General features: G+C 58.2%; 2 protein-coding genes across 3 annotated transcripts; both read left to right on the top strand.

The window, feature by feature from the left end:
• The first annotated feature begins 6,865 nt into the window (after positions 1-6,865).
• On the top strand, positions 6,866-8,915 carry LOC147598868 (noggin-2-like). The gene has a single exon (XM_086759767.1). It carries the CDS (start codon positions 7,241-7,243, stop codon positions 7,886-7,888), a length of 648 nt encoding a protein of 215 aa, XP_086615893.1. The 5' UTR covers positions 6,866-7,240; the 3' UTR covers positions 7,889-8,915.
• Positions 8,916-28,134: 19,219 nt separating this feature from the next.
• NTN3 (netrin 3) lies at positions 28,135-58,133 on the top strand. Of its 2 annotated transcripts, none has more exons than XM_086759748.1 (7): positions 28,135-28,219; positions 35,298-36,293; positions 42,429-42,617; positions 49,114-49,263; positions 50,019-50,072; positions 56,213-56,287; positions 56,549-58,133. In XM_086759748.1, the coding sequence occupies exons 2-7, from the start codon at positions 35,327-35,329 to the stop codon at positions 56,875-56,877; spliced, it is 1,764 nt and encodes a 587-aa protein (XP_086615874.1). In that variant the 5' UTR covers positions 28,135-28,219; positions 35,298-35,326; the 3' UTR covers positions 56,878-58,133. The 2 variants fall into 2 exon arrangements, with proteins under 2 accessions (XP_086615874.1, XP_086615873.1); XM_086759747.1 differs by lacking the exon at positions 28,135-28,219 and adding an exon at positions 33,850-33,972.
• Positions 58,134-68,898: the final 10,765 nt, after the last annotated feature.

Below are 68,898 nucleotides of genomic sequence, written 5' to 3'. Positions count from 1 at the left end.
GGAAAAAATTTTTTACGATGCGAGTTATAGAACACTGGAACAGGTTGCCCAGAAAGGTGGTGGATGCCCCATCCCTGGAAATGTTCAAGACCAGGCCTGATGAGGCTCTGAGCAACCTGATCTGGTTGGAGATGTCCCTGCTCCTTGCAGGGGGGTTGGACTAGATGACCTTTAAAGGTCCCTTCCAATCCTAACCATTCTATGATTCTATGGTTCTATGTGTCCCAGGGTGGCAGCACATCAGCTGGCGCAGCAGCAATTCAGCCCCTCTGGAGCTGAGTGTGGGCGACCAAACTGCCCACGTGCACCCTGGGGGTGTTGGCAGCCAGCATTGAGCCCCGTCCCAGCTGCCAGCTGAGCGGGAGCTCCCTCGGGTAGTTCTCCATCACACAGCAGTCACAGCCACAACTTGGGGTCCCCAGGGAATGTCACTGCTGAAGTGCTCCCTTTGGCCTCCAGCTCACCGTGGTGGGACAGGGGCTTGCGCCGAGGCTACAGCCTGGAGCATGTTGGCTTGGGGAGGGGGCCTCACTGGGACCCAACCTGACATATGGTGGAGAGTGCTTGGGGCAGGCTAGAAAAGGCAGCAAAATGAAAGAACCGTGTCCTCCAGCAGTGTTTGCTGGAGAATGGATGTTTGCACTTTTAACGGTGGATCGTGTCCGTGAGGCATGCTCTAGCCCTTTTATTGAGGACATTTTTTTGCATCCAGCTCTGGAGCCTCCAACATCAGAAGGACGGGGAGCTGTTGGAGAGGGTCCAGAGGAGGCCACGCAGATGATGGGAGGGCTGGAGCAGCTCTGCTGTGAGGCCAGGCTGAGAGAGCTGGGGCTGTTCAGCCTGGAGAAGAGGAGGCTCCGGGGAGACCTGAGAGCGGCTCCCAGTGCCCAAAGTGGGCTCGTGGGAAAGGTGGGGAGAGACTCTTCAGCAGGGCCTGCTGTGACAGGACGAGGGGTCATGGTTTTAAAACAGAGGGAGGCAGATTCAGACTGGACATAAGGAAGAAATTTCTTACACTGAGGGTGGTGGAGCACTGTCCCAGGTTGCCCAGAGAGGTGGTGGATGCCCCATCCCTGGAAACATTCCAGGCCAGGTTGGTCGGGGCTGTGAGCAACCTGATCTGGTTGGAGATGTCCCTGCTCCTTGCAGGGGGGTTGGACTGGGTGGGCTTTAATGCTCCTTTCCCACCCAAACCCTTCTGTGATTCTATGATTTTCAAAAAATAGCTGCCCTGAGCAGTTCGCTCTGCCTTGGACTGGTGTTGACAGCGACTGCCACGTACAACATGACGTGGCAGCATTGCTCTGTGTCAACACATGTGGTGACAGATCTATGCCAAGCGGGTAGAAATCTCAGAGCTCCATGTTGTTGTTTTTTAACATTGGCGGCTCTCCAGGGATCATTCCTGGTCTCTCTGCTGAAGAGTGTTCCTACGGGTCCCCTGGGAGAGGGTTGCTTACCCCGGCGAGTTTTCGAGGACTCTGTCCTGACATCCCGGCTTCTGCCAAGCCCCCGGGCTGTGGAGTGGTTGCTTTGGGCTGGATGGGGGTCAGGAAGATCAAGTTGCTCCCCTGGGGACTTTTCTTCCACAAATTCCCTCACTGGAGGGTGAGACCCCCCCTGCCCACGAGTGCTGGGCCATGACAAAGGATGCATGCGAATACTGACAGGGCAAATGCCAACAAAACTGATGATGGCTGCAGTGAAACAAGCCTCCTCCTTCCTTCCTGCGATGCCAACATCAGCCCAGAAGCCGCTGCGTAGAGGATGTCAGCCTAGCCAATACGGTCAGTCAGGTGGCAAGTGCTATGGTCACTAGGAACGGACGGAGACCAACCCAACCCTTTGCTCAACGCAGCCTCTTCCACCACCCTGGGCATCACTCGTCCCAGTTGTCCGGCCACAGCAAATTGTACGTAATCAATCCCAGGCTGTAAGGGACTGGGGAAGAAAACACCCCCCCTTGGACCTCTTCACATGTGATGGCGAGAGGGTAGGTTTTTCTGAAGCATTTAGAAAATTACTGGAAATGTGCCCAGCCTTGGGCAGACCGTTTATGGGAACCAGTAGAGCAATTGCTGGACTCTCAGGGACAGCAGGGACACAGGGGGCTGCAGTGAGTGGGATCAGGTACGGAGACCAAGGTGCTGCAGTCAGCGCACAGCACTGGCATCCACAGTGCAAACAGTGATGGGCAAACCCCAACTGATGGGATAAGGTACAGCTGCAAGAAAACAGGGAGACACAAGGCCAGGCACACGGCAGGAAATCAGGTTGGATCATAAATGGGTGAGGCAGTAAGGGACAGGGCACAACACCATGGTGCCAAGAGGACGAAAGTCACAAGGAGCTTGAAAAGCAGAAAAATACCTCATGCTAAGGATGGAAAAGGATGCCAGGAAGCTCAGAATAGCAAAATCACCCTACTTGGTATAGCGAAAATGTATTTCTGAGGCACTCATAATCCCCTCCCTGGAGCTTCATGGGTGTTTTTTCTTTCCCATCAGCTCTTCGGCACATCTGGACTCAGTGCGGGGTAAGTGTCAGGGCGGTGCTGAGCTCCCAGGAGCACGGCCACGAGGTCTCGATGGGGCACAGTCAGCTCAGCTGCTCAGAGGAGACCTTTGCCGGATGCTGCTCCATGGCCTCGCTGGGGAAGGGCAGCACTGGGCAGCCGAGGGGGTTTGGGAGCGGGGGGTGAACAGGACAGGTACCTGACTGGTACAAAGCAGAACGTGGCTGGGACCACCTTTCTCACCATCCTGTTTCTCCCAGAGGAGAAACCTGTGAGCTGGTGAGTAATTTCACTGATATTGGGACTGCTGAACTGCTTACGGAAACAGAACTGTGGTAGACCTGGGATGAAAATGAGAAACACTCTGTGTGTTTGTGTGTCCCCGTGTCCCGTCCAGTTGACCCTTACAGTGACATTTTTGCCCCAGGGTAACCTGGCCAACCAGAGACACCTGAGTCCTGTCCCTCAGCTGCGCTACGCAGAGGTGCCAGCTGAGTGCCGGCCGGCCCCGGGGCGGCTGTGCAGGCTTCACTCTCTCCCTTGCCTTCAGCAGGCTTTGGGGCCGGCCAGCCGCTCTCAGTCTCTGAATTCCCCCTGCTTGCAGCAGACCGCAGGGAACCAGCGAGCCCGAGAGCTGCTGCGGGAGGCTGCTCCACGGACCCCTGCCAACCACTTGCCATGGCATACTTTGGGAACCACTCCTTTAGACACACTGACGAGAGCAGGGTAATGTATTTCTACTGGAAAATAAACATATCTCTAATGAAAACCTGGTGCACTGCTCTTTAGTCTTTTTTTTTTTTTTTTTTTTTTTTTTTTTGGTTCCCTACGTGAAAATTAGGGCTTTTGTCTTGTCAGACCCAAGGCTTTGCCCATACTTGCCATGCCAGCCCATCAGCGTTATTTCTCAACCACAAAGAGAGCCTGGAAAACTTAAACAAGTAAATAAAAAGCCACAGAAAAACCCCAAAGAGACAAAGGATGTTTAGCTGGGAGTTGGGTTTTCTCTTTTCTCTTCTCTTCTCTTCTCTTCTCTTCTCTTCTCTTCTCTTCTCTTCTCTTCTCTTCTCTTCTCTTCTCTTCTCTCTTCTCTTCTTCTCCTCTCCTCTCCTCTCCTCTCCTCTCCTCTCCTCTCCTCTCCTCTCCTCTCCTCTCCTCTCCTCTCCTCTCACACCTTCCTGCACCTTCCCTTCCTGCACCTTCCCGCATCTTCCCTTCCCATCTCTTTTCTCTTTTCTCTCTTCTCTTTTCCCTTTTCTCCTTCTCCTCCCCTGTCCTCCACTTTTGAGGATTCCAGGTGTGCCCTTCCTGCTCTCCTGGATGGGGCAGGGCGCTTTTCCATGGTCTCAGGTGTGGATTTGAAGCCTTTGTGCGTGCAGCTGGAGGAACAGGGATCACTTTGTAACACAGATTATTTTCTTCTGTATCTTTGCCCCTGACTTTGAGTTACATCAGTGCTGCCCGAAACAAGTTAAAGGAGAAAAAACTCAAACCTCTCCAGCTGAGTAACGGTGTTGCTGGGCTGTCACTGATGTTTGCTGCTACTGGGAATTCGCTGGCTTGTGGAGCCTTCCTGGGAGAACAGGGTGGGCACCACCTCAGCGTCAAACGTGAAACAGAACTGCCCTTTTTCTTTTGCCTCTGGTTGTTTCAGGTTGTCTTTAGCTGGCGAAACGACTCCGGACAAGGGAAAGAAGCAAAAATAAGCAGTTTGCAGCCGATTTAGCTTTCAGAAGCTGCCTCTAACATCACGTCTTTCTTCTTACACGGAATTATTTTGATAAGACTTTTCTGTATGCGATATGCACCCTTTCCAACTCTAAATCCTTTAATTAGGGGCTAGGTTGTGAGCTGGGCTGCGTGCCCGCGGAGCGCAGCAAGAGGGAAGGTGTGCGAGTGCATGGCGCGGCTCAGCCTCTCGGTCTGCGCGCGCAGCCGTAGACAGGACTGTGCCCCCGCGCCTCGGGTCCCGAAGAGAAGAGAAGGGGATGTTTATAGAGTCCAGGAGACAGCTGAAGGAATTAAGTTACTTAAGTGTTTCGGGATCCTTCAGGATGAAAAATGCCGTATACACATCGGATTTTATTATCACAATCACAGTCGGATGTTAATCCCCTCACAGGGATTTACTGAGGTAGCAGCATCAGCAGCAGAACCTCTCGCTGAGCACTTGCCCCATTCCCCGCTCTCGGGTGTCTCTGCCCTGAGCCGCTCCTCCTTACTGTGTTTGCTGTAATCCCGACGTCACTGAGACCCACGTTTCCCACCCAGCAGCGAGCGGAGGCAGAGCGCGCATCCACCCGCGCGTCGGGGCGGACTTGGGTCGGTGCGTGTATTGGAGTCAGGAAACCGGTAATGGGAAAGTTTTACTGATAATGCTCCGTATCGAGGAATAACGATGCTGATGTCTTTTGCAAATTGTTTTGAGCGACAAAGATAAAAGTGCTGGGGACCAGTACAGTTTTGTGACTAACTGCAGAGAGCGTGAGGGCCAAAGGAGCGAAGAAAGGCTCAGAGCCCAGCAAACCGAGCTGGGACTGAGCCGGCGCATGGTGGCTTTGTCTCGCTGAAGTCTGGGGGATGCTCTGACTTCATGCAGACATGGGGCCGGATCGCCAACCTCTCCATTTTTGAGGGTTTCGTTTCCCTGTCTGAAGCCAACATCTGGCATTTCTGGGCCGATGCGGAGACAGAGACCTGGGGGAAATGCTCCGCTCGCTCGTGCACTGAGCCAAGGCCGCTCCGCGTGCACCAGCGGGGCTGTTGCAGCCCTTCACTCTGCTTGGCGGGTCGTGAGGATGCAGCAGCGAGCAGTCGGCGCCACGATCGGCCTCGTCCCCTCTGCGCCCTGCCTTGGCCCCAGTGGGCAGCTGGTTATCTCATGGCTTTGGGAGGGAGTGACTGGCATGGGCAGGAATGTTCTTACACACTGTCAGCCTGGAGGAACCAGCTGTGTGTCCAATTCCTGGACGCGGTTCAAGCGTGAGCTCAGCGCCGAGCGATGCGGAGGTAAAGGAGGTAAGCAGGATCCACGTTTTGGCCGTGTGGACACGCACCAGGCTCCCACCCTCTGTGCCCCACAGGTTGTGGGTCTAGCCCTCTGCCAAGAGATTGAGCCCCACACGAAGGGGGTGAAGAAACAGCCGCCGATTTAACCCGGCTTGCTTTCACACCGTGTGGTGCTCAGGGATGCAGGGATGCTTTCTCTGGAGCGAGAGTGATGCTCCTGGAAGGCTGCGGCCTCCCTTGCAGAGGGTGCCGAGGGGCTGATGCTGGGACGGTCGCGCTGCCTCAGGGGTCGGGAGGGGCCGGTGGGAAACGGCACCCTGCGCATCCTTTAGCTCCGTGTGAAGCTGGAGGAGGGCTTGGGGAGCCTGGCGGAGAGGCAGACGCGAAAGCAGAGGCAGAGCGAGGGCCCGGCTGCCCCGGAGGATGGCGAGGGCAGGCGAGGGCTCTCTCTGGCTCGGGGGCCCCGCAGCCCCCGCGCCCCGCTGGCCCCGCGGCCGGCAGGTGGGACGCGCTGGCGGGGCGCGGGTGGCTCCGGGAGGCGGCGGTAGGACCCGGCGGCGGCGGCGGCGGCGGTGGCGCGCGGGGGCGGCTGTCACTCAGCGCGCGGCGAAAGTGACAGCGGGGGGGGGGGGGGGCGCGGGGGGGGGGCGGGGCGGCCGCGCGCCGGGCGCGTATTTAACTTGGGCGGCGGGCGGGCGGCGCGGCAGAGCGCGGCGGGCGGGCGGCGGGAAGAGAGCGGGGGACTGCGCGTCGCCGAGGCGGATCTGCGCCGGGACGAGCCGAGCCGAGCCGAGCCGAGGCGGAGGGCGCGGAGCCGCCGCTGGATGCGCTGAGCGCGGCGGGGCCGAGCGGAGCCCCCGGAGCAGCGGCACCATGGGTCGCCGGGGCTGCTGAGCCCGTTCCCCCACCCCGAGGAGCCGCGCACGGACCGAGCCGGGGACACCACCACCACCACCCCCCTCCGCCCCCAGCCACTTGCCGAGGATGTCCCGGGGGGCCGCGGGCCGCCCCAGCCGCTCGCCATGAGGAGGAACCCGGCCCGGCCGCGGGCGCTGCCGCCGCCACCGCCGCCCGCCGCCGCCTGAGCCCCGCGCCCCGGCGGTGCCCGCACAGGAGCGGGGCCGCGGCGCCGTGACCCTGCTCCCCCCCACGGCCCGCCCGGCTATAAAGGAGGGTTTTATTCTCGGGCTCCGGTCTCACGCCAAACCCTGTCACACCGTCTAGACGAGCTGTCGTGGGGGCTCGGCCCAGCTGTCACCATGGCGATGGAGACGAGTCCGCTGTGAATTTTGGGGGGGCGGGGGGGCGGGGGGGGAAGCGAGCAAGAGCGGAGGAGGAGGAGGAGGAGGAGGAAGGCTCGGCCGCCGCCGTGCCCTGCCCTGCCCCGCCGCCGCCCGCGGGGGAGGCACGGACCCCCCGGCGCTCTCGGCCGCGGCTGGAGCCGGCCCGGCGGGGAGCCCCGGGGAGCCAGCGGCCGCGGAGCGAGCTTCAGATGCGTCTGTCACACAAGCCCGGCCGAGCTATTTAAAGTAACGGAGGGCCCACGCCGGACTTTTTGTCTCTGCCTATTTATGAGTCCCCGGGAGCTGGCAGGCGCCGGCGGGCAGCGCTAGGAGCCGAGCCCGCAGCCCCCAGAGCCCCCGCGGGGAAGCCAGCGCCCAGCGCGGAGCCCGGAGCCCGGGGCCCGGGGAGGGGGGCGGCCCGCCCGCCCGGAGCATGACGGCGATCCGGGCGCTGCTGCTCTGCTCCTGCCTGGGGCTGCTGCGACCGGGGAGCGGGCAGCCCTTCCTGCGGCTGCGACCCTCGCCCAGCGACAACCTGCCCGTCAAAGACATCGTGGAGCACCCGGATCCCGAGTACGACCCCAAGGAGCAGGACCTGGACGAGAGGACGCTGAGGAAGAAGCTGGGCAGCCATTTCGACCCGGCTTTCATGGCCGTGGCCGTGCCGGGGCCGGCCAACGCCTCGGGCGCCGAGGCGGCGGCGGCGGCGGCGGGGCGGGGGCGGGCGGCGCTGCCCGCCGAGCTGCGGCGGCTGGAGCTGGGCCCGCCCCAGGGCCCCCGCCTGCGGCTGGGCAAGAAGGCGCGGCGGAAGGTGCTGCAGTGGCTGTGGGCCTACACCTACTGCCCCGTCCTCTACACCTGGAAGGACCTGGGCGTCCGCTTCTGGCCGCGCTACATCAAGGAGGGGAACTGCCTGGCCGAGAAGTCCTGCTCGCTGCCCGAGGGCATGTTCTGCAAGCCGGTGAAGTCGGTCAGCAAGACCTTCCTGCGCTGGCACTGCCAGGGCTGGTCCAGCCAGAAGTACTGCACCTGGATCCCGGTGCAGTACCCGCTCATCTCCGAGTGCAAGTGCTCCTGCTAGCCTCCGCGGCCGCTTGCACGCCGCCAGCTCGCTTCCACGGTCTTTGGGGGGTTTCGATTCGACTTGGGGTTTTTCTTTTTGTTTTTCTTTCCCCCCACCATCTCCCCAGCGCGGGACTGGGGGAAGGAACCGGGTTTTTTCGGTTTTTGCTTTTCGGTTTGTTTTTTTTTCTTTTTTTTTTTCTTTTTTCCCTTTGGACTTACTTTAACGTTATTTTAATTGAAAAGGGGAAAGCGAACCCAGGAACTGCAGGGCAGGCCAAAGGCACAGTAAAGCACTACAATCAGATGTCTATTTTTATACGTATATAGCCTTCTAACAAAAGGAAAACAAAAAAAAAACCTAAAAAAAAAGGAAAAAAAAGAAAAAATACCAGCCGTGTAAATAGAGAGATTTTAAAGGAAAGGGGGGAAATTGCAGCTGTTTTTTATTATTATAATTATTATTGTTATTATTATTATTTTAAAGACATAGGACCACATTTTAAAACTGTCCCCACAGAACCTGAGTGCTTCCCTGCTGAAGGGGAAGGCAGAAATTTCCTGTAAAGATGATTTTATCAAAAGGAAAATGGGAGGGGGGGGGCATAAAAAAGAAAAGAAAAGAAAGAACAGCAGCGTCCCCGAAGATGGTTGTTTCTCTGTGCTGTATTTTTTTTGTCTTCTTCAGACCTTGTCACTGATGTTTGAACTAATTTGCCAAGCTCTCTAGGGTTGTTTTTTTTTTTTTTTTAAAGTGTATAACGATTAATTAAGGAGGAAATTTTAAAGAAAAGTACAAATCTATGGAAGAGTGGAATCGTTTTGTTGTGTGGGAATACATATAGTCGTGTAGAGATGTTAAAGGAAATTTTCTGTGTACAGTTTATTTATTTTTAACGTTGTGTATAGGAAAAAAAAAGGCTAGAGATTATGCCAGAAACTATTGGAAATGTTTACTTGAATATTCCTTTAAAAACATATCAATGTAAATATGAGCTATCACTGATGAAAACATTTTTAGCAATAAACTCTGTCTTTGAAGAAAATCCCCATGCTGCACCCCCAGCTCCCTGGGAGACCAGTGGAGACTCGAATTCTTGCTTGGAGCAGGTGATGAGTAAAGGGCTCTGGCTGGGCCATGCTGGTGTAAATCGTGAGACGCCCCGAAGGCTGGGAGAGCTCCACTGCTTTACGTCTCTCCAGGATCCTGCTCGGGGTTTTCTTTGCGTATATAACCTGCTGGGAACAGAGAGAAAAAAAAGACAGGAGAGAAGTGGCTCCTAACATGAAAGAGCTGTGCTGTCCCAGACAGGAGGTGTCACCTGAAGTCCTTGGGAGATTCTTGCTTCTTGTCACCCGTCCCGGGCTCCCACGTGCTCTGCAGCTCTTGGATTCGGCTCTCGCGCTGGCAGAGGAAGCCAGTCAGGGTTACCACCCCGGCCATCAAAGCGCCTGACACAGCTCGGCAGCCCCGTGTGTGTCAGAACAAATGTTTTTTTTCCCCGGCTGCCGCCACTAGCTCAGGAGGGAAGGATGGAAACGAGCCCTGCGCCCAGCCCTGCTGCCACAACGGAGGCCGGGGCTGGCATCTCTCCCCTGCGGCGTGGCCAACTGCATGCCAGGTCAGGAGGAAGCGCTGACCCCGCAATGGTGCTGCATGCCCTCAGCTCGCCGTCCTCATCTGCCCGGGCCAGTGGGACCCCCCGCTCTCCCGCTGGAGCTCATGGAGCCAGGGTGAAGGGAGAGACTGGCTGGGTCCATGTGTGATGGTGCCAGTGAGCGGGGGCATTTGACAGGGATCGGTCTGTCTGTCACAGGGCTTGGAGCGGGGCCCTGACGGGCTGCCAGGCCATCCCCCTTCGTGCTCCGTGTGGGCTGCCGGTGCTGGAGGGGAAGGTCTGGCTGTTCCCTCCAGTGTTTGAAGCGCGCCCGGCATCCCCAAGGAACAAACTGCTGCCGAAGGCCCTTGCCAGCGAGGAGCCGTGCTCCGCCAAGCCGTCTGCAGAGCGGCGGGGAGACCCCGTCCCGCTCCAGCTTGGCACGCAGTGGAGGAGAGCGGCATGACGCCGAGCCCATGGGAAGGCGCCGGGACCCTCTGAGGGGTCTGGCTTGCATCCCTCCGGCTTCTTCCAAGGGGACCGCAGGTCTGGCGAGCCCCCCCTGGAGCAGGCCTGCAAAGCCCGGAGGTCACACAGGGAGCGAGGCTGGAACAGGGAGAGGGCTTTTTAACGGGCATGGTGGGGATGAGGCGAGAGGGACAGTGACATCCAGCAGCTGACGTCCCCACAGAGCCCTGCGGCCGTCCACTCGGCCCTGCACGAGGAGGCAGGTTGGCCTTTCCACGCGTTCCTCAGCGAGGGACCGGGGAAGGGGGGGACACGGAGGGCAGGGTGGAAAAGAGACCTCGGCAAAGGCAATGTGCAAGACATCAGGGGCATTTGGGAGAGGAAGGGGAAAGCTCGTTTTGCAAGAGGAACATCATCTGTGGTGTGGGGGCCGAACATCTGTAGGAGGGAGCATGGGGGGAGGGCATTCTGGGAAAATATTTCTGACATAATCCCAACAGTATCTGGTGTGTTGGGATTTGGTTACAAATGGCCCTCTAACGTCTTTGTGCGTTTTGTTCTGCTGGTTCCAGGGGCACACAGAGACCCCTGCTTTGTGCTAACCTGGGAAATAAACCATTCGCTGGGCTCAATGGCTGAGTTCAGTTGCGCGGGGAAGGGGGGGTGGGAATGGGGAAGGCGAGATTTGTGTGAACTCCAGCGAAAACCAGCCGAAAAGCCTCCGTGCCATGTGCTGGAGGGAGGAGGGGGGCCACCTCCGTCTCTGGGGACAACTCAGTGGTCCCGCTCGAGACGACGGCTTGTCTGGAAGCGAAAGCGAGAGAGCCGAGCACCGAGGTGCTTGGCGCTGGCAGGGGCCAAGGAGCAGAGGGCGGCCCCATGGGGTGTGTGCTGGCTTGCCGGGCCCTGCCTCACCAAGCCGCCGTGGCACTGGCATGCGGTCACCTCATGTCGATGTGTGGTCACCTCGTACCAAGGAGCCTCCCGCTCGGCCGCCCCAGGAGGCGATGAGTCGGACGCGTGACGGCCGGGCCGTGGGCGTGATGGGTTGCCTCATCGGCTGAGCCTCAAAGGAGCGAAAGACAAAGGGGAACAAGCCTGGTTCTTTGGTGCGGTTATTTCATTGTCTCCCCAAGCTGCTTGTGATTAAGGGACAAGCCAGTGGGGGGAAAAGGGGGCAGAACCAGCAGAGCCCCAAGGTGTGGTGGGTGCTAACTTCTGAAGACATGGGTCTTTCCTTCCACGCTCTGGGGTGGTGGCCCAGGAGATGGGCCTGGAGCGCTGAGGGTGGGTGGCATCCTCTAGCTTGGGTCAGGCTTGACATCCACGTTGGCCAAAGATGTGCAGGGCTGAGGCCACACACTGACAGGCATGTGCTCGCCCGCTCCCAGGCACACAACCGGTCCCTACGTTCACCCAGCATTTGCAGGGGGACCATGCTCATACCCTGCGAAGCCAAAGTGAGCCACACACTTCGCAGTTTCCCTTCTCTGCGCTGAGTCTTGGGGCTCAAGCAGAAGGTGGTAGGCAGGAGGATCAGTGGTTTAACCCCTTCTTCCTTCAGGCAGGGCAGGGAGGACTTGATGGAGAAGGCTCCATGGGACCCGACAGCTGCCCTGTGCACTGCAGGCACATGTCCACCAGCGCGATGGGGAAGTGAACGTGGCTTTCCTCTCCACAGCCAGCGCTGGCCAGAGCTCGCCTGCTCCAACCTCATGAGCTGTGCTGGGGCAGTTCCCTTGGCTGGATCACATCCGGATCTCTTCCTCGTAGCCCCTGTAAAGCCCGGATTGGAGCAGAGCGCCCCTCTCTCGGGTCCACAGAGGTCTCCATCTCTTCCTTCTGCGTGCCAAGGCCCTTCTGTCACCTGGTGCATTGGTCTACCATGCGCAAACCCCAGGTTTAGATGATCTTGTTTGTCTTTGAGCTCAGGATGGCTTCTGACATTTGACTCGGTGGTACAGAGGCACTTTTCCATGTGCCTTTCACATCCCAGTTTGACTTTGACACCAGCAGCAGGTTAACTCTTTTGTCTCCATTGCCAAAGGGTATTTCATCCCCATTCTCCCGTGCTGCCTCGCCCCGCTGAGCTCAGGTCCCTTCAGCTAAGGCCGATCTCCAGGAATGCAGTTTCTGTTGGCGTGCCGGCTCTGCCAGGGTGACCCAGATTCACAGGGCCAGAGCTCGCAGATGTCTGATGCCAGCTCTCGAGATATCTGACTCAGGCCCGGGTGATGATCTAAGTCCGGGTGATGATCTAGGAATTCGTCGTTCCTAGAAGGGCAGACGAATGGTCTGGAGGCAGTAATTGGCCTCCTCAAACTTTCAAGCTCAGGCTAAGCTTGGACTTTTCTCAACGTGTAGAATTGCGTTCGTCTTCTCCCCCAGCACGAGCATTTGCTGTCACTTGCCTTCGCAGCCCCACTGGGAGCTGCCAGGGAAAGCCAGTCTCCCGGCACACCCTGCTTGGTCCACTGGTGAGCCTGTCCTGCTGACCGCTGCTGGCCAACAGCTCCAAGTGAGCTGGACCTGCTTCCTCCAGGCACCTCCAGCTCCTCATTCATCAGCACAGTGAAAACTGTGAGAGCACGCGAGGAGTATCTGGGGCTTTACTCGCCATCACTCCGAAGGCGTCAGACAAACTGCTGGTTCATCTGCAAAAAATGTGCATGAGCATCCCTTTCCCTTGGCGATTAAAAACAAGCATTAACAGCAGCACTGTCCAGAGACATGGTTGCTCTTCAGTGTTAGCTGTTTGGTATTCTGCTTGAAAATGTCAGACACCCTGTCAAGGAGAAGGGACCACATCCCAGGGCGCCTGGGAGCCTAATCAGAGAGGCAGAGCCACAAGAGCAAATCACAAGTAGCTGGGAGGCAGTGCTCACGAAGCTCACGACCATTGGCTAAAATGGCTCTTTCAGGCCGGTGAATGAATCCATTCACAAAAAAAAAAAAAGCAGGGCTAGTTTGCAAACGGCAAAACAGTCTACATTTTTTTTTATTTTGCACTGGATGAGTCTGCCAGGGAGACACTCAAGCCCTGGAGCAGATGTGTGGGACGTGGCCGGTGCAGCCATGCCCAAGCCCAACATAGGTGCAGTGAATTTGGGAGGACTGATTCCACCTCTCTTGGTTTGCTGGCCCAGCTGTTCCTGTTGGGAAGGTTCAGTGCCCTGCCCAGAGAACCTCTGCTCTCCAGCATCATACGGATGTCCTGAAAAGGGAGAGGAGCCCTCGCAGAAGCCCACGCTCCCAGAGAGCCAACAGAGCGTATGATGGGAAAGGCTCCTTCTCGGAGCTGGAAGCTGGGGATGAAGGGTATTCCTTTGGCGAACTGGCAGATCTGGGGCCTGGCTGCACACAGAGGGCTTGGCTAAGTCAGCCATGTCATGTGCCTTGACACCCACAAACACGGTCCTTGGAAATCAGTTATCTCCCCATGCTAGAGAGCAGAGAGCAAGGTGAGTAGCCAAGCTCACTGGCTGTCCTCATTAGTCAGGATCTGAATCTTTCTCTCCAGGGAAGTCTTACAAGCCAGTTCAAAAAGTCCGGTCTTTGGAGCCAGTGCTGCTAGGGTCCACAGTGAGGACCCCGGAACTCCCAGGACAGCTGTTCCACCCACCGAGCAGCGGCGTGTCCAGCGTGCACCATATTTCAGCTTTGGCTGCTTTGGAGGCAGCCTTTGGGGAGGTACCATGAGGCAGAGCTGAGTAGCAGGAATGCGGAGAAGAGAAGTAGAGGCTGCATCTCCCAATGGCCGGGCCGGACAGCCTTTGGGGAGCAGACTCTGGGTCTGGAGTGGGGAAAGAGAACAACGGTGCTGGAGAAACAGAGCTCCTCGTCATGGATGCTGGCTTACTCTGGGGAGTCGCGTGCAGGTGTTCAGGTCTATAGGCTTCTTGGGGGGTTGGGCAAGGGCCATCAGATCCCCTCTGAGGCTGGCTGTGCCTTCAAGTGTTGTCTGGTCTGCTTCCATCCCATTTACAGCCAAAAGACACTTTCTCTCCAGGAAATGGTACAAACAAAGGACTGGGCCTCTAGCCTTGGCTCAGTTTATCTACTTCATTGGGACAGGGACCATATTTCATCCTGGAGCTGAGATTAAGCACCAAGCTGGACTTGGTGTTCTGCTCTTTGACCGTATTTTAGGAAAGAGCCTACTTGTGCCTCCTCCCTTCCCACCAGGAACCGCAGCCAACGATCAGTCCCCTGGGCCACTTCTTTGAGCCAGAGCAAGTCAGCGTGCAGGCCAATGCGTAGCCATGAAGCTGGATGAATAACGAAGGACGCTGGCAAAGGTGTTGGTAGTGTTGTGGTACCCAACGGCTGGGACGTTTGTGGCGCTGGGGAGCGGCTCTGCCCGGGCTCCAGAGAGGCCGGGTCCATCCGGGAGGGTTCGGGCCTGGGCCTCCCTCTGCCCCGGGGCTCTCAGGGGAGCAGCCCGGGCGTGCAGGCCGGCAGCGCCCGGGGAGAAAGACCCTGCCCCGGCTCCAGGGCCTGCTCCGGCCCCGCGGATCTCCCGTCTCCCCGGCGCCGGGGCCGGGCCGGGCCGGGGGCCGCCGCCTGACGCCGCCGCCGCGGGCGCCGGTCACCCGGGAGGAGGGCGCCACCTGGCGGCCGCGCGGGGCCAGGCGGGCTCCTGCCGCTTCCCCCCCGCCCGCCGCACCGGACACCGGACCCCCGCCGGCGCCCGCAGCCTGGTCCGGGCGGCCACGGTGCCTCCGAGCCCACCGCGGGTCCCCCAGGCCCATGGCTGTGCCCGGTCCCGCGCAGCCCCCTCCCGCCGTGGCCAGGAACGCGGGTGAGGACCCGCGGGCCGCCCCCGGGGGGTGAGGGCCCTTCCTGCTTCTGCGGGACACGGGGGTGACCGGCAGACCCCCAGCACCTGCCACAGGGCTCACGGCCTGGCGGAGCTGGGAGCAGCCGGCCGTGGGCCCCGCTCGTGGCAAGGACAGGCCAAAGCCTTCGCCAAGGGGTCGGGGAGAGGAGCTTGTCCTGCCGAGGGTGCAGCCGAGGGCCCCCGGGGCCGAAGCTTTGAGCGCAGGCTGGACGATGTGTGTTGGACACTCAGCAGCTCTCCGGGAAGCCCAGCATCTCACCGGCCATCACCAACCCTCGAGGCGCCATCAGGCCACCCCAGCCTTGCAGGAGCTGCCTTGTCCTCTGGCCGCTGCAGCAGCAGTGGCGGCCACTGGCCAGCCAACAACCCAAGAAGTCAAAAGCCCTCCATGACTTTCCTCTGGGCTGAAGTGAATTTGTTCTTCCTGAGGGTAACTTTAGCATGCCTTGAATAGAAAGGCTTCCCCAGGGTACTGACTAAGCAGCCCTCCATCCTCCCAAAGGGAGTGGTGGAAGAAGCTCAACCAGAGATGTCCTGCGTAGAAGAAAGGAGATATCCTCTGTGAATGCTCTGAGTGAAGTGGGATTCATCTAGGCCCCTCCGTCTCTTGTTGCCAATGCGCCGAGTGTCTGTACACAGTTGTTGTCCTGGTCCAGGTCCAGCCCCGTTGTCCAGCTCAGTTACTTCAATAAGCCTTCAAATTGCTTAACAAATACCACACAAATGTTTCAACTCTGAGAATTTGTACCCTGGGCTCAAAATGTGATTTATCTTCATCTATGCCTGCAAGATTTATCAGCCCCAATTAAGGGAATGGCTGCGCTCTTGAAAGTGTGGTTCTAGTCAGAAAAACCAACTGGAGTCTCCTCTCAGTGAGTAGGACACATGGCCAAACCAGAAGGGAAAAACTGAGAAATGGTTTTCTAAAAAAAAATCCTCATGTTTTTCGGTCAAAAATTTTGAAGCATGGCTGAATTTAGAAACATTTGACCAACTCTGTAGTGAGCCAGAAGTCAGAAAGGAATCATGAAAATTCAGTCAGGTTTTTTCCTCTGTTCTTCATAAAAATTTTGCATTTTGATGCCATTTTTCGTCAAAAAGTGCTGGCAAGCGCTATGCGGCACATCTGCCTAAGAAAGGCCATCTGCAAACCTCCACTCCGCGGTAATGCGGTTGGGACATGTCTCTGTGGATGCGCACACGCAAGAGAATAAGAGCACTTGTTCATGTGCTCTGGGCATGGGATGTGAGGACTTAATCCTGGGCGTAGAGGAGTGCACTGGTAGACACGGCAGTGATTTCTACTAACGGACCCTGCAGACTTGCAGTTCCGGTCATCACTACCGTGCTTCTTCCTTTCTTCTTGCCATGGCGCTGAGCTCCCAAGGGGGCATGCTGGCTCTGCTGTGCCCTCAGAGCGGCTGGAGAAGGCCAGAAAATCCCTGTGCCATGGACATGGAGTCCATTCTCCTCCCTTAAAAACTCTTCAGTCTCCAAGGTGCACGTTATGCTCAGAAGGACAAGTCCAAAAAAACACCCAACCTCCAACAGGGTAAAACCTCAAACCAGGCAGAGCAGATAAAGAAATACACAATGGGCCATTGAATAGTTGTCACCAGGATCTAGCGAGACGAGCTTTGGAGCCAGAGGGCATTAAGCCAGAGTCATACTGTTAAATGCACCTTGTCTGGAGGTGAGAAGGCACGGAAGACGGGTGAGAAGAACAACGCTGGAAAGGAACAGCCCCAGGAACTGGGTTTGCTATAGGCAGGAAACTTTTTCAGACCAAACTTACCTTAAAGCCGTATTGTTTGTCTGTCTGTGCGATTTCCCACCAAATCAAATTGTCGTAAAAAAAGTCATGGTGGGGCATTCCAGAGGTTTTCCTCAGACAGCATCAGAGCCTTTGGATCCAATTTGGACCCCCAGACTCCATACATTCAGATTATGGCGTTGATGTGGTCGCAGCGACACAAAATAAAAAAAGACCGAAAAGGTCCTCTCAGGCTGGATGGTGGATGTGATCCTTTGCCAGCAGAGTGTGAGGAGAACGTTTTATTCCTTATCGGCTTGCCTGGGTCAGTATGTTTTTCTTTCCCAAATAAAATCCTTTGTAATTAAGCCTTTTCTGTGCAGTATTGCAGGGCACATGACAAAAAGGATTTTCCTGCCTGCGAGTAGCGTACTGTTAGATGTCTCTAGCTATAGCTTTCAGGCTGGAGGTATGGAACAAAAAGCTGACCTTTTATGCCTACCATCTTTGAAGCTGGGAGGGTCTTGATTTCAACCTCAGAAACAAAGGGCACATGCAAGTCTTGATTTAAAAGGTCCGAAATTACTCTCATCATCTCCTCTGGCTGCTTGTCTCATCCAGCCAGTCTCACCTCATCCTGCCTCACCTGGAGTCAGGCACAGGCAGCTGGATCCCATCCACGCTGCTGTCCTGGGAAGCAGATGTCTCGAGGTGGGGGCTCGAGGGGCACTATCCCCCTGTTAGTACCCATGTCACCTAGCACGACCGTGCAGCTGTGCCATCCCCCCGGGCCTGACCAAGCCTGGTTGTTGTCCATCCCAGCTGTGCAAGAAGCCATACAGGGGTGGGAAGAAGCTGCAGGGCTCACTCTTTCCCAAGGCTGAGCAAGACCCATGACAAGAGAGGAGTCCCAGGAGACCCCCTTGTGTCCCCTGCTGCTGTCAGCAATGCATTCTGCAGCTAAAGACCCTAGAGCAACCCCAGCCCACTCTCTGTGGTCCCTGTGTGTCACCAGTGATGATGCCTGGTACCAGCCCTTCCTGCACTCATCCCCTTGGCTGCATCGCAGAGGATGCCAAGCAGCTGGCATCCTGCTGTGTCTGTCTCACACACCGTTTGGCCCTCAGACAGCAGAGAGCTGCGAAGATGTACAATGACTAGTCTGCCTTTGCTTTTCCAAACACTTCTAAGAGGAGATGATAAACCGCTGACTGGCAGGTAGCTGCCAGTGAGCAGAGTCCCCACGCAGTGCTTCTGGCACCTGGAGTGCAGCAGGCAATATGCTCTCCACCAAAGAACATTAGCTGGTGGTGCATGTGGTTTTTCCCCAGATGGGGTGGTGGATCACAAGTGCAAAAAGTGCTCCTGATGCTGCCAGTGCCTCTGGGACACCAGGTGAAATGGTGTCATGGTATCTGTTACCTCCAGATCTCTCCTGTGCAGGCGGGCATGTCTGGGCATATGTAAATTATTTAAATCACACCAACAGACAAGATTTCCTCCTTACAGGATGCATCAGCTTGGCTACTGCTCAATGCGCTCTGGGAATCGCCCTTCAGCATCATAGCCCTCATAGCCTTCAGCATCATAGCCTTCAGTCAGCGATCCAAGAACTGCAGCCAAGACTGCACAGGCACCTCCCTAGGACTCCCTGGGCTTGTCATAGCGCTGTCCCTAGGGTAGCTCTTTGCCCTTGGCTTTGTTTGTCATCCCCAGGCCTTTCCTATAAAAGGAACTGCTGGAAGCGTGAATTTCCATGCCTTAGGACTGCTCTCTGGAGCACGTGCACTCCAAGAACCAGTGGAGAAAAGCACAAGATCCCATCCCTTGCTGTGGCTGCAAAACCTGCCTCCTCCTCATTGCAGAGTGCCCTACTGTGGAAATCTGATGCCATCCCATGCCTCCTGGTTAGGAGTAGAGCTGTGGGGCCGTGACGACCCCTTCGCTTTCACCTGCACGCACGTGGACAGGTTTCGCTCCTATCTGGTGCTAGCTCTGCTTTTGGACAAGCCAGGGGACTGTCTGATGAGCTGTTTGGGTGTTTGAGTCCAAAGCCTGGTGCCAGGCTACAACTCTCCCAGGTCTGAGCTGCTTTGGAGACATCTGCCGCCCAGGGCTGAGAAGAGGTTCCCAGGACTGCTCAGAAGAAAACTGTCGCTGCCTGCTTGGCACCGGAGCTTGGACGGGAATTCTCTTGTTTTTCATGAGCAGGCTGAGCGGTCAGCACATACCACGAGCAACAGTCAGAGGAGCAATAAATAGCCTACCCAGACCAGAAGGAGACAACCTGTTCAGTCTGGACCGCTCATCCCCTGCGCCGGGCAGAATGACTATTGCTCTGCGTCAGGGTCTCGTGCGTGCTGGGGAAAGAAAGCCTCCAGCCTGGCCCAGACTGCACTGAGTGGGTCCTCCAAGAGGAGCCATGGTTACTGCTTCGATCGGCACGTCCCAAGGACGTGGTAGGCAGCCATCAGGGTTGTCTTTGTTCCAGTGGGACGTTCCACTCCTGCTCCCGAGGCTGTGCCAAGAGGCAGATGCCATCACCGCAGACTGGCTGTGGACTGCTGCTCCAGGGCTGATTCCCATTTGGGATCACACTCAACCGTACTCCTGCATCCTAGAGAAAGTCCCAGCTTTGCTTGTTCTCCAGGAAAAGGAGCACTTTGAAAATGTTGTGGTTCTGTAACTCATCCCAGGAAACCCCCATTTTCCCAGATGATGTTTCTTTGTGATCTTACTCCACCCGTAAGACTGGGGAGAACAGGAGAGGTTCCAAAGAGCCAGTGCAAGCCCATCACTTAGCGTTTCCCCTTCTCCCCTTTAAGGTCTACAACAGAAGCAGGCGTGAAGGGTGTTCCTCCTGCTACAGGCCAACATTTCCTCCTAGTCACCTCATGCCGAGCATCAAATATGGAATAGCCAGGGGTTGTAAAGTGCTCTGAACCTGAAAAGTGCTAACTAAGAAAATAAAGCACAACACGAGTGTTATTAATAAATGCCAGCCGCTGTTATATAACCCCTAATCATGAGCCGTGTCTTTCGGCCCTCATTGTTCCATTGTCAGGCCCCATTATCTGGGAACTCTTACCCACCGACCACAAGAAATAGCCTCGGCTCTGCGGGTTTGCAAACTTTGTTGTTGGAAAGCTTTTCATGCAATTGTTTTTGCTTTGCGCTGTTGCCTTCCTTATTGTACAGATGTGGGTGTGTATCGCAGCCCACACCCTCTGTCTTTTGCCCCAGGATAACTTTGAAAATGAGCTGATCTGTCTCAGTGAGTGTTTTTCCTAAGAATTCTCTTTAAAAACAACAACATTCAAACCAAAAAACCTCTCATTTTCCTGAAGCGAAGCTTGTGCTGAGGAAGGATGCTGGCCTGCAATCCCAGCAGAATAAAGACTCCACTTTATCCTCGGAAGAGACTCCTCACAGGACTGGAGGAATCTTCCTTTAGCCCAGGCCTGAAGGAAGAAGGGAGTGTGGGGTAACCGGGTCTCTGGGACTCATTTGGAGTGGGGCATCTCTGCAGTTGCAGGGCTGGCCTACGAGCTTTCAGCAACCCCGCTTCAGTGCTGCTTCTCCAGTTTCCCACAGCCCACCTCAAGGTGGGCTTCTGCATGGCGTTTCTGCCTGGGAGTCAACATGAAGCTCATCTGGCACCGGCACAGGCTCTTAAGTGAGTCTCAGCTCTCCTGATGAGCTAATCCAGATCCATGCAAAAGATTCAGCGCCCCGATGAGGAGCGCGGGGATCTTCGTGGCATCTCTGCGCTGGTCGATGAGATACACCAGCGTGGGAAGCTCCGCAGGCTGGGTCCTGGCTGTTCAGGTTGGCTGGGTCATGGCTGTTCAGCTTAGAAGCGCTGTCATTTCCCAGGGCTCAGGCTAGAACTGACCATGCCGAAAAATGGCTTTCTGGTCAAAATGAACAATTTTACTGAACTTTGTCTGGGTTTGGAAGAGAAATTACAAATCAAAACCAGAAAATGCTGGGCAAAAAGTTTTTGGTGTTCAGTTTCTGAGGCCTGTATTTTCTCTACCAACAACATGTTTTAAAAATCAGTGCATTTTTTTCTTCCTTTTGCTGGAAAACCTGAAATGACACAGAAAGCTAAAAATAGTAACAATACCAAACCAAGTCACTGGTGTTTTTCAGTCAGCTCCAATGCAAACTTTGGTGTTGGCTCAGGCAGGATGTGTTAGTTTTCTGACCAGGGCCTGTGTTAGGGTTCTGAATGTATCCAACCAAAATGGTGTAGGAAAGCCACCAACCCGTTGCTGAATGGTTTTCCCTGGAGCTCATCCAGTGCCTTGCATCTTCAAGCAGCAGCAACTGGGATGTGCAGTGCTGCTCTTGAGATGGGGACGGATGTGAAGAACACCCACGGCAGTGCTGCAGTGTGATCGCGGCGTGGTCCCAAAGCCCTGGGGTTACCCTCCCTCAGGAGAGATGGGCTTAGGGACACTGTTCTCACAGGACCATCCTTAGCGGCTGCATCTCCTCCCCAGATGAGTCTGAGCTCTCCCAGGTGGCCATCTTCTGGCCCATCCTGTGTTTTGCAGTGAAGGGTGGGTGCAGAACATGCGTGGCCACCACCGGGCATCTTCTCACCTCCTCCTGCCCGGCTGGTCTCAGTGTTTTCCCTTTAAGAAGGAGTGAGACACAAGGCACAGAGGTTGTGTGTGCTGTGTGGGGAGCTGGGGCGGCCCAGGAGATTGCTCTCGCGGGACCTCTGCATGGCACGGAGACGTCTACCTAACAATTGAGGGAATATTTTCCACCCAAAGAATCCATCTCATGGTCCCCTCTTCATTTGTGACACAAGGGAAAATGTGAAGCAGCCAAGACGCGTGAATCACTGTCCCAAACAACATATAATGAACTCATAAAATCAAAGGCAGGGTTTGTTTCAACCCGTGCTGCCAGGGCTCCTTGGACATTGTCTGGAATGAATTTAAGTTGTTACAAAACTCTCTGTGTCTCTGTGTGTCTCTCTTCCCCCCAACCCGTCTGTCTTCTCTTCCCCCTTCACGCCCTGCTTTCCTATGAGCTTCTTGCCTTCCCACTTTTCCTCTCCCTCTCTGCCTCCCTTCTCTCCCTGTTCGCCCTCGTCCCTCCTTCCCACCCCTTTGCCCCAGCCCTTCCCTTGGAAAAAGCCTACACACCCCATTAGCACACGCTGGCTTCGGGAGAGTGTCGTGCTCTGCACCGACGCTGCTGGGATGTGCTCCGCAGTCTCTGCTGCGTCTGGTGATGCTGGCAGTGTCATCAGGTCCTGCCAGCACATCAATCTGACCAGGTGCTCACACTCCTTCTGCTTCCTCCCAGGAATTGTCTTCATCCCTACAGGCCTGCCCGTGTGCCAGCACTCCCAAAGAGGGCAAGGAAGCCAGCACTTAAATCCCAATGCCACTTCAGAAAAACCCAGGGATTTGTTTACACCATGCAAGGTGCTGCTGGTCGCAACTGAGCGGGCCCTGGAGCCGCAGGCTGCTAGCAGAGACTGCGGGCACTGCCTGAGGCAACATTTGAGCAGCGGCCCTGCTGCTTTGGGGGATGTGGGCTGGCATCTCCATGCTGCGATTTGTGGTCCCAGCAGCAGGCTGGGATCAGACCAAGGGCCCACAGAGCAGCAGAGGCACAGCCCGAGCTGCTGAGGCTTTCTGGAATCCAGCCCAAATCTACCCAAACACTACGGGCTGAATTGTTTTGGAGCAAACAAGACACAAGAGGAATCTCAACTGCAGCCATACCAGAGCCAGCCTAGCGAGCTGCTCCCGGCTCACCCAGGACAGCCTCCATCTGCCAGGCAGGTTTGCGGACCCCTTCTCTTGGTGTCTCACCGAGAACATCCCTGCAACACCAGGAGCGTGCTGTGCTCCGACTGCAATATCTGTGGCGAACACCTGCTCCTCCAGCGCTCTGGACAAGGTGTTATCCACTAGCCAGCATGGCTTAGATTCCTGCAGTGCATGAAGGCATCACCTCCAGATCCCTGTGGTAAACCTAGCGTTGGTAGACACCTGACCGGAGCTGGGAAGTGAGAGCAGACAGGAGTAGGGTCCCCAGCACCTGAAGATGCTCAGGTACCTAATGAGGCGTCTTAAAAGAGCTCCCTGTGCTGACTTCAGGCCCGTAGACAGCATTTCGACTCCTGAAAAGCAGTGCTCAGAGGTCAGATGAGATGATGAGATGTTTTCCAGGAGAAACTCTTGCATCCGTGTAACCCCAGCAAGCAGGGACTCTGCTGGCGGGCAGCTGTGCTGCCCCGAGAGACCCAGCCACGCGTGGAGCATGCAAGACACCTCAGAGCATCCTCCCGATGAAAGCACAAATTTAGCTGCAGGTGCCCCGGGGGACGGATTTTTCGCGAGTCCACCGTACCGAGCCGCCCGCCCCGCGGCTGCCGGAGCCTCTCCCCGCCCGGAGCCCGAAGAGCCGGGACCGCTCCGGGGCTGCGGGACCGCAGCTGCGGGGAAACGGCTCCACCTCGCGGCTGTCCAGGGTCTTACCCGGGCCGGGAGCGTGAGGCGGGGCGGTGGGATTCGGGGTGATCTGCACGGAGTGCCCGGCCGTGATATGGGGATGGGAGCAGTTAAAAATCACAGAACGGTAGGAAGGGAGCGTTCAAGCCCACCCAGTCCAACCCCCTGTCAGGAGCAGCGACATCTCCAACCAGATCAGGTTGCTCAGAGCCCCGACCAACCTGGCCTGGAATGTTTCCAGGGATGGGGCATCCACCGCTTCTCTGGGCAACCTGGGCCAGTGCTCCACCACCCTCAGTGCAAAAAATATCTTCCTTATGTCCAGTCTGAATCTGCCTCCCTCTGTTTTAAACCCTGACCCCTCGTCCTGTCACACCAGGCCCTGCTGAAGAGTCTCTCCCCACCTTTCCCACCAGCCCCCTTTGGGCACTGGGAGCCGCTCTCAGGTCTCCCCGGAGCCTCCTCTTCTCCAGGCTGAACAGCCCCAGCTCTCTCAGCCTGGCCTCACAGCAGAGCTGCTCCAGCCCTCCCATCATCTCTCCAAAAGTTCATCCTCTCCAAAGTGAACCGTAGCATGGCTGGAAAGGGCCAGGCTCAGGACCTGCAGCTCAGAAAGCTGCTGAGAGAGAAAAAGAGGCACAAAACCAATTTCTGCCCCTCACTAACACCTGCTTGCCAGGTCTGGGGACCTGTGGTTAAGCCAGACACACTCATCACATTCAGCATTGCTTAATGAATGAATGAAGACATTGCATGTCTTCATCATGGCAGCATGAGCAGGGACATGCCAATCCCTTCGGCATGGGCCTGGAGGCACGCTGGATGAGCAGGACCTGAGGTGCCTGTGGAGCCGCAGCTTACTGAGAGCACAGAAGGTGTGTGGGGAGGCCTTGCACATCTTTTCTGGCCCCTGCGCCCTCCTCCAGCAGCATCCCCTGGCCCAAGGCTGGGAAGGGTGATGGTTGTGCTGCAGCCAACACGGGCACATAGCCTGGGCACAGACTGCCACAGGTTCTGCATCCCCCCAGCCTCTCCCCAGCTCTGCCTTCCTGGGGAAGCTGCAGACTGGCCCTCTGTCTGCCCCCGGTGCTCAGCCTTGGGCCGTTAGCTCCAGCTGCAGCTCCAGGCCTGCCCTGTGTGACATTCATGTACAGGATCCTCGGGGTGGGCAGGGCTGAGGCAGGGAAAATCCGTGTAACATCACTCTGCAGTGGTGTTACACGCTGGATGGTCCAGTGATGGTGCACCTTGTTTCTTTTTCTCAAGCCAACAATCTCCGTCCCACTGGGGTCTGGCTCTCATGTCTGCTTACACTTGGAAAGGGGTATTTCTGTCAGTGGGGAAATGGCTCGTGCAGAAATGAGACTCGAGCCCCAGATGCTCAGCTTTCCCCTGGGAGACGGCGGGCCGAGGCCGAGGTCTGTCTCTGTGGTTTTGCCCGTGGCGATGTTGTGCTGATTTCATGCAGGCTCATAGGGGCACCCAGAGCTGAAACCCTCACCATGAGCTGCCCCCATCAACCCTCTCGCATGGCGGAGAAGGGTTGTTATGGCACAGAGCAGTGCTTCTGGTCCCCAAAAAAGGCCCCTTTGGGCTGGCCCCATGCCCGCAGGGTGCCCAAACCGCAGGTGCTGCCTGCACCCCGACGCCAGGCAGCCTGGGAGGTCTCAGTTCTCTGGCCATGCAGAGTGAGAGGAAAGACCCAAACGTGCCGTGGGTGTGCTGTGCTGGAGGGGACAGACCCCACGGGCTGGGGGGCCACAGGCGAGTCCCGAGCCGCTGGCATGATGGAGCTGTGGTGGGACACCTTGGGCACAGCACACCTAAACGAGGCAGGGTGTTCCTAGCTCTCCGCACACCCTGGGAAGGCCACATTTCAGTTCCCGGGGGCAGTGGGGTGACATACGCTCCAGAAGAAGCCTGGGGTGGGTGTGGGGACAAGCTCACAGCGTGGGAAGGGAGATGTGTCTGCCAGGAGGCTGGCAGCCTGGCGAAGGAGGCGGGTGAGGTGCAGAGCATCCCTTTGAAGAGTAAATGGCACAGAAAGAAGGGAAACGTGAGAACTATGGAATCACCCTGAAGACGCCCCGGTGGCTAAAACGGGACCCTCTCCTCGCTGCTCTGGTGCAGGGTCTGAGGGACCGGCTGGGCAGGGGGGGCGGGGGGTGACCCGAGCTGTAACCGTAACGCGGGGCTTGCCTGGCCCGGGGCTGAACGGCAGTCGGGCTCCTCGCCTGCGGGGAGCGGGGTTCTGCGGAGCCTGGCTCACCGGGGCCCAGCCCAGCAGAGGGCAAGCGAAGGCCGCGCATCGCCCGCTCCGCCCCGCCCGCAGCCCGGGGCGGGGTTGGGGGGCGGTGGGGCTCGGAGCCCCGGGTGCGGGCGGGGCGGGGCGGGGCCATGGGTCAACAGCCAAGGACCAGCAAGTCCTGGGCAGAACCGGACCGGCTGAAAGTGTGGGTTGTGGAGAGGATGGGAGACAGGGTTGGGGCTGTTCAGCCTGGAGAAGAGGAGGCTCCGGGGAGACCTGAGAGCGGCTCCCAGTGCCCAAAGGGGGCTGGTGGGAAAGGTGGGGAGAGACTCTTCAGCAGGGCCTGGTGGGATAGGATGAGGGGGAATGACTTAAAAACAGAAGGAGGTAGATTCGGACTGCACATCAGAAATAAATGTTGTGAGGCCTGTGGACAGCATCCCAGGGCTTGGCTGAATTGTGGCCAGCACCTCTAATTTGGGTCCCAGCACAGGGGGTCCGATACTGTTCTCTAAACGTGAAACAAAACAGTGGGACTGAGCCTACTGTGGGTGGTGGCACAGCCCCGCAGCTCAGCAGCACCCTGGAGCAGGCAGGCCAGGCTGGCTCCGCATCACAGCTGACACCCGTGACAGTCCTTGCGCTGACACACCTTCAGGTCTATCCCTGGGAGAACCACTGCCTTGTGTCACCTCAGCATGGTGCAGCCGTACGCGTGTTTGTGTCATTGCCTTAGCCATCCCAGCCTGTTCTTAGCCCCACGCACAAAGTCCCGCACTGCACTGACAATCACTGGCCCCACTCAGCCCCACGCTCCCATCTGGCCCCACAGAAGGCAAATGCTGGCCCTGCACTTGCTTGCTCTCTGGCATCTGCAATCTGGGCTGCTGGGGCTCTGTGGCTTGTGGCTTGGCATCTTGGCTCTCCAAATGCCCAAAAGAGACAGTGAGGCCGCAGGACACCCAGAGCATCAGACCTGGAGAGCCTTGGAGGTTCCCCTGCCCACGGCCTGCGTCTCCTCTGCCCTGTCACCTGGTGGCTCTGCCCTTGTTTATCCACGTCCCTGCTGCTGGAGTAGGGGAGAAATGCATTTGGCAACAAAGCTGAGAGCAGCAAACAGCATTTCCCCCAGGACTCGTGGCCAGCTGGGCTCTCCTCCTTCAGCAAGCATCTGCCAGTCCACTGGGAGAGTGCTTCTCCTGCAACCTGCTGCCCTGAAGCAACAGGACATGGGTAAGCAGGGGTCCTTCAGGAACAGGATGATGCTGGGGGGGGGTCTTGGATGTAATGGGTGAGCACTGTATGGGCACCTTGACCTTCTCCCCACCTCCGGCACCTTCCTCAGTCATAGAATCACAGAAGGGTTTGGGTGGGAAGGGAGTGTTAAAGCCCACCCAGTCCAAGCCCCCTGCCAGGAGCAGGGACATCTCCAACCGGATCAGGTTGCTCAGAGCCCCGGCCAACCTGGCCTGGAATGTTTCCAGGGATGGGGCATCCACCACCTCTCCGGGCAACCTGCGACAGTGCTCCACCACCCTCAGCATAAACAAATTTATTTCTGATGTCCAGACTGAATCTCCCCTCTTTCAGTTTAAAACCATCACCCCTTGTCCTGTCACAGCAGGCCCTGCTGAAGAGTCTCTCCCCACCTTTCCCACCAGCCCCCTTTGGGCACTGGGAGCCGCTCTCAGGTCTCCCCGGAGCCTCCTCTTCTCCAGGCTGAACAGCCCCAGCTCTCTCAGCCTGGCCTCACAGCAGAGCTGCTCCAGCCCTCCCATCATCTGCGTGGCCTCCTCTGGACCCTCTCCAACAGCTCCACGTCCTTCTGATGTTGGGGGCTCCAGAGCTGGACGCAGCGCTGCAGGGGGGTCTCCCCAGAGCGGAGCAGAGGGGCAGAATCCCCTCCCTTGTTCTGCTGGCCACTCTTTCCTCACATCCATTTTGAGGGCATCTCCAGGAGGGACGTTCCCCAGGCCGAGCTGGAAGGGGTCGGGGGGCTGCAGTGCTGCCAACACAGTGAGCGAGGGGGATGCGGGTCCATGTTCCCCACGCACATGCCGATTTAGTCCGTTTCACCTTTTTTCCTGCCCCGCTGGCAGGTGGCCTGGGGATGAGAGGGGGGGCAGACCTTCCTGGGGAAGCCCGGCTGGGTGGGCAGCCTCTCGCAGTGGAAATGCCCCCCTCTCCTCGGTGGCCGTGGGGCCGGCAGGTGGGAGTCCGGGGCCAGCGGCACCCCCGCGGGGTGGGAGGGCGGGGGCCGGGCCCTTCCTCTCCTCGGCCCCTTCGCAGCGCGGTGCCGGCGGGCGGGGGGCGGAGGCTGGGCTGGCAGCGCGCACACGCACACACACACACACGCACACACACGCGCGCACACACCTCCCTGCATGTGATTAAATGGCTCGAAATCTGCTTCTGATTTCCTCGGGGAGGTGACTTTTCCCTTCTTTTCAACCCGGGGTTTATTGGAGCCTTTTTACTCCGCTTCCAGGCAGCGGCCGGGGCTCAGTTTCTCCACTTCTTGCTTTTTTTTTTCTTTTTTCTTTTTTTTTTTTTTTTTTTTTTCCCCTTTCTTCTGCTTTTCTCCCCTCCCTGCCGCCTCTCTCCCGCAGCCGGAGCAGCCGCGGGCGGTGCGGGGGAGCGGGCGGGAGCACGGCCGGCTGCGGGCACGGCGCTGGGACCCGCCCGCACCGCCGGGAGCAGCACTCCCGCTTTCCACTATTTCGCCTTATTTTGCTTTCTCTTTTTTTTTTTTTTTTTTTTTTTTTCTTCCCATTCCTTCCCTGGCAATTTGTTATTATTGCTTTTTTTTTTTTGCTTTTTTTTTTTTTTTTTTCCCCTTGCGATCAACCGAGGGCAGGGGGAGCGGCCCCCACGCCCCCCCGCCCTGCTGTCGCCTCTTCTCGCCGCCCCGACCCCGGACCTGCCGCCCGGACCGGCCCCGCTACCTGCCCGGCCGCGGTAAGCCGCTCCCGCAACTTCCCACCTCACTGCCTTTTATTTCTCCCCCTCCCTGGCCCCCCACCCTCTATCCCCCCCCCCCCCCCCACCTTTATTTCCCTTTCCATCCTTTCACCAGCGAAAACGGGACCCCTCCGCCCCGCTGCCGGCCGCGGGCAGATCCGGTCGCTCCGCGCTTTGTCCCGGCTCTGCCCGGCTCGCTGCCACCGCCCGGTGCGGGGTGGGGTGGTGGGGGTCATCACGCGGTGGTGGGGGGACACACACGCGGGGGTGCTTGGCGCTGTACGAGCCCCGTGGTGTCGCAGCACCCGCCCCGCCGGGAGGACCGGACCCCCCGCTCCCCGGCCCTCCCGAGGCGCGGAGCCCCGGCCCCGGTGCGGGAGCGGGCACGGGTGCGGGCAGCGGCGGGAGCCCTGCCAGGCTGCACTGCCAGCTCCGGCTGAGCCGGCACGGGGCCCGCACGTGCTGTCCCCCCCGCCCGCACAAAGCCACGGGGCACCTCGGCAGGGTGGCTTCACCCTTGGCCACCAACCCGAGTTTGTGGCCGTTGCCATTCGCATCCCAGCACAGACCCCTCGGCGGGGCGGCTGGGAGCGTGGACCCCCGCATCCTCTGGAAGGAGCTCTGGCGTGAGGTGCCTGTGCTGAAGCCAAGCTGGGGGGGACCCCACAGCACCCTCCAGCACCCTGCTCCAACCCACAGCCCGGATGAGGGTCGGCGGTTGTGGCCAGGCCATGTGCGAGCGGGTGGCGGCACCAGGAGAAAGGAAGCTGGGCTGCTGTTAGGCGGATTTGCTTTTGATTTTCTGTCCTGGAGCTGCTGAACCCTGGTTTCTTCAAAACGCTGTCCCTCCCCCAGCTTCCCCGGCCCGCCGGAGAGTGGGTGGATGGAAATACCTTTCTTGGGATAAGGAATAACTGGCGTGATGGGGAACGCGGCGCTCGGCTGTCTGCTGCCTCACTTGGCTCTCGCTGAGCGGGGTAGGCGAGGAAGGCCCTGTGGGCAGGAGGAGCAGGAGCAGCTTCCTGCTCAGCCGGGCAGCGCTTGTGCGTGGATTCTCCTCTCTCAGGTGAGTTCACCCTGGGAACATGCGGGACGTAAGCTAGGCTGAGCACCCCCACCTCCATCCATACTGTTCGCGTTGGACCTGCAGTTGGGCTGAGATGATGCTGAGCTGAGCGTGGACCTGGACATGCCAACCCCGGGTGGCTGGAAGTGGCCCGGATCCTTCTTCCCCGGCTGAGTTCCCTGCTTGCGAAGCCAGGAGAGGCTGGAGCTCTCCGTAACCGGTGCAGCAGGGATGTGGTTGAGCCATGCTCTGAAAACACCCTCCGAGGCCTTTGGATGGATGGAGGGCACCTTATTAATTTTTTTTTTAATTTTTTTTTCTGCAATATCCCATTTATAAAACAGAGGGAGCTGCTGTGCTTTTCTGACCACCTGGCTGGAGAGAGCTGGTGAGGGAATAGGAGGTCCCGCAGCCCAAGCGCAGGGTGGGCTGCGTGTGTCCCACCATCCCTTCCTCCTCTGCCCGTGTGTGGACGGAGGGAGGCGAGCCAGCTGCCCGCGGAGAAGAGGGCAGGTGTAACGGCAGGTTGGGCGGGAGCCGAGGTGAGGCTGCAGCCCAGGGGAAGATGGAGGCCAGGCCCAGGGATGCAGCTGATGGTACCATGACCTGGAAGCAAGGAGCCCACCAGAACCACACACTGCTGGGAGACCAGGCTGAGGGACATTGCTGCGGCTCGCTGGGCGCTGGAACATCGTGTCTACAGTCCGGGCAGGCTGGAACAGAGATCCCACCTTGGGTGGCAGCTGACAGAGGTGTGGAAGGAAGCGAGCATTGGCGCAGACCTTGGGACGCGTGCTGAGGTGGCTTCGTCATCCTGCGGTGGGGGAGCAGCCCACCGTGCTGAGGGTGTCTGCCTCCCATTCCCCCACCCTGTTAGTCAGGCCCTGCTCCATAAGGAAGCAATTATTTTGTGCCCCCACGAGCCCCTCCCTGAGCCTGCGCAGGACACTTGCGCTCGGTATGGAAACGCGACACATTTTCCATATTCCGCTTTGCCCCGTGATGTTTAAAAACGTACGTGACGGCCTCTTCCAAATGCAGTGGGCTTGGCTGGCACTCGAGCAATAACAGGCTGTGTGATACCAGGGGCATGAACTATCGTAGCAATAGCTGGAGGGGAGGGGGAGGAAAAAAAATGAGATGTCAAAGTGCAGCGTGTTTCCGGCCCTGTTGTCGTGAGCCATCCTCTACCCGATGTGAGAGATCTTTCAAAGCCGGCCAAATGTTGTCATCTCTGAATACCATTTTAAACATTCATCCAGACTATTTTCAACATCTGTGCCCGGCATGTTGTGAAAAGGCAACACGGGACGTTATGGAAACCAGATCACTTTATTCCCATATGGAGTGGAAAGGGGTTGGAGCGATGCAGACTCCAGAGCAGGGACCATGCAAGCCCCACGTGCCCGCTGGGAGCGACGGGCAAAAAACCCTCCGCACCCCGAGGGACGCATCCCAGAGCACGCGACAGAGCCGAGCAGCATGGCAGGAGTGTGCGAGGGGCTTTGGGGAGCTGGGCTGGGCTTAGAGTTGGGTGAAGCAACAAGCTGAGTGGTAGAAGAGGTTAATAAATCGGGTAGCGTCGAGGCAGCCCTGCTTTCTGCTCCTGCGAGGCCAGGGTGCCTCTTGAGCAGCCGTTGCACTGGGAGCCCGAGGAAAGATCTCCAGCTTGCGCTGGCCAAGGGATGCAACGGAGTGTTGCAGCAAAACAGACTCAGCTCTGCAGCGTAGGGGTGATGCTGTGCTTAAATCTCCTCTCCTGGGAGCGGGACCGCCTCTGCCCGGGGCTGGTGGTGAGCAGAGGGGGACCTGGCGCGAAGGTCCCGGCCGGGCGCCTGGGGCTGGTCCCTCCTTCCCCTGCGCAGAGCAGCTTACAAGTTACTAAAACACGTGATGAGCAGGAACACATCTGAGCATCCCGCCTTTGACAGCTCCGTGCACATGGCTGTGTAGCCTGGGGACTGTTTGCTTCATGGTGGAGTTCTTTTTTTTTTTTTTTTTTGTTGTTTTCGATAGCCTAGGGAATCTGGGCTCCGCTTCTGCCTTTTGTAACGTCAGGCTGCAGCTAATTCAAGCCAGGCCAGATTCTGACCACAGGTATGCCAGTGTGAATTTGAATGGAGTCGCTTACGTCTTGGTTTGGCCTGATCTGAATGGAGTGACTTCGGGCTGATGCCAGAGGGGCTGAGGTCAGAATCTGGCCCATCCCTTCCCGTGCGCAGCGTGATTTGTATGCGTCTCCTGGCACCGCCGGGGTATCGTATGGCGTGTGTAATGCTGGCTCCGGCCTGCCACGGAGCCTTGTGATATCTATCGCCAGCAGCGCCTGCCGGCAGGCGCTGCCGTTAACGGCCCATGTGAGCCCACGCTTTGGGGATCAGGGGCTGGAAAACCCCAGGGGGCTGCGCAGAGCGATCAGCTCCACGGGTATGGGTCTGTACACGCTCGGAAGCTTCTGACATTTGAACATCAGAAGAGAGGAGGGAACTCGTAAAGAAGAGTGAGGCATCTCCTTGGTGCCATTAGCCACGTCCCAAGTGGGCACCAGTTGCTCCATTAGTGCTGCCTGGCCCCCCACATCCCTCCAGCCTCGCCCCGCTGTGCGCTCCCTCCCTCCGGAAAGCCAAGCCCCATCCCAGCGCCTTGGCTGCGTGGGGTTTTTCCTTTCATTTTAAATCCTTCTCGGTTGTGTTGTTTTTTTTTTTTTTCTGTCCCAGCGACACATGGAATGATTTATGCATGGCCGGAGCACAGTTTGGCGCAGTCTCCTTGTTGGGTGGGGGGATGAGGGATGGGCACCTGCAGAGGGGAGGGAGGCGGCGGGGACCCTGGCACCTCCCCAAGATGGGTCCTGTTTGTGGGGCTGGGGCACGGCGGGTCGCTCCCCCAGCACGTGTGGCATGGGAGCGGGGATGCCCTCGTTAGAAAGGGCCATAATGAGACGGGAATGGGCAAGGCCTGGTAGCAGAGGCACCCTGGTTAAGGGACACGCTCTGGTCGTTTGTGCCCGGTTGCAGCTTCTCTGAGCGTGTCATTCCTCTTCTGCTTCGGGTCCCCTCCTGTCCCACCATGTCCTCCTGCTCAGAGGGCGCCTGAGCTGATGGTGGGCTTTACTGGGGGTGGCACAGCGCAGGGATGAGCCCTGATCGGCCCTGGCTGAGCACTCCGGACCCAGCTGCTGGATCCCCTTGAGCACTTGGGTACTGTGGTTCTTCCCCCGGGGTTTCTCTGCCCGCTGTTCTGTGGCCCTGCCGTGAGGAGTGTTTCGGTGCCCCGTCCGGGGTGAGGGGCTCCGTCCCTGCCCCATGCTGGCACCCAGGGCCTCATCGCTGTGCACGGGGTGATGTAGCACCTCGTGGGGACCACACACCTGCTGTCTCAGCCAGTTCCCAGTAAGGCCCCGTGCTTTCCTCGGGCAATGCCAGCGCCCGCATGCCATGCTGCCCTGGCCTGGAGGGGAAACCCGGCCCGCTTTCCCCCTGCGCTCCCAGGCCATGCTGGCTGCTTGGCTTCAGCCATCTCCTGCCTTCTCAGCCCACGGTTTTCAGTGGCAGGGCTGCAGCAGACGGCGGAGCACTGCTCACGCCTCCCCACCTCTGCTTTAATTAGAGAAGGCTGCTCCCATGCTGCAAAGGTCCCAGGATCAAATCTGGCTAATAACCCCCTTCCCTCCCCGCCCCGTGTTGTTCCACTTAATCCTGTAATTACCTCTGCAAAGCTGCCGCTACCCCGGTCTGCCGGGTGGTGACCCTGGGCCTGCTGCAGGCACCAGCATCCGTATTTGGGGAAATTTGCTGCCTTTGCCCTAGCTCACCTGCTGCACCTGCCTCCTGCATTCCATTTTGTGGACCAAGCACCCACCCAAGGGCTCAGCATCGGGAGACCCGAGGCTCTGGGCCTGCGTCGGCACCCGGCATCATTCTTGGCAGCGCTGCCTCCCGGGAAGGTGATGGGAAGGGCAACCCATGGCCGGCTGGAGCATCGCTCCGACAAGGCTCCCACAAGGCGGGGAAATGCCGCCAGCCGCCTTGGGAAGCATGTTGCTGTAGGGAGCCGGGGTGTGGAGGCGTTGGATGCGGTAGCTAATTTTTTTAAAGCACTTCTGAAGTGCTACGGCAGCGTGACTTCCTTCCAAACCACACGGCTGTTAGCATTCCCCGAGCAGAGGAGTGAGGAAATCGCCCACCTCAAAAATGCAGCCGCTTCTGGGGAGGAGCTGGGAGGGTGGCCGCTTCCTCTGGAAGGGTGAGCCCTGCCACTGCGTCCCCCAGCCCCTCGGGTGCTGCTGGTGGCCGGGAGCTGGTGGCCATGCGGGAGCCTTGCTGGGGACGCCTTCGGGATGCTGCCTCTGAGAGATGCACCCCGTCACTTGCATCCCTCCTCGGGACGGATCCAGGCGGGTGCCGGGCTGAATTCGGCACCGAGGGGCTTGCCGCATTTCTCCCTGCTGAATCAGCAGCATCTCCATTTGATCTGAACCAGGGGCAGAGAAGATGGGAAGCGGAAAGGGGGGGCAGGGGAGAGAAATACCCACTCCCAGGCCTCTCTGGCAGCTTGCCGGCAGTCTCGGGGTCACGCTGAATATGCATAAAAGGGAGCAGATTGCAGCTTACCCTCCTCTCTGATGCGGAGGTGAGGCCCGCGGAGACCACCGGCCCCAGCTCTCTTTCAGTGGGATAATGGGGTGAGCCGAGCGCGGAGCGTGTGTGCCTGTGTGTGGTCTCGCGGATGATAATGATTTCCATTCATGCCCTGCCTCTGCAACCCTGACGCGCTGCTGGGCGAGCATTGCCTCCCTGGCAGGAGCAAAGCCCCCAGAAGTTGGGCACCAAACATCTGGGGCTGGTGCCTTGGTATGGCTGGTGGGAGGGACAGGGTCCCCATCGGGGCAGGAGGGTGGGCAGGGGATGCTCGAGGGTCCCCCTTTGTGGAGTGTGCAGTGGGATGGGGGTGACGGGGGAGCATTGCGGGGCGGAAGGGACTGTCCTGCCATGTGGCCGGTGTGTCCCCGAAAGGCTCTGCAGTGCTGCCGGGCCGCGGGGGACGCGCTTCTGGGGCAATGTAGAGACCACCAAGGGAGCCACCAGTTTTTCAGCAGTGAGCATCTCCTTTTCCATCAGCAGAGGATTAAGCAGTGAGGAAACAGCATGGGGATCACAGGGCCAGGATTCGTCCTGGGGGAGATGTCCAGGGATGGGCTAAGACCCTTGTCCCCGCTTCGGGTACGGACTCTGGTGCTGGCTGCCCAGTGTGGCTGGGAAGGGAGGAGCTTCCCCCCCCCCCCCTGCCCCGTTCACAGTTTGGCAGCCCACAGAGAGGCAGCGTTCTTCCATAGCCATGGCTCTTTTTTTGAAAAAACAAAAAAAAAATTTAAAAATCACAGATCATTTGGAATGGGCTGTCCCCTACCAGCCTCCTTCAGCCAGAGAGGGCAGCTGGACAGGCAGGAGCAGCGTTGGGGGCTGTAGATGATGAGCAAACCATCTGCTATGCTGGATCGTGCTGCCGGCACAGGGCTTCCTTCTCGAGAGTGAAGGGCAAAACTCAAGTTATCCGGTAAGGATTGAACATGGGACGGCAGAGTTTGGTGCCACCCACGCAGCCTGGCAGCTCAGGGATCTACTGCAGCGCTCGGGGCCGTTCTCTGGTGAATGCGCGAGCCACGGCTGCTTGTGCGATGCTGAGATCGGCATGGCTGACACGGCCAACCTGTATCTTGTGGGATGCTCCTGCCACAGCCGGAGCCGCTGGGACGGGACATGACAGGATTTGTCCTGCAATATGGGCAGTGAGGGATTGGGGTGGATAAGGCAGCGCAACGTCATCTCCTCCCTGCCCCGCTCCCAGGATGCTGCACCAGTAGACGTGGGGTGAGAAGGCGGGCTCGGGTCAAGGGCCAGGCATGGGGGTGTTCCCCATCCCCTACCAGCCTCCCCGCGCGGGCGACGCTGCGGCCGTTCCACTCCCAGTGAGCCTGCCGGCTGTTCACTCTCTCTGCTCTTGTCCCAGGGAGGATCCGCTTCCCTCGCCCCGGGACGATGGAGGTCCTGCAGCTCCTGCGCCTGCTTCTCACCGCTGCCATGCTGGGCCTCTCCCAGACAGTGAACCCCTTCGTGGCCCAGCAGACCCCCCCAGACCCTTGCTACGACGAGAGTGGCGCCCCTCGCCGCTGCATCCCTGAATTTGTCAACGCCGCCTTTGGGAAGGAGGTTCAAGCCTCCAGCACGTGCGGGAAGCCCCCGACACGGCACTGCAATGCCTCGGACCCCCGCCGAGCCCACCCACCCACCTACCTGACCGACCTCAACACCGCCTCCAATATGACGTGTTGGCGCTCGGAGACCTTCCACCACTCGCCCCAGAACGTCACCCTCACCCTTTCCCTCGGCAAGAAGTTCGAGGTGGTCTACGTCAGCCTCCAGTTCTGCTCGCCCCGGCCCGAGTCCACCGCCATCCTCAAGTCCATGGACTATGGCAAGACCTGGGTGCCGTACCAGTACTACTCCTCCCAGTGCCGTAAGATCTACGGCAAGCCCAGCAAAGCCACCGTCACCAAGCAGAACGAGCAGGAGGCCCTCTGCACCGATGGCCTCACCGACCTCTACCCCCTCACTGGCGGGCTCATCGCCTTCAGCACCCTTGACGGGCGACCCTCCGCCCAGGACTTCGACAGCAGCCCTGTGCTGCAGGACTGGGTGACGGCCACCGATATCCGCGTGGTCTTCAGCCGCCCACACCTCTTCCGCGACCTGGGCAGCCGGGATGCCGGCGAGGAGGAGGGGGGCACTGGCTCGACCCCCTATTATTATGCGGTGGGAGAGCTGCAGGTCGGTGGGCGCTGCAAGTGCAACGGGCACGCGGCACGCTGCGTGAAGGACAAGGAGCAGAAGCTCGTGTGCGACTGCAAGCACAATACGGAGGGTCCCGAGTGCGACCGCTGCAAGCCCTTCCACTACGACCGGCCCTGGCAGCGGGCGAGCGCCCGTGAGGCCAACGAGTGTCTGGGTAAGTGATTTAATGATTTTTAATTTTGGTTTCTTTTTCTGGGGCTGAAACCCTAAAACGGGACATTGGGGGAGGAAGTGATGGGTGCTGAACCAAAGCGGTGGAGCATCCTCCTCGCTGGAGGGCTGGGAAAGGCGCAAGCATCTGCCCTGTCTCTGCCGTGGGTGCCGCGCAGAGATTTGGGAAACACTTGAGATACATGGATTCAACGTTTTATCATTCGCGTTTGGTCTGACATGGCGCTTCACGTGGCGGTGTTAGCTTGGCTGTCCTTGCAAAGGTTTCCATGACTTAAAAATACCGTCACCAAAATGAAACACTTCCAAACCATCCAACCGGCATTGCTTGGCTGCCCGCTTGCGAATCTTTGTGGGATTTTGGTGGAGGTTTTTGCCTTTTGCCCTGATCTGGGATGGGGTTGGGGGGTGCTAGAGCCCTGGGAAGGTCTGGGAGAGGGAGGAGCAGCCTCTTGCTCGTCCTGGACCGGAGCCCGGGTCCCAGGGGGTGGCGGGAGGATGGAGACAAGGGAAAGCTGTGCCATTAATCAGCCCTTGAAAGGCTCAGTGGATGTGCCAGAGGTCAGAGGGACTTGTTAGTATTTGTGATCGATGTCTTGTTGAGATCCCAGCTGTCGGCTTAAATATAGATAATATATGTTACAGCGGGCTGCTGCTAAGAGTGGCTAGAAAGGCAGCAGATTGCAAAGCCAGTGCCGGAGTCGATGCTCTAAACCAACTCGTGCCCTGTGGGAATGTGACAGCCTGTGTGTTTCCCCACTTGTCTCAGAAAGATGAATTTTGGAGCAAAGCTCGGAAAAAAAACCCCCGCCAGCTCTGCACCCTGCCCACCGCTGTGGCCTCCACGGGCAGGGGAGGGCTCGGGCTGGTGGGTGAGCCCCTGGAAACCCCCTGGGACCCAAGGAGGTCCCTGACCCCACGGCTGCCTCCCCTGTGGCACCCTGCACCGCATCTGCCTCGCCGCTGAGTCCTCCGGCCGAGCAGTGCGATGGCAGCGGAGATGGCTCTGCCCTAACGTCTTGTCCTGTCCCGTGCAGGGCCCTGCTCCTGAGCACCCCTGCCCCCAGCCGGGGCACCCTTTTGGCAGATGGGCCTGAAACGATAAACCAGGGAGAGAAGAGAAGGCGGTGGCACGGAGCGGTCCCTTCAAGCTCCCCCCAACAAGCCCCGCGCACAAAGACCCTTCCCCGAGCTGCGTGTGAAAGTGTTTTTTCCTGTGGATTTCCCTCCCCTTCTTTCTCCCGTTCCCCTCTCGGGCTTTGTGCCCTCTCTGAAGGGACCTGAAAGAGCTCCTCCATCACCCGCTTCCGAAGGGCTTAGCGGCTGAAAGCTGGATTAGCTCCCCGAGCCGTCCCCTCTGCGCCTTTCAACAATGACATCTCCCCAGCCAGCGCGAACAGACGCAGCAATTAGCACCAATTAAAAGGAGAGGCCGCCTGGGAAGTTCGCTTTGCTCCGCCCGGGGGCTGCGGGGTTTCGGCGGGCTCTGTCCTGCGGCCGGGCGTCGGTGATGCGGGCGCTTGGTGGTGGATGGTCGCACGTGGCTCGGGAGGGGTGAAGAGGAGGAGGGTGGATGGATACAGGGGCTTGGCAGGCCAGCGGCAGCTGAGGGGCAGGACTGGGGGGCTGCAGCACCCCAAAAGTGGATTTGGATGGAGCCGTGGGGCCGGTACAGCTTCAGGTTGTGTTGGGACGTTCCCTCTTGGCTGCGCCCCGCACGGCAGTTTGGCCCCCTCCAGTGCACAAACTGATGTCATGTGCCGTGTCACCGTGCTGGGACACCCATCGCGCAGCTGGTGGTGAGGACAAACTTTCCTATTTCACAAAAATTTCTGCCACCGGCTGGCACGGGGAAATCAGAAGTGGAACAGCCCAGCGGCGCCCCAGATCTGAGCATCGGTTCAGGGCGTGACCCCACCATTTGCAGGGGATTTGCGGGGACGTTGCCATGCTGTGGGTGTTACGGGGGGGTCGGCATCACTATGGCGAGCAGGCGGGTTTGGGGACGTCGCAGCCATGGCGGTGGCAGTGGATTTGCCGCGCTGCAGGCCTGGCAAGTGAGCACAGCGCCAGTTCCGTGCCGCAGGGCGCGCGGCCCAGCGCCTACTGGTTACAGAGCGGTGGGTCCTCGGGCTCGTGGGGCTCTCCCCGTGCCCCAAAAGGGCTGCGTGTCCCACAGGGACATCCCTGCCAAATACTGGGATGTTCTGCGTGCCTTTAGTGCCCTACCCAAAACAGGGGAAGGAGAAGGGCAGGGAAGAGAGCGACCTGTCCCCACCCGTGCGTCTCCCCAGCTTTTACCCCAGTGAGGATCAGTGAGGGGTAACCCCGGCATATTGCTGGAACCCCGAGCCCCTCCATGTGACGTGTCGGCTTTATTCTTGCCGAGCTGCGCCTCCTCCTTCCCAGCGCTGCTCCCGCTCCACGCTGCACGTGGGGTGTTGCTCGGGGCAGCCTGGTCACCCCCTCGGCAGGCCATCCCCAAAACTCCGGCCCTGGGGAAAGCGGGGGGAAGCGGATTAGCAGGAGGCAGCCACTGGAAGTAATTGATGCACTCGCTGGTGATGCGGGAGCTCTTGTTCCCTTTGTGGCCGCCACGGCGGGAGCGCTCCCCGGAGCACCGGGATAATGCACAGGGCCCGCTTTGATCTGGGGGGCTCGGCGGGGAAGGGGCTGTGCTCTCCTGGAAAGGCCTCGCTGGCTGCTGCTCCCTCCTCTTCAGGCTGGGGGGCTGCGGCCGTCGCGCTGGGATGCTGGTGCCTGAAAACACCGATCCCCGGGGTGGTGATGGGGTGCAGAGGGTCCCATGTGCTTCCCCCGTGTCCTCGGCCCTTTCCCATAGATGTTTGCGTTCTTTTTCTGTCTCAGTGCTTCTCCTGCAAAAATTCCCTCAGGAATGCTGCAGGGAGCCGGCCTGGGCTGTGGTACCCCGTGGGGCAGGAGCCATGCTGCCGGCTGGCAGGGGCACCTGCAGCCCCTTCCCCCGTGCATCCCACGTTCCTGGCAGCGCCGGCCACGGTCCCTCCCCACAGAGAGCAGCGGGCAGTGGCTGGGGGTAGGTGACAGCTTTCGGAGGTGGGCAAGCAGGCAGCACCCCCCTGCCACCCCTGCCTGGGCACCTGCTCCCCATAGGGTGCAGCATCCCAGGGGAGCAGCTCCTCTCTCCGAACGCCTTCCCCATGATGGTGCGGGTGGGAGGGAAGGGGCTCCTCTGCTCTCGGTTCCGGTCCTCGGGGCGGAGGTGCAGCCCCATCCTGCCCCGCCATCCCAGCCGGGCTCTCCTCCAGCCAAAGCAGGGGCGTAGCTCAAATTCGCTGCGGGTTGGCAGCAGCGGCCGGTCTAGGGTTTCGCTGAGCCGGCTGCCTTCACTAATTATTCCCAGGGAATTTGGAGGGGCGACGAGCCCCCTTCCTGCCCCGCGGGCTCCGTCGCCTGCCGCACGTCTGCCCTGGTGCACGGCGCTGCCCGTCCTGGGCCGGGGTCCCTGCCCCGAGCCCCCTGGTGCCGTCGCCCCCCAGCTCCTCCATCTGCAGCAGCCTGGCGGAGAAGAGGTTGTGGGGTGGCCAGGGCCTGGGCAAGGGTTCAAACACCGTCAAAAAGGGAACAGAAGGTTGCTCCATTGCAAGGTGTCGATGTTTAATTAGTCTATTATTGCAAATTATTAGATCTTGTGATTGTTTAATTGATCATATGATTGTTTAATTGGGCATACTGTACAAGGGCGGAAGCAAGCTACCACGTAATTAGCCCCAAACTGTGCAATTAAATTCTTATTAATACCCCAAACAGCAGGGAACATTCAAGCCTTTAATTAGTGATTAACGGGAGACAGACAGAGCTTGCAAGCGAGCTGGGGCTGAGGAACAGGGCAAGTATTGAGCTGGGTAAGAGGGGGACCCGTCTGCGCCGATTAGTGCCGGGTGGCTGCGCCGGGGGGGTGAGGCGATGGTCACGCGTGCTGGTGTGACCCCGTCCCGGAGCAGGGGACAGCCACCCATCCTTGCGCAGCCGAGCCGAACCAGGTCCCCATGTCGGCTGGCTCCCCGGGATCGTGTCAAAATCCCACTTTGGCTCCCACTAAGCCGGCGGCAGTTTGCTCGACGCCCAGCCCCGGAGCGGGCGGCATTGCTGCCTGCGGGCGGAGGGGACGATGCTGGGCAGCAATGGGAGGTTTCTCCCCAAAAGCCGGCTCCTGGGAGGATCTGCAGCCTGTTCCCAGGGAAAGGTGGCCCCGGGGCTGACGGGGACATGCCAGCCAGGAGGGTGGTGATGCCGCAAGAAGGCCCCGGCCGGTTACTCTCTCACCAATTAAACTGGAGGCAGAGGGACCAGCTCTGAGGGCGGCAAATCATTTACCTGACCTTTCTCCTCCGCTGCCCATCGCCTCCCCTCTGGGCTGCCTGCCCTCCTCCTTCCCAGAGGATGCTGGGGGCTCGCAGGGCCGGCCCCATGTGTTCCCAGCGGGATGGCCAAGATGCCTTTTGGGGTGACCCAACCAGTCTTTCAGCGATGCAAGGGAATAGCGAGGCTCCTGTACCCCCCAAATCGCTCCTGTGCCACAGTTACGTGTGGCTGCCTCGGTTCAGCAGCGCGAGCCGCCCCAGCTCATCCCTGTCCCGTTATCTGGTGAATGCAGGAGCGGCCTGGATGTCGGGGTATCTCGCCGCATCCCTCCTGGCCCCGGCAAAGCCTGGCTGAGCGTTGGTGGCCCCGGCGCAGAGGCAGCCCGGCACAGCAGCATCCTAGGCTGCCAGGGACCATGGGCACTGTTTGCTGCCCTCCCTCCGGGCGCCGCATCCCAGCGTCTAGCCCCATGTCAAAATCTGCCTCAAAAATCCCTATTTTTCACTGTCACTGGAGAAAAAAAACAAGCTCAAAAGGCACAAGCTTCCCAAGGCACCTACCGCCACGCCGCAGTGTTATTTTGATGCCTGCCATGTGATTTTACACTAATCTCATAACGCGGGGGGGCTGTGTGGGGAGCTGGGGTTTGAGCGCGTGGTGCCGGCAGCGCTGAGGCTGGGACCAACCTTTCACCTGACCCACTGAAGCCTCGAAAGGCTCTTTTTTAGGGCTGGGGTTTTGCTCCCTCTTTCTTCCCCAGCGTCTCTGAGGCTGGAGCGACGAGGCGGGCGAGGGAGCATTTGATCTGCGTGGGCTGGAGCTCCCACCGGCGCTGCCGGCCGGCGGGGAGGCGACTTCACACACCCGCCAAGCCAGGCCTAAGCAGTTAAATCTGGGCTGACACGTTAATGAATTTCACAGTACGCCTGGAAAAACTCTCACCCAACCTCAATTTACCGGCGCGGGGAGGGCGCCGGGGCTGGGGGAGGAGGGCACCGCGTTTTGCCGGAGGAAATCTTGTTCCCATTATCTTTTTGCGAGCACGTTAAGCGGGAGTGGGCATTGCTTTGCCTTTTTATCTCGCACACGTGGAATCGAGCAGGGGGGCGCTGCACGGTTCCTGCGGCTAGCGAAAAAATAGCGTGCATGTGTGTTTGCAGGAGCATGCACATGTGTGTGCGCCTGTGCAAGAACCTGTGCGTGTGTGTGTGCGCACACGTGTGAGTGTGCAGGCCTGCACATGTGAGCATACATGTTGGTGCACGCGTGCACATGCACATTTGTCTGTGTGCACGTGTAACGGTATGTGGACATTTAGGTGCACACCTGTGTGCATCCATGTTCCCGTGTACATGTTTGTGTGCGCATGAGCGCATGTGTGTACTTGTGTGCATTTGTGTGTGCACATGTGCATGGATTGCTATGTGGCCTCTTTTTGTGTGTGCCTGCTGCAGGTTCCCGGCTGGCACTGTTGGACCCCCGGGCTGCACCCCTCCGCCCCACACTGGTCTGCCTTCAGCTGAGCGGTGCCCCCGTCCCTACGCGTGCCCTTTCTCCTCCGCTCTGACCTCCCGGCACTGGCCCCGTGGGGCGGCGGATGCTGCACATCTGGACGGCGCACTGGGGCCAGCTGTGCCGTGTTGTGCCCTGCCCATCCCGCTCCCTGGGCTCAGGCAGCCCTGGCCCCGAGCAGCTGCGGAGGGCAGCAGGGCGGCTCCGGCCCACTTGGGGGGGCTCCCACCTCCAGCCCTCACCCTCTGCCTTTTCCTTGCAGCCTGCAACTGCAACCTGCATGCCCGGCGCTGCCGGTTCAACATGGAGCTGTACAAGCTCTCGGGCAGGAAGAGCGGCGGCGTCTGCCTCAACTGCCGGCACAACACCGCGGGGCGGCACTGCCACTACTGCAAGGAAGGCTTCTACCGGGACCTCAGCAAGGCCATCACGGACCGCAAGGCCTGCAAAGGTAAGCTGGGGGTCTCCTTGCTCTTGCCTCCCACCCCTGGGACATCCCTCTGCTCTGCTCCCTCCAACAGCTGCGGGTCACCTCCAGCCTCCGTCACCCTGGTCACCTCTGCCACCCCAAGGGCACCAGGCAGGGACATCGCTTCCAGCCCAGCATCTCCTGGAGGGATGGGGAGGATGACAGGCAGGCAGCAAGGAGGCTCCCCGGAGCCCTGTCCGTGCCGGGAGGGTCCTGGTGTGGCTGCAGTTAGGGTCTCTGCAGTCGGTGTTTGGAAAGATGCTGGGCGGGCGCTGGAGATGCGCACGACTGAATGCACTGGAAAATCTGGCAGTGGCGTTGTCTGGGCCGTAGACACGCTTGGAAGCGTTCAAGCTGCTTCACAGAATGAGCCGTGGTGGCCTCCTTGCCCCAGAGGGCTGGGGACGCTGAGGGGGGTTCCATCTCCCTGTGGGGCTACGGTGCAGGACCCCATGGCGTGCGTTTCAGCGATGGGGGTGGCTCTTTGGACCTGGATTTGGGTGGGTGGCTGAGCACCACGATGGCTCCCGGTGCCTGCGGGCAGGGTGGCTCGGCCCCGAGCTGGCCAGCAGCTGCGCTGGCTCCAAGACATCACGCTGCAGCTTGACCTCACAAGGTCCCCAGCCTGTGCCAAATGTCACAGGACCTGCACCTCTCCTCTCCCTTCTCTTGGCTTTTGGGGTTCCCCTCTTGGGTGCATTAGTGGTGTGTGTAGGTACAGCTCCCTGGGGTCTGGGACGTAATGGGTAAAATCCCTCTGTTGCCCGTGCTGTGTGAGTCGCCCCTGCCTCTCCCCATCCTTGTTCCCACGGGAGCAGCCGAGAGGACGGAGCAAAGGGAGAAGCTTCCCACGTTAGACCCACGCCGCGGTGGCTGCGGGAGCACGGCTGAGCAGGCGCTGGTAGGGGGGCCCTGCCTGCAGCCAGCTCATTAGCAAATGGCAAGCTAATCATTTTTAATAACCTGGGCAGCTGACTCGGCAGGTCCCACCTCGACAGCTCGTGTCCTCGGGGCACCACGCGCTGCTTCCCAGCCCCATGGCCCCCAGCCCCACGGCCATGCCTGTAGCTATGGCTATGGGGCTTGTGTGAGCTGGCGGCCAGGTACCAGCATCCTTGGGGTGACACTGGGAGGCACTGGGAGAGAGAAGGAGGAGGAGGAGGCAGGACAAAGCATGCACCCTGAAGGTCTATAGCACAGCATCCTGGGTCATATCCCATTCCTGGGAGGGCTCCTGGATCTGGCTGAGGCCAGGGGAGGATGGCAGCAGCTCCTGCTGCAGCACCGGTGGACTGGGGCAATGCAGTAAAATTCCCTTTTCCATGAGGATTTTCCTCGAGCACTGGGGGCTCGTGGGCAGCTCCAGCTCACCCCAACTGGCACCGGGGCTCACGATGCACTGGGGTGGCTGTGCTGCCTTCACCTCGCCTCACATCCTCTGCGCACAGCGCCCAACCTCCTACCAAAGGATTTCTGCTCCCCTTGTGTTCGCTGGCTCCTTCTGCTCTTGCAACCAAAATGTTCTGATAAAATCCCAAGCGAAGTGGAAGTGGAAGCCTTGCAGATGTTCACCTCCATGTGAAACATGGCGTCGCCAGTCCTGCCTCTGCGCTGGGCATTGAGGTCTCAGTTTCTGCTCTGCTCAGGGAAGAGAGCACTTAACAACAAAAATGATAATAAATAAAGCAAGCAGGATTTGGCAAGTGCTGGAAGCAGGGAGCAGGGTAACTGAACATGGCCTGGCTCGACGCCTGGGTTGGAGCTGGGTCTGGGTTTGTGGGAGCGGGGACACTGTGGGCGCAGTGTTTCCCACCCGTAATTGTGGAGCATTAGGGTGCTGGATGCCATCTCGGATTCAAGGGGGGTCCTCTGGAGGGGCCAGGTGGGCAGAGCATCCCGGGGTGCTCAGGAGCTGCTGGGACGGAGCCAGGACTTTTGCCACCGTGCAGGAGAAACGCCAGCCAGCGAGCGATGCTCGGGCTGCGGTGGAGCGGAGGGGCGGGGTGCTGCAGCAGGTCCCCCCGCACAGAAGAACTTCCCTCCCCTGTCAGTTCCTGCGCCAAGCCACCGGCAGATCTCTGCCAGCCACGGCCAGGGGTGCCGCTTCCGGAGGGCTGGCAGAGTTTGCCCGTGGTTTGGAAATGCTGGGAAGGTTCAGCCCGGCCAGATGAACATGTGCGCGAGGGCTGCCCCCCACCACGGAGCATATGCTGAGGAGGATCTGGCAGTAAGGGCAGTACCCAGGGTCTGCGAGTCAGTTCCTGGCTCAGCCTCAGTGAACTGAGTTAATAATAAAATCCCTGATGCTTCTGCTGCTTTGGCTGCCCCTCCTTCAGTCAATCAGAGAGCGTTTCCAGCCCTTCCTTGTACTCATCCAGTAGTGGATCCGCTGGGATGGGGACCAGAGCCCAGGAGCCTGCCAGCCCGGTGCCGTGAGAGGGAGATGGTGCTGCTGGAGAGATCTATAAGTGCATGGAGACATGACAAGACAGTCTGGGCTTGGTTCTTCCAAAGATGTGTCCTGTACCTCCTGCTCGGATACCCACACTCCCACAGGAAAAAGGAAAGCAGAGGAAAAGCAGGGCTCATGACAGCAGATCTCAAAAGCAGGTGTGGAGCAAGCTGCTGCAACCGACATCTGCAGCGCTGAGTGGAAGTGTGCCCCCACCGCAGCACTGGTCCAGGGCAGAAGCCGAGCATCCTGGCAAAGGTAGATGTTTCAGGTGCTAGGGATGAAGCTCAGTTCATATTCAGGAGGTGAAATTCTAGCTCGGAGGCCAGGAACTATTGCATTTTATTTTGATGAACCCCAAAGCACATTACTGAATAACTACCCAACCATCCCCATCTCTGCTGGGATGCGACGGCTTCGAAATATTGACGGTGGATGGCACAAGCCCGCATCTCCCGCCAGCAGCTGAGTGGAGCCCTCGGCCAGCGGCCGGCGAGCGAGGAGGCAAGCTCTTCCCTCCAGCTGCCCACAGCCGGCGTCATTGCTGGATGCTGCGAGATGGAAAAGCTGGGAGGATGGAAAAGGCAGAACAACCTACGGGATTAATTCAATGGCGGTAATTGAAAAGTCAAATAAAGAATGGCTGCGCATTAATCCCTGCAATTTAAACAAAGCTGTAAACCGTGAGCTTTCTCCAGTGAAAACTGGTGAAGCAGTAGCAGCTAAGCCTTAAGACGCAAAAATACCCTCAATATTAGGTACAAGACATGCTTTCTGGCAAGCACAGCTCGATGAGTTAAGCTCCAGGCTAGTGACTTAATCCAAGCTCAAGCACTGCGGGCCAGATCCTGGCCACCGGCAGGGCTGTGGGCGGCGGGGCTCCGCGTGTGGGCAGCGGGCACCGAGCTGCGCTGCGCCCGCGTTCCCTGGTGCCGGGATGGGGTCCCCGAGCCAGCCACCCCAGTCATGTCAGGACGGGTCATGGTGGGTCACGTCAGGACGAGGAGGGAGGGAGATGCTACAGCCGGAGCGGTGGGATGGGCCCATGCTGGGGTGTAGGACCGGTCAGGGAAAGCACTGGGCACTGCCTAGGATGCTCTTCCCGTTGGAGCGGGAAGGAGCCATGGATTTCTCTGGGACTGTGGGAAATCCCAGCACAGCAGGGTGACTGGTCTGGCAGGGACCGAGCTCATCTCCCAGAGACACCCATCTGCTGCGGATGTAAGATGAACAGAGCTGCCTTAATTGCTGATCCAGTTAAAACACGAGGCATCGAAAGCCTTCTCCCTCTGCATGAAGGGAGATCTGCGTAGATGAACTGGATCCCGATTGTGCTGAGATTTATGTCCATCCTTAAACTCCACACCAGGAATACACCGCTGAGGACCCAAGAGATTATCCACAACATGCGACACTAAGCACTTGTGTAAATCTTTGCTGGAAGCGTGCCTTTGGCCATAAATTTTTTAGGGCACGGACTGTCTGTCACTGTGCACGCATAGCGGGAGCGGTGGCTGCAGGGACCCCTGGACTACCCCTGCCCGGCCGTGCCTCTCGGGCCAGCGGTATTTGGCAGGACTTGTGCCCAGCCGCTCCAGAGTGGGTTGGGGTTTGCTGGCGGAAGATGGGCGCTGCAGCCCTGGGAGCACTCCAAGCACCAGTGGTGGGGCAGGAGCCCCTCGGGCAGGGCAGCGCTGGGGCAATGCTGGTGGCACGGGGCTGCTCTTCGCAGCATGGATGGTGATGAGGATGGGTGATGCTTCACTTCCAGCCACGCCAACAGAAACCCAAGCCTTTGCTAGTGGAAAAGAAACAAAGCAATGGATGGTTTCCAAGAAGTGTACCTGCCAGCTCGTCAGACGCACCTGCTTCCTCCAAGTGCCGCAGGATCCAGCCGAGCCTGCGCCAAAGAGCCGTATGAAACAGGGAGAGGACCATCAAAATGCACCTGAAGCAGCTGAAATGTCCCAGAGCACAGTGGTTCAAGAGCAGGCAGTATGCCCAATGTTCTGCTCCAGGTGAAGCAGTGGTGTTGGCCATCTGGGACTGGCCAAGCACTGGACCATCACTGCCCGCTTTGCTCCTTGCGGTCCAGGGCTGGACTATGCCTTGATCTCAGGACCTTTTAGGGTCCCCGATGACCTGACAGGAGGTGTTTGCAGGAGAGCCGGCCACCCTGGCAGGAGACGAGCCTGTTGTGGCTGAAGAAAGACCCCGTGTTTCCGACAGCCCCGCGTCATGCCAAGACTGCCTCGCTCGCTGCCATTTGTTATCACAGCTGAGCCCTCAAAATATCCTTGTCAGAAAGACGTCCGCTTCCAGTCCCAGCCAAGATCTGATAAGGATGAAGCATCTGGTCCCCATTAGAGGCTGCTAGCTCTGGTTTCTGGCTGTGCAGAAGGGGGCCTGAGGAGCAGCGCCGTGGTGCTCCCACCAGTCCCATCTGGTGAAAATTAGGGAAACGATAACATCAGGGGGCGGTGGGGGCAGATGGGGGGGAGTGTTTTTGTTTTGCTTTGGAATCACGTTCAACTCTTACACTGATGGAGGCCGAGATAACCTCCTCCAGCTCATAGCCAGCCCTGGGCAGGCAGATGGGAAGGTCCTTTCCAGAGTGAGCATCTCCTTCCTGCATCCCTCTGCCTAGACAGCCCTCAGGTGGTCTGTCATCCAGCATGGTGTGATGGAGAACCACTTTGGGTCTGTTCTGAGGGTGAAGACCCAACTTTCACCCACCTCAGGTGTGACTTGTCCCTGGGGAAGCTGTGTTAGAAAGGCACGGGGACATCCTTTGGCCAGGGTCTCCATGAGGCAGGATGGCCACTGGGGCTCCTGAGCTTGGGAAGCATTGGGAAGACCTGCTTCAGACCGTCCTAAAACCAAGGCCAAAGTTTGTGTACAAGCTCAATGTTGCTTCAGCTCCATGGACTAGAAAGCTCAGAGGTGAAGAAAACACCTTTTACTGCTGGGCAGGAGCACTGCCCCAGGGCTGAGGTGGAGGAAGAGGAGACCTGGGCGTGTGTCTGTCCGCTTTCTGTCCCTGCAGTGTCCCCAGTCCCGCCCTGGCCGTGAACAAGGGTTTACATGGCCCCGTGTGAGTCCTGCTCTGTTTGCTTGCACAAGACAGGGCTGGCAGCAGGCATGGGGCTGCCGTGGAAAGCCCTCCTCCTGCCCGGATGCACACCGGGCTGTCCCCAGAGCAGCTGCCTGCAAAGCAGGAAGGGCAGGAGGAAACTCTTCTCCTTAACTTAAATGCGAGCTGGTGGCTGCAGGTGCCTGTGTGAGCCGCAGGGTCTCCAGGGGCTCCTCCTGAGCATCCCTGGCAGCAGAGGCTGTACCCTGGCCACACTCTGCATCCGCTCACCCTCCTTCCTGTGCTGCTCACAGCACACGTGGGGCCACGGTCTGGACCCATGGGTCTTGGCTGTGCTGGCCCCAGCGACTGCTTTCCACTGGAAGGGCCTACCTCCTCCTCGCCTCTCTGAGGGTGGCACGTTGGGTCCAGTTTGGGATTTGTGTTGGTAGAATCATAGAATCTTTAAGGTTGGAAGTGACCTCCAAGATCATCGAGTCCAACCGTTAACCTAGCCCTGCCAAGTCCACCCGTGAACCATGTCCCTAAGCACCACATCTACGCTGCTTTTAAATCCCTCCAGGGACAGTGACTCAGCCACTGCCCTGGGCAGCCTGTTCCAGTGCTTGACAACCCTTTAGGTGAAGAAATTTTTCCTAATATCCAATCTAAACCTCCCCTGGCACAACTTGAGGCCGTTTCCTCTCATCCTATTGCTTGTTACTTGGGAGATCAACCCTCACCTCGCTCCAGCCTCCTCTCAGGCAGCTGTAGAGAGTGATGAGGTCTCCCCTCAGCCTCCTCTTCTCCAGACTGAACAACCCCAGTTCCCTCAGCCGCTCCTCACGGGACTTGTGCTCCAGACCCCTCACCAGCTGGTGACACACCAGAGGTGACAGGCAACACAGTGCTGTCTGTCACCTCTCACGTAACTTTTTCTCTCTCCCACCCAGCTTGCGACTGCCACCCTGTCGGTGCGGCTGGCAAGACCTGCAACCAGACGACGGGACAGTGCCCGTGCAAGGACGGCGTGACCGGCCTCACCTGCAACCGCTGTGCCAAGGGCTACCAGCAGAGCCGCTCGCCAGTGGCCCCCTGCATCAGTGAGTGTCACCGTGCCCTGCCCTCCGCTCGAGGATGCCCACTGGCATGGGGGGATGCTCTCCTTGAGCAATGGGTGCCTCTCAGTCCCCAACCCACGTGTGAGCAGCTTGTGGGGGGTGAGAGACAGAGACAAGAGGGTGTCCGTCTTTATGGACATGGTCCAGGAAATGGCCAAGTTAGGACAGTTGGTTCACTTCCTGGGGCACCCGTGCTTCCCATCTCCCAGCACAGGAGGCTCAGAAAGACCCCTTGGGTTAGTGCTTCCAGCTGGCTGAAACAGCTCTGCTGGGTTTGATCTTCCCCAGATTTGGGATTAGGACAGGATTTCCCCCAAGTTTTGTCGCCAAGAGTCCTGAGAAAGCATTGTCTTTGCCCACACTTATGCCTGTGCTGTGCAGCCTGGAGCATGCCCAGATCAGCCGAGCATCCCTCCGATGGCCAGTCTGAGTCCAGGTGAGCTGTGTGTCCAGGAAGCATCCATCCCTGCAGCACACGTCCTCTGTAGTAGCGACTTAGGGCTCTTGGGGGTCACAAGGTCTCAGCCTGTCCCAATTTACTGAGCTCAGTTTGGGCACCTCCAGGTCTATTCCATGGCCTGCGATATTCAAGTCAGACTCATCCCATCATCTTTCTTAGCGACCTGCCGGAGATGACCCCCAAAATCCCCTCTGCACCCTGCTTGGGTTTTTGCCCAGGTGTCACCCCCAGAGCTGGGGACCTCTTTCCTTAAGCCACCTCACCCTTTCTCTTCCAGAGATCCCTGCCATCAACCCCACCTCCCTGGTCACCAGCACAGAGGCGCCTGCAGGTGAGTGCTCCGCGTCCCAGGCCGAGCCCACAGCCCCAGCCCTGCCCAGAGGTCCCATCCCACCTACCCTTTCCTCAGCACACCAGGGAGAAGGGCCGAGCCCCGTCAAACCCTTTGGCAAAAAGATGAATGGTGAAAAATTTTGGCAAACACTTTTGGTGAAAAAAAAAATACTGAGATTTGAAATTCTATGTTTTTCTGGAAAGGGGTTGACAAAGCTTGATGGGACTTTCTCGGGGAAAGGCCGTCTCCATCCCCTGCAAGTAGGAAAGCAGGCGATGCAGCCCTTCAGGCCCACCCCACCCCTGGGCAGGTTGTGGCAGAGGTTGTGGCATGTGGCACCCATGGCTCCGTGGATGCTTGGGGCTGGCTTTTGTTTCATCTCCTTTTATCGGTGTTTGCACAAGAGGTTTCTCCTTGGTGCCCTCTGCCTCCAGTGCCCTGGCTCTCTGAGGGCAGCCAGGTCTTCCCTGGGACATGAGTGAGATGGGGCTCACCCCATCTCACCCTCCAGACCCATCCAGGTCTGGAGGAGGGAGCGTCTGGCTCTGAGCTGCTCGTCCTGGCTCCGTGGGGTGGTGGGACGATGGGAGGATCAACGTCGCTGCTGCTGTTGCCCAGCAGAAGAGGGGGCAGCTCTGGCGGCTTTGCACCCCACTGTCCCCAAGACCTTGGTCTTCTCCCGCATGCCAGCGTTGGGGAGTAGACTTCCTGTACCATCTTTCACTCCATCCCATGGCATGTGGTCCCAGGAAGGGAGCAGGGACACCTCCAGCTCCCCAGTGAGGCGCTTTCCTGTGCCCTGCTCAGGGTACATCCGTCCTGGAGGAGCCTGCACGCTCCTTGGAGACCCGATGCCCTGCATGCGTCCTTCTCCCCAGCTCTCCTCCCCACAGCCACCTCACCTTAGGGGTGGGAAATGCCAACAACCCCTTCCCAGGCTGCTGTGTGAACGGGACGTACTCTCCCAGCTTTGGTGAACATCTTCCAGATGCAGTTGCGCGTGTGGTCGGCAGCTGTGGTAGGGGGATGGGACAAGAGGTGTTGAAGCTGCGGAGCTACGGCATGCAGATGGGGCTGGAGGGGCGAGATGCATAGGAGGAGGCACGATGAAAGGACCGTGAGAGCTGAGGTGCCCGTGATGTTAACGCTGCTGGGGGGGCCATGCGGGACACGGCAGACCACCGCCGCCTCCTGCCTGCCCTGCCCGCTGCTGGGGAGGGAGCTGGGAACCCCAGGCTTTGGGAAAAGGAAGAACACAAGGGGAGGGAAGAGGGGATGTGGACAGGTTTATTGCAAACAGAGAGTGACGCGTGGAGTGGAGTTAGCCAAGGTGACTCCCCCCCAGTGCTTTATAAACAGGGACGGTCTCAGAGCGGTGTCTGATCTTTTCAGCTGCATAAAAATAACCGGCACTCACTGGAGACCTGGGTATGTACTCTTTTAGCGGAGCAGGTCTGCCTTAAACTGTGCCTAGTTTTATTGGGGGGTTTGTTGTGTTAAGATTTCTGGCTTCCAGCTCAAATATCTCCAACACAAAGTAGCTCCCTTCTGCCCAGCGACTGCGCCGGGGGAGCGGGCACCCGGCGGGGGTCCTGCTGCCCCCCTTGCTGGGGAGGAGGTGGGAGATGGGGTGGGTGATCCTGCCTTGCCCAGCTCTGCCTGGGGAACTCTGCTTCCGTCGTGCTGTTCTGCGGGCAGGGCTGGGCACAGCTGAGCACCCTGCATTGCCGGTACCCCTCGGCCCGGGGTCCCCGGGCTCCCCCGGGAGCAGGGTGCTCCCCAAGGGGACACTCAGCCCCTCAACGCCCCACAGTCCTCCTGCACCGGGCAGCCCCTGAGCCCCTTCTGCCCGCATTTCCCCAGCTCCCTCCCTGCCTCTGGCAGCAGGTGCCGGGCTGCGGGAACAGGGGGACATTGTTCGGGGCCAGAGCACTCAGGTGCTGGGCTTCCCCCCTCTCCCCATCCTCCTGTCCCTGGGTGTGTCCGGGCTTTTCGCTGACGTTGCCATGCTCTGCATCACTTCTCCCAGCCTTCTCCTGCCTTTCCGACCCTCCGGAGCCTTTGAGGTCCAGCTTTGATCTCTCTGCCCAAGCAGAGAGGTTGACTGGCTCGGTAGTGAAATGTCCTGAGTCCACTTCTTGTGATTTTTATTATTACTATCTTAAAATATTTTCCACTTAGTGGAAAAAAAAAAATCCTTGCTCCCCGTTACCAGAATTAACAAAACTCATGGAGCGCAAAACAGGGCTTTAAAGGAATTCAAAGTCAGCAGTAAAAGATTTGCAGCCATAACACCTAATTAAGTTACATCTCTCTTAAAACAAAATATTCCTTCATTTTTTTTCGGGGCGAGGAGAAGTAAACCAGATGTGCAAACTTGCTGCTTCTCACACGTGCTCTCACCACAGAGACGGGGGATGCCCGTGCCAAGCTGGTGGCTCGCCGGTGGCCATCCGCCTGCGCCCGCGTCCGTGCGGCATCGCCCAGGGCTTGCCTGGCTCTGTCCGTCCATCCCATGTACTGGTGTTGCCCGCGTGTGCAGTGCTCCTGCCTGCCCCACGGATCGATGTCGGACTGGCATCAGCAGGCAGCAATTTGGCAGGCGCGCACCCATGGTGGCTGTCCCTGTTGGTGTCCATGGAGGGTCCCATCCCTCGCTGTTGTCTGCCAAATCTGCCACCGATGCAGGTCGCAGATTTACGGTGGCACCGGTGAGAGGTGGCCATGGGGAGAACTTGGGAGCTGTGGCTGTCTGGGCCGTGGCTGTGGTGGGGTGAGGCGGCCAAGAGCTGCCCTGGAGCACAAACGGGAAGGAGCGGTGTCCGGGATGGGGCCGTAGTGTCAAGGACAGGGCTGTAGCACCCTCCTGGGATCCAGCAGCATCTCAGGGTCTGCGGGTGCTCTCCCACACCCTGGGGCTGTGGCAGGTCTCTGCCGTCCCCCAGCTGCTCCACGGGGCTCAGCGGCCCAGTCAGGCTGCTGGGACATGGCGGGAGGGGTGGGCAGGAGGGCAGCTGCGGGCAGAGGCTCAACTTCATCATCTTCTTTCCACTGCCCTGCCGCATGTGTAACGGCACAGTTAAAAGGGAGCTGGGAAGGTGGGGAATGCTCTGGGAGCTGCCAGGGGAGAGGTGCTGGTGAAGCGGCCGTCCAGCTTCGCCTGATGGTTGTGTGGGTCGGACAGAGCCCCTGCTGGTCTCCCTGGGGCCTCCCTGCACCATCCAGCCACCACCCGTGCCCTGACACGACCACGCGGCATCCCAGGGGGCACGGGAGGATAGAGCCGTGGTCCATGGCCGTGTCCCAGTTAGGCGTGTGGGGTGAGACCCCAAGCAGAGCCCTTCCATGGGGGGACCCAGGGAGAGACGGTTTCTGGAGGTGTCGGCAGGACCTTGCCACTCCCCGAGCACAGGCTGGGCCGGCGGCAGCCCTGGCGCCTCTCGCCTGGCTGCTTCCCCGGCCCCAGCACCCACACCCGCCCCACGCACACTGGAGGCCACGTGCTCAGAGACAGGGAAGGGAAATGCTTAGAGTTACTTGTTTGGGTTTTTTTCTCCTTCCCAAGTTTCTTACATAAATTGAGCAGGAATTGATTTTATACTTAAGGAATGTTCCTCAGCGCAAAGATGAGGTAAAAAAAATCCCCAAACTAATCCCAAATGGTTAATTCCCAATGCTATTTTCTGGTTCTTTTGAATCACAATTTTATGATGTTAATTATGAGCAGGAGCCCAGGGCAGTCACTGGTTTTCTTTCTGCTTTTCTTCCTTTTCTTTCTTCCCCATCACCAAGCCAGGGGGATGGCAGGTTGACCGAGGCTGCCTCACAGCCCAGTCCCACCACCCATCACCCGGCTGCCCGCAGGCTCGGCACCGGTGTGGGCTTGGCGCCATGCGGCAGCCACCTTGGCCGTCCTCCTGCCAGACACTGCGGTTCGTGCCGTCCTCCTCCGCTCCGGCATCCAGTGTCTGTAGGCAGGCTCATGGTGGAGCCGTGACCGACACTGGCTGCAGGATGGTTTCTGCACCCCACGGCTGCCTCCTTTCATCGCCTGGCCCCCCATGGTGTGGCAATGGCAAACTGCTGTGGGGGCATGGCTCTCAGCTCCGGCTCCAGCGGTGGAGGTACCGCAGACCCGCATGGTCTTGCATCTTCACCGAAGGCTCTCATGGGGCTGGGACCTGGGCTGGACCCTGCGGCAGTGTGGAGAGGCACTCCCTGCACACCTCCCCAAAAGTGCCTGGTAGCCCCTCCGTGCCAGGGTGGTTGCTTGGGCACACAGGCAGCCTCCTTCACTCCGCTTTGGGAGGAAAAGGGCACCCAAAAATAAGGCAGGAGCTCCCTTTTGGATTCCCCTTCAGGTAGCAGGAAAAGATAGAGCAGTGTGTCATGGACAGGGCTGTAGTGTGTCCCAGGGATGCAGTGGTGTCTGGGATGGGGCTGTACCACATCCCAGGGGATGCAGTGGTGTCTGGGATGGGGCTGTAGCACATCCCAGGGATGCAGTGGTGTCTGGGATGGGGCTGTAGCACATCCCAGGGATGCAGCAGATGGGGGCACCTTCAGCACCGTGGCCGAGCACTTCGGTGCTCTCAGCAGCCACCCCGCATGGAGGACCCTGCGCCCCCTCTGCAGCCACTGCCGCTGTCCCAGGAGATGCAGCAGGGCTGAGGCAGCGCGGCAGCATGGAGGGACTGAGCCGAGAATCAGGGCTCTCCTCCCTCTGCCAAGAATTAGCTTCATGCTGCACCGCTTCCATCGATGACAAATTTGGAACAGGCGGCACAAAGTCCCCAGTAAAAAGGAGCCGGGCAGAAAGGAGAGCAGCAGATCCCAGGGCGAGTTCGTGCTCCTCAGCTTATTTCTTTCCTCTTTTTTCCCTCCTCCCCTTGGCACAGGGCGCTGTTATTCCCCAGTCTTCCCTCAGACCCTCGCCTCCATCCCCAGTGATTGCTGTGGCAACCCCCAAACAAAGACAATTTCAGGGACTGCTGGCTCTGTCCCGGGATGCAGGGCCAAGCTGGAGCAAGAACCTGTGAGGGGGAGAGAAAAGAAGAAGGATGGGCTTAGAAAAAAAAACATGCCATTTGGAAAGAGACAAATTGAGATGTTCAAAGGAAGATGGCAGGGGGAAAGAAAGGAGGAGAACCAGGCTGCTTCAGGCAATTGTTGGGATCAAAGCCTTTGGGGAGAAGGAAAGAGGCATTCCCTGCCCTCCCTCTGCTTGAGATGCAAATCTGAGGGCTTTAGAAATGCACAGAAAAAAAGCCTCCTGGAGGACATAAGCCTTGCCTGGAGCTGGGGGACAGCAGGAGGGATGCTGCATGGGGTGGAGGACAGCCCGGTGGCCTCCCCGACTCTGCTGGGGCAGCCTGAGCCTGGGATACTTGGTGGCAGGAGCAACCTGGCAGAGCAGAGCCCCTTCACTCACCCACCTGCTTCCCCCAGCCTGAGTCCCCTTCCCCACTTTTAGGACGCCGACGAGGTGCAGGTCTCTGGAGGGGCTGCCCCATGAGGATGCTTCCTACCACCCTGGCCCCTGAGGGCTGAGTCGTCCCTGAGGATCACGACCCCCTTGGTATGGGGTCAGACCTTCCTCTGGGTCGCCTCCCTGCAGGGACGATGGTGGCGTTGGTGCTAAGTCCTCTCTTCCTCACGTTGCCTTCAGGGGCGCAGCTGCCCTGGTTGACTCTCCTTGGCTATGGCCCTTGCCTGCTCTCCCTGGTGGCCACCACCACCTCGCCTGCATTTCTCCCATCCATCCCCTTCTGCATCCCAGAGGAGGGTCCCTGGGGTCCCTCCACTGCCCCTGTGCTGATTTATCCCACAGGACACTGTCACTGTTGGCACAGGAGGGGACACAGCCCACCTGATGGACCCAGAGCCACCTCATTTCTGTTCCCAGCTGATGCAGTGTCAGTGTCGATGCTGGGGTTTGAGCCCACAGACCCTGCGAGGTGCGGGGGTCTGCTGGGTTCGCCAGGCCCCCCACCCCAGCAGGAGCCTTCTGGAGGGTGCTGGAACTACCCGCCACCCTCTGCCAGGCTGGGCCTTGCTGCTGTCCCCTCACCCCATTCCCCCTTCCTTTGTGGTGGGACGGAACCCCAAGTGCTCAACCCTCTGTTCTCCCTCCGCAGACTGTGACTCCTACTGCAAGCCAGCCAAGGGCAACTACAAGATTAACATGAAGAAGTACTGCAAGAAGGACTATGGTAAGGACCTCCTCCCTCCCTGGGCCAAGCTGGGCTTTGCCGCAGAGGCTGCTGAGGGCCAGCTGTGGGCAGGCCATGGGTGGGGGAGATGCAGGTGTCCCAGGGGATGGGGAGCACCTAGCACAGCGAGAGGTCCCCAAATCCGCCCTCCCAAATGTGCGATGGATGAGGCAGATGGAGCTGCTGGGGACAGGCCATTCCCATTGGCAAAGCTTTCTTTGAGGAGCAAAGTAAAGCATCCCTCCCTCTCTTTTCCCGCAGTGGTCCAGGTGAACATCCTAGAGATGGAGACGGTGGCTAACTGGGCCAAGTTCACCATCAACATCCTCTCTGTCTACAAGTGCCGTGACGAGCGGGTCAAGCGCGGTGACAACTTCTTGTGGATCCACCTGAAAGACCTGTCCTGCAAATGCCCCAAGATCCAGATCAGCAAGAAGTACTTGGTCATGGGGATCAGCGAAAACTCCACCGACCGGCCGGGACTGATGGCCGACAAGAACAGCCTGGTCATCCAGTGGCGGGACGCCTGGACACGTCGCCTTCGGAAACTGCAGCGGCGGGAGAAGAAGGGGAAGTGCGTGAAGCCCTGAGAGGTTTCCACCCATCCCGTCCCACCCCGTGCTCAGCCCCAGCCCGGCTGTGCGCAGCCAGAGACTCTGTACATACACAGCGAGAACGGACTCCTCTGTCTATACTGTATATTTTGGCAATGGTTTCCCTTTGCGTGCGTGTGTGCACGCGTGGGTGTGTGTGTGGGCCTTTTTCTCTACGTGTGTATTAAAAATAACGCAGTAACGACAAACCTTTAATGAGGAGCAAAGCAGAGCGGGATCCCGTGGGTGCCTGTTGCCTGAAGGAGCTTGAAGGGGTTTGGTGTCTTGCTCCAGGCACGCTGTTCATAGCGCTCATTTTCCAGGCTCTTCCCTTTAACAAAGTCTTTTTCTGCCCGGTGCTGATGTCTGAGTTGGCAGCTCTCCTTTCTCCAGGGCCTGCCTCTTCCTCATGCCCTGAAAATATGCTGCTGTTAGACCTCTCTCTGCCCTTCTCCTTGCTCAATGAGAAAAGGAGGTCAGAGTCTTCTGTCCTTCATCCCGATGTGCATACAGGCAGGCTGAGCGGAAACCATCCATGCTGCAGAGGGACCAGCCCCAGGAGCTCCGCCAGGCAGAACAAACGAACTTTTGCAAGGCCTGATTCTCTGGTGACCTCAGCTTTACACAGAGCAGCGCTGCCACCTGGGACAGGACCCCTGTGATGCTGCGGTGCCCTGGGGAGGAGTGGGGCCCTGGCAGTGGGTTGGTGGCAGAGCTGTGTCCACCAGGGAGAAAGGGACTTCCAACCCCCTGGCCATTGCCTATCCTGGTGCATAGTCCAGGTGACTCAGTAAGGACCTGGAGACACCCATTTCCCCCCCGCCAAGTCCAGCAAGGCTACAACCTCCACTGCCAGCCAGTCCTGGGGTGGAGTGGACAGGCTGACTGGAGCTGTTGTGTATCACTGTCTGTCCATGCAGGTCTATGTCCCTGATATTCTCAGCTGGTACCAACTGACATAATTCCACCCATTTCTGTTGAGGTGACACCAAGTGACCGTCAGCCTTAGTGTGCGTCCTTCAGAGCTGGCCTGACTGCATGCTCTCCTGGGAGGTATTGCTGAGGCCAGGGTTGTCTGAGGAGGTGCACAATGCAGAGGCGGCAGGAAGAGAGAAGAGCTTTCGTTGACCCACCTCCAGTCTTTTATTTCTTCTTCACCGTGTATTAGTCTCCAGTTCAAACAGACATCAGTATCTTCCCGTGTTGAGGTTGTAGCAGTCTTGGCACAATAAACATGAGTAAAAACAATAGGTGATCTGACAATAGATGTTCCTTTCCCTACAAGCCTTTCCTTGCTTATTGAATGGTTCAGCGAGGTATTGTAGCCTACATTGCAGCCTTCCAGTTAGGATGATGCTTTGCCCTTTTGAGCCCACGGCAGCTTGCGTGGACTCCCCATCCCATGGGTGGTCTGGTGCTTCTGGGCTCCAGCATCCCAGGCTGGTGCTGGAGCATGCAGCTGAAGAGACTGGTGGAACACTGTTGGGGTTCAGGACAGGAAATTTTGGGGAGTGAGGATGTAGGTACTGGGGGATGTCTGTGTGGACATGCAGGTGCCCTAGTCAGGACACTCAGTGCATGGTTGAAGCTGCTGGAGATGCTGGAAATGGCTTTTCAGAGATGCAGGGGGGCTGCAGTGCCATCTTTCAGGTCCTACAGATGCTGGGGTGCATACACAGGGCATGGGCAGGGCTTGGGGAGAGGCTAGAAGCTGAGGGACAAAGGGTATGTGGGACCACTTGGGCTTGGATGAGCTGGTCCTGTGCCCGACTCCTGACGCAGACCCCCATTCCCTCCTCCTGCTGACCTGAGGGGACCCTCCCACCCCTGGTTCTTCTTGTTCTGGTTGTCGTAGGCGATGGACCTCTGCTACGAGCTGGCCATCCAGCCCTCCTCTTCCTCCCATGGCTGCTTGCACCCAGGAGCCCTACAAGCAGAGCTGCTGCCCTTGCCCCGGGCTCACTCCAACCCCATGCACCCAACAGTCCTCACGGGACAGTCAGTGGTGAAACACTCCTTGGTTGCACACAGCCGAGACTCCCATCGGGGTCATCCTCACGGCCCCAGGGGCTGCTCGGCATCACCCCATGGGGTGCGGGGGCTCACTGGCCCCTCTTCTCAGTGTCCACAGCGCATGAAAGAGCAGGGTGGTGTGACTGCTCCATGGGCATGGATGCTCATCAGGGCAGGGTGCAGAAGGTCCGTGCTTTCTCCAAGCAAGGGGAGCATTCAGGAGAGGCATGGTGTGTCTGTGCTCCCCAAAAAATGCTCTACACAGCCTGCTGGGGCAGGAGGCTCCAGGGTTTCCTTTGGCACATCATTTCTCCTCCCTTGAAGCAGGGCACCTAAGACTCTTTGAGGACTTTGGTCTTGATGGTTGAAATTCTTGGTTCATCCCTCTTGTTTCAGCCCTGCCAGCTGGGACTGCCGATGCAGAAGGATGGCTCCCAGCTGGCATCCCAGTACACGTCTGTGTCCTGCTGGGGCAGATCAGAGACACTGGGGCAGGACCACCACATACCCCAAGGGCTGCCACGTCCCCTTTGGCCTGGGGATGTCCCAGCTTCGTGGCCAAAGAACTGGAGCAGGCCACGCAGCCTGGCACCACTGTGGCTCTTCTGTCTGTGTTTAAAAGAAACCAGGTACCAAACGCCACTGGAGGCGTCCCCAGGAGCAGGGGGGACAGCCCCGGCTGGACAACAGTGCCTGCTGCAGTGGGTCTTTTGGGAGAAGCAATGCTGCCCAGGAGATTATTCATGGAGCTTCTCCCAAACCTGTATTTAAATCCCCATGCAGGTCCATGTGTTTCATCTTCTTTTTCTGTTCACTTTATAATTTAAGTGTATGGCTGGACGGGGCAGATCCAGGATGTGAGTCACCCCATGAGGATTTGGGGATGGGCTCCACGGCGTTTCTCGGAGTGCCCTGGGCCTGGCTGCTGGGACACGTGCCGTGTAAATACCGCCCAGCTGGTGCCCGTGGAGAGGGACGCGGGCCCTGCAAACTGATGGCGTCTGTGAAATATGTAAAAAGAGAAGCCAGCAAATGTTATGGACCACAGTGTAAAGTATATAAGATATGTACCTTTGGGGGTTTTATTAGTATTTTTTTATTATTATTTTTAATAACACAAGTCTAATAAGTACCGAGTGCCTAATTCTGCATCTTCTTTGCGTGGACACGCAGTTTGCACGTGGGCTGGGAAGCCAGGGGCCTCTGCCCTGGGGTTTCTCTGTCCCACCACCCCCAGCTCTGCGGGTCGGGCCTGTGCTGACCCACGGGGTTTCACAAGCGCTGCAGGAACCTCCCCACAGATTTGTATCAGGACATGAGTGGGTACGGGGTGTGCCAGGGGGGCTGGCTCTCAGCATCCCCAGGGTCAGGGACCAATGGCTCATGGCCCATGGCGGTCGCCAATCTTGGCTCTGGGGTCGTCCACCCATCTGGGCACAATGGGGAAGGCCGATCCCTTGGATGTTAGACCTCACCAAGACCGGGTCATCAGCCTCCAGCCAGCTTCCTCTTACTCATGGGGCTCACCAGGCAAGTGGAGGGCTCTGCCCCCACCCTCCTCCACTTCTCTGGAGCTACCCAAACGTGCAGGGCTTCACAGTCACGGCAGTTAAATAGCTGGGAAAACTCCTCCACCTCCCTGTCACGACTCTCCAAGAGCTGTAACTGAAAAAAACAGCAACATTAATGATATTACTCGCTGTTTATGTTATTTAGGTATTGTTTTTATACACTCATTAATGGCTTATGTAATTATTTCATTGCTGTTCGTAACACTAACACTTAAACAAAGCCACAGTTAAAAGAAAAAGCAATCAGGCCAAATTTCCAGTAGACTTAACTGCTTTCAAAGCTAATTTAAAGGTGGGGAGGGGGGAAGGGTAATTAGCAGCCAAGCAAGGAGTTGCCTTCCTGCCCACACTGATGCAATGGGAGCCCGGCTGGCACAAGCTGTGCTGGGGCACTTCCACACCCACCCAGCCCTGGCCACCCCCGTGGAGGTGGAGAACACTCGGCACCCCGGGGTGCTGCCAGGGCCTGCGGGCGATGGTGGGGCGGGGGGCTTGGGCGGCTGCAGGGGATGCCGCGCAATCCTGGTGGCCATGGCTTTGCGAGGGCAAGAGACGCTGCAGCGCAACCCTGCCTTGCCGCAATGAAGGCATACGTTTTCCAAAAGAGTTCTTCAAGGAAGAAAATATTAATTCAGCAGAGGATCTGAAAAGACTTCAGCACGCTCCGGTGCAGCCCTGTTTCCTAGAGGTCTCACCTGCCCTGTGCAGCAGCTGGCCGAGCCAAGCCATGCTCCAAAAACTGTCACGCTGGGACCAGCTGCTCCAGGCAGTGGGTGCCTCGTCCCCACATGGGAAGGGCCAGAACAACCACGCATGTTTTGCATCAGTTAATTTTTTTTTTTAACAGACCTTTTCCTGGTATTCAGCTGGGGCAAAATGTTTTGAGATTCAAAAGCAGCTGGAAGAGAGGCCAAGTTTGCGAGTTCCCTCCTGCTTTGGGACTAAATTTTGCAGCTGGTTGAAATATTTCTCATTTCAAAACACCGATGGACATTTTTCATGGAAACCCGGAATTTGGCCAAGGAAAGAAGCAAAATGTGAGAATACTGCAGAAAACTCAATGCTCTTTTTCCGTGTCGCCCAGCCAGCTTCACTCAGGAGAGATCGCAGGAGCTGGGACAGCTGAACCCCAGCGTCAGTAGACAGACAGAGGGGTGGATGGGCAGGCAGATGGATGCATGCACAGATAATTTACTATCACTTTGATCTTGGTAACCAAGGTCCATACAAACAAAGATAGACCTGAACCCCACGGGAAAACCCCTCCCTTAGGTGCAGCGCGGTTGAGTTGGTTGTGCCAGCTGGGCATATCTCAGTGCGGGGCTATGGGAACACGCTGCTTGGTGGGGAGCTGCGTCTTCAAGTACAGGCAAGACCTTAGAGAGGCAAAACCTACTTGCTCGGCCCCTTGGCGTGGCCTGACGTGGTCTCCTTGCTCCCTTGATACTCTCTAGTGCACAGAGCAACTTCTCTCCATCCTAAGATGCAGATCCACAGGGGTCTTAGTGGTGGCTCCAGCTATTGGAGAGAAGTGACGGTGGCCCTGCCAGCCCGTCCTTTCCGTACTTCTGTGGTTAACAACATGGAAAGTGTTGTCTTTGTCTCCTGTGGATGTGGTGTACTGGGGAACTTCACAAATTTTGCTTCCTAAGCAAACCTTGACCTCTACATTTCCCAGCCCTCGTCCTTCCCTCCTGCCCAACCAGGACTCTTCCACCCACTCAGGCTCCTGCCAGAGGGGCTGTAGGGCCAGGGCAGGAGGGGCTTTTCCCCCTTATGACCATGTCAGCCAAGTGTGCAGGGGGTTTAGCTGCTCCAGCCACTCTCGTCCTTGCAAAACGGTGAGAAGTGTGTGAGAAGTGTGCCAAGTGTATTTTCGCAAGCCTTGGGGGCATTTATTACATCAGTGCTAAACACCATGTCATTCATTTCTTTGTTCATTTATTCTTTCATCCAACCTATCTGTCTCCCTGTTCATCTGTATTAGGGCACCAGTCACTGGTTAAACACACACTCCCCATGTGCGCAGGATACCCGGCACCCGTGCAGGGCACAGGGCCATGGGGAGGCGGGGGTTCAGTTCAGCAGAGCCCCAGGAGCGGGGAGGCAGCTTCCCACGTCAGCCACGTGGGGGGAACATCAGGAAACCATTAATTGATGGGCTGGCCTGCACCGTGTTTTCCTAAGGAAGAGTCGAAGACGGGGAACGGCTGGGGTCAGCGGGGCACCATCTGGAGAAACCCGTCGGCTCCCTCCTGCCGGGGTTTTCCCACCTCGACGGTGATGGAGAGGACGAGGCAAAAGAGAAGAGCGGTCCCACCCCAGCCCCCCGGCGATGGAACGATCCTGCTGCACCCCATCTTGCATCTGCATTGCGTTGGCCCTAAGACATCACAGCGATGTTTGCCGGTGGCATAAAAAGAGCGCTGCATGCAGGGATGCTGCTGCCCCAGCAAAGCCATGCTGGTCCCCCTGTGACTCAAGCCCAGCATCACTGCATCTCCTTCCAGGCTTTCACTGTTCAGCCGCCAGCACAACCTCACCCCTACCGCATTTCATCCTCTGCCATTCACATCCCCAGCCCGCGAGGCACAGGACCCAGTGGGATTGCTGTTTCAGAGGGATGCTGCATCTCCACTAAGTCAATGATAGTCTGTAAGCCCAAGGATCAGGCCCTCACCGCTGAGCCACCAGCCAGCATCTGTTGACGCGAGTCCACTATTAATACAGCCACTGAGAGACGCAAATAAACGACCAAAGTTTTCGTGTTGGACAAGACGCACTACCCCGAAAGCTTGGAGAACAGGCCTCTCTGCTGTCAAAATAAACATCACCCACCGCTTCGCCCTCGGCACACCCGAGCAATGGGAAATCATTGTTTATTGGGAGAAGCAGGGAGAGGTGACGCTCCCAGAAGACAGCTGGTGCCGGGGGAGGTCAGAGGAGGGACCGCCTGTCGGACAGCCGGCAGCACGGGTGCACACAGCCACCAGCTGACCCCTGGGTTTGTCACAGCGGAGACCACAGTCCTGCTCACGGCATGAGGAGAGGAGGTGGAGACGGGGCAGAGCGGACCTAGCCCAGCACATCCAAGGGGTCTGGAGGCACCTGGGCCAGGCCACTGCCCAGCACCAGCATCCCCACAGAGACCTCTAAAGCAGCAGTGTAAAGCCAGGGGCTGTGTCCTGCCTGTCCCCTACCTGTGTCCTGCCAGACGGATGGCAGCGGGGACAAAGCTTCTCCAATGCCTGCAGCTCCAGGGCTGTGTGATGGGTTGCTGACCCAGCCTTGTGGCCACTTGAGGCTTTTGGTACATGGTGACTCTTAAGTGTCCCTTCCCAGTGCCACTGGCCACCCAGGCTGTGATCCCTGTGGTCCTGGGGTCAGTGCTGTTCGGGTGGGTGCCTTGGGAGCCCTCAGTGCTCTCCACGCCATGACAGCGAGGGTTTGCTCATCTGTCAGGGAGCCCAGTAAAGCCCAGCAGGCTCTGGCTCATGTTTTGACCCAGAAATCAGGGTGGCTTTGCCCAGCCCATCCATACAGATCTCCACACCATCCCTTTTCCGGCAAAGCCGGATGGAGCTGGGAGCAAGGCAGGGAGGCTGAAGGGATCTGGTGGGGTGGCTGGACAGCGCTGTCCCCATCGTCAGCAAGGCTCAACCGTTCCTCCTGCCCTGCCCAGGTCTGAGCCACAGACTTGTGGGTGCTGGTCCCCACCTCCACCTTCATCCCTCGCTCTAGCGCTCAGCTCCTTGCCTTCCAGAACGAACCCTTTCCAGCAACCTGCCAGCTCGTGTGGGGAAATTCCCGGTCTTGTCCATTATGTAAAATTAGCTCTCAGGGAGCGCCTGGTGAAGTCGCAGAGCCTTCGTCTGCTCCGGGTGCTTTCAGACTTTTCCCTGGCATCCAGAGGGATGGACATAAATCTCCGCTACTGCCTCCGAGTCGAACATTTCCTCCGAGCCCCATTATTAATTTTCTGAAAGATCCCATAAACCCCCAGATGGAAAAATACGGAGATATTTGCACATGTGCTGTAAAACGCATTGCCCATCTATTTCAAATGGATGTGGCAATATATAAAACATACTTAGGGCGTGAGCCAGGTTTCACGGTATTTAAACAAGGCGGCATGATGTAATTGGAATTTACAGTATAGGAGCAGATTGAAGCCGGGATTTGGTTGTGTACCATATATCTTCAATCTCCTGAAGATTTGGCCTGCTTTATAATGCCAAATGCCTTTTGTACTTGTCATCCATATTTTAAGTGGATGAACAGCTCCTTTAGTGAAATATAAGGGTTGGAAAATATATATTTTTTTCCATCTGAATTTCACAGCCTCTCTGGAGAGGAGAGAACTACCCTGTTCCCCTGCAAACAGCTCATGTTCCCAGGGATGCAGGTGTCCCAGAGCTTCCCTTCCCTCGTCCCCCTGCCTGGGCTGCCCCTGTCCCTCGTGTCTAGCAGAGGCTCTACAGTGAGGGATGGGGGTGAGGACCTGCTGCCCACAGCCCCTGTCCCTGGGGCAGGAGAGGTTGGTGAGCCCCCCATGCCACTCCGCGATGCTGGGAAGAGCAGCTGATGCCCCAGGCACTGCTCACAGGAGTGCGGGCAGAAGGGGCTCCGGGCAGAATGCAGCCCCTGGAAGAGGTGTCACCATCAGGTCCCCCAGAAAAGATGCTCCAGCAAAGCCAGTCAGATGTGCCCTCACCTCCCTGCAGCCCCCTGAAGCCAGCGTAGGAGGGGGGAGTGAGGGGGCAAGGGGCGGGTGATGGGAGAGCCGGGGATGCTCAGAGCCCACCAACAACAGGGCTGTCCCCAAGCTGCCCCTCATTGCTGGTGCAAGCATCCCCCCTGCCACCCCTCCCTGCGATAGTGTGGGCAGATGGGTGCAGCAAATTTGGGGGTATTTTGGCTCTGGCAGCTCAATTCCTCCTAGCAAGGTCCTGGTTCCTCATCCCCCCCTGCACTGCTCAGAGCCCCCGTGATGCTCTCCGCTGTATGGGATTTCCAAGGAGGTGGGGGGCCCCAGAGAGGCTGTAGCCCAGCCGATCCCTGCCTGCTGTGCCCCCTCCTGCCTCACCCATGCCCTCCCCACGACGTCCGCCCAGCCCAGGCCAACCCTCCAGCACAGGCTGGGTTGTGTGCCCCAGCGCGAGAAGATGATGTGGCCCTGCGGTTAGGACAGAGAGATGGTTACGTGCCTTGTGATGTCCCCCCAGAGCCTGGAAACCTCCCGGGGTTCTCCCAGCTGAAGGGAAAGGCAAAAAAAAGGGGAAGACAAAAGATATCAAAGCATAAAAATTGAAATTTGCTCATAGATGAGCTGGCGGTTCCATCCAAGCCAGTCCCAAGGCCGCAGGTGGGCTGTGGGCACAGAGCTGACAGCATTCCAGTACCCAGTCCATCAGTGCCAGGATGCTGGGGGGGCTCTGCAGTGGCTGTGGGCACTCAGAGGGGCACTGGGGAGCCCTCCTGCAAACCTGGGTCAGTGAGGAGGTGTTTGGAGCCAGAGGCCCCCATACCTGCCAACTTCAGGAAAGTCTGCTGGACTTCATCTGGCCAAACTCACTGACCCTCTCTCCACGGTCCTCCGAGCATCCAGGGGGTTCGGATAAGGAATTTTTGAAAAATGAATAAATCAAGTCATTCCCTTCCGACAGAAGGAAAAGCCCTCCAAAAAATGTCAGTTAGAAATAATCCAAGTGATTTGTTTGGAAAATTTTGAAGCACGGGTCCTCCCGAGAGCCAGGATGGCCTCTTGGCCTCGCTCTCTGGAGCCAGGAACCAAGAGCCAAGACCCCGGCTCCAGGGCAGGGAGCCTAGAAACTCTCAGAGCCGCAGCTCGAGCTGGAGCCCGACGGAGCTGCTGGCCACCTGCAGCCGAGCCAGGACCGGGACCCCACAAGCCCACCTGGAGCCAGAGCTGAGCCTCCCTGGGGCTCTTGGGACACCAGGTTCCAGCCTCCTGGGTGCTGGGCTGGATGCTGAGGAGGGGGCCGGTCAACAGGCTCAGTTCAGGGAAACTGCATTTTTCAGAAGGTAAAATCAGTTTGACTGGGAATTTTCTAACCAGTCCTAGCTCTTCACCGTCAAGCATGATGCTGGCCACAGCTGACTGAGACACGAGGGCTGGTGTGCGCTAGGTGCTGGTGTGGAAATCGGGTTATTTCTCCTCGGCAGCCCCTGCACATGCCATGCCAGTGACAGACCCTGGGGTGCTGTCCTGCACAACCACTCCAGAGTTAATTCCTGCTCATGAATGAGCTGAACTGCTCTGCAGAACTGTGTTAGCAACCATCTGTTAGCTGGACAGCACTTGTGGTTTCTTTAGACCTCAAGAGACCTCCTCTGCCATTTTCTGAAGGGCTCTTACTGCCAGACGTAAGGTCTCCCAGGGTTTCTTGTGAGGTTCAAGTGTGTACAGCACAGTGGAAACTCCTCAACAAGGTTGTGTGTGTGTGCACTTCCAGCCCTCAGACCTCTTGGAGACCCTGCTATCAGAAGATGTTGAGCATCAGCTCTTTGAAAGCCAGGAGCCTTTCCGTCACGACCACGAGGGAGGCTGAACACACAGGCATCTGGAACCACTTCCCATGCTTGAGAGCCTGGCCTTCACCAGGTTCAGCGTCATCTACTGCTGAGTTTTTGGCATTCAGCTGACTCTCATGGGATGTGTCCTGCAGAGGTGTTGGCATGAGCAGGTTGGCACCACGCACCGAGTGCCGAGTCAGAAGTGCTGGCAGAGGCGCTTGGCTCCTCAGTTTCTCTGGGGCCAGCGGCAGGTTTCTGGCATGGGTTAAATGACATAGGACTGCGTTCTGCCATCATGACTGCCTCTTAATGGCACATTTCTCTGAGACGAGCTCTCCCAGGCTTGTTGATAGTCATCCATGCCATCAGGTTGTTCCTCTATGCTGACTGCAGCGGTCATCCAATATTTTGGCTCATTAGATCTAAGGGGAAGGCGACAAAACAAGCTTTCCTTGCACTACCCTATGGCGTTATTTGTCAGGGTACCTTTACAGATGTAAGAAGAGAAGAAAGCAGATGGTTCAAGCCCTGTGGCTTTATCTAAGGGGTCTACAAAGCCCTGCAAGGAGAGGATGAGATTGCCGGAGGCTGGGAGCATTCGAACCCAGGCAAAGCAGCTCTGAAACGGATGGAGCTGGAGGGGATGGCCCAGGAGGAGCAACATCGATAATGGGAGGCAGGCGCCGCGCTAGTGATCCTCTGCCTGAAGACACTGCAGATGCAGCAGCTCTAGGACATCAGAGATACACGAGGCCTTTATGTGGCACATGGTGGGCGCCAACGCTGCAGGGCCAACTGGCACAGAACAGATCTTCAGCAGGAGCTGAGAAACATGACAGAGAAACCAGATTCCTGTATCTCTGGATGTTCCTTTCACGTTCTCACCACCCTCCTCCATCTTTCTCTTATTCATGTATCTCACCTTTGACCTCTCCCCTCCTCCCACTAAACCTTCTCTTTTCCCAAGTTTCTCGCTGTTTGGCTGCTCGTTCTCCATTCCCGTCAGGGATGATAAATCACCTCTCTAGATGAGTGTCATCAACATACCAGATTCATCCTTCTTTTGACCTTCTCGGCTCTGAGCCACTTCCAGGAGGTAAGAACTGGACCCAATTATGCTGGAGAGGAGATCACTGGTTGACCCGGAGAAACAGGAACTGGTCCGTTCCCCCTTTTTTCTCCAGTCACAAGTCCTGACCTCGCCAGTCGTGCATGTTCAGTGGAGACCGCGCATCCCTCCGGCTGTCATGCTGTGCATCCAGCTGGGGAAACCTCATGCTAAAGAGATGGCCATGTGCATGTGCCCCTCTCTTTCTCTTGATCTCCCTTACCTTGCTCCCCCCTTTCCCTCCCCCAACACACATCTGCTCACACAGTTCCACAGAATTCGTTTCATCTCACCATTGAGCCGTTTATTTCTTTCTAGAGAGTTAAAAGCCTGTCTCCCTTGATTTAGTGAATCAAGAGTGGCTGGGAGGGAGGGGGGAGAAGAAAAGAATGAAAGAAAGAAATAAAATAATGAAAAAAAGGTCTTGGGAACATCTGGAGTTGCTCTTAAGCAAGACGCAATATTCTCGGCCAGATGTTGAGTGACTGGCTTCTACTTGGGAAACGTCAAGATGTCAGGCACCAAAATCCCACCTGATACCACCTTCCCTTCCCCTTTTTGCCACCTCCTTGCCCCACTTCAGTTGTGCTGCCCACAGCATCTCCCTGGGATGGCACCAAGGGGAAGGGGCAGTTTGTCTGGGACCTTGCTGGGTCCAGCAGGCATCAATGGGCCGAGCTTGCCACTTGGAAACAACCTGTTCCCCAAGCAGAGGGGTATGGAGAGGCTGGGTGAGCTCGTGGTGGTGCTACCTGTGATGGATGAGGCAGAGCCAGGCAACTGAGGAGG

This window comes from Chlamydotis macqueenii, chromosome 15, assembly GCF_036417535.1.
Source record: "Chlamydotis macqueenii isolate bChlMac1 chromosome 15, bChlMac1.mat, whole genome shotgun sequence".
NCBI classification, from domain to species: Eukaryota; Metazoa; Chordata; class Aves; order Otidiformes; family Otididae; genus Chlamydotis; species Chlamydotis macqueenii.
The sequence above is the reverse complement of the archived record's forward strand: the minus strand, read 5'-3'. Positions and strand labels throughout refer to the sequence as shown.

Bases quoted from the DNA above. Each gene is read 5' to 3' on its own strand.
- LOC147598868 (XM_086759767.1), top strand. From the start codon at position 7,241: ATGACGGCGATCCGGGCGCTGCTGCTCTGCTCCTGCCTGGGGCTGCTG.
- NTN3 (XM_086759748.1), top strand. From the start codon at position 35,327: ATGGAGGTCCTGCAGCTCCTGCGCCTGCTTCTCACCGCTGCCATGCTG. The intron at 49,264-50,018 runs GTGAGTGTCACC...TTTCTCTTCCAG, and splicing joins GCCAGTGGCCCCCTGCATCA to AGATCCCTGCCATCAACCCC. The intron at 56,288-56,548 runs GTAAGGACCTCC...CTTTTCCCGCAG, and splicing joins GTACTGCAAGAAGGACTATG to TGGTCCAGGTGAACATCCTA.